The sequence below is a fragment of the Leptodactylus fuscus genome, chromosome 7 (genome assembly GCF_031893055.1).
Source record: "Leptodactylus fuscus isolate aLepFus1 chromosome 7, aLepFus1.hap2, whole genome shotgun sequence".
In the NCBI taxonomy this organism is placed as follows: domain Eukaryota; kingdom Metazoa; phylum Chordata; class Amphibia; order Anura; family Leptodactylidae; genus Leptodactylus; species Leptodactylus fuscus.
In genome coordinates, this window is record NC_134271.1 from 59,946,408 (window position 1) to 60,018,496 (window position 72,089).

General features: G+C 42.0%; 1 protein-coding gene across 1 annotated transcript; it reads left to right on the forward strand.

Annotated features, from left to right (window-relative positions):
• The first annotated feature begins 8,852 nt into the window (after window positions 1–8,852).
• LOC142213608 (cadherin-1-like) lies at window positions 8,853–43,873 on the forward strand. Its single transcript, XM_075281989.1, has 16 exons — window positions 8,853–9,011; window positions 9,828–9,936; window positions 31,252–31,460; window positions 32,481–32,606; window positions 32,732–32,887; window positions 32,969–33,113; window positions 34,810–34,985; window positions 35,569–35,697; window positions 35,775–35,957; window positions 36,125–36,369; window positions 38,001–38,143; window positions 39,314–39,538; window positions 39,864–40,091; window positions 40,587–40,717; window positions 40,801–40,944; window positions 42,156–43,873. Exons 1-16 carry the CDS (start codon window positions 8,958–8,960, stop codon window positions 42,360–42,362), a joined length of 2,610 nt encoding a protein of 869 aa, XP_075138090.1. The 5' UTR covers window positions 8,853–8,957; the 3' UTR covers window positions 42,363–43,873.
• The last annotated feature ends 28,216 nt before the right edge of the window (window positions 43,874–72,089 follow it).

Here is a 72,089-nt window from a genome sequence, read left to right on the forward strand (position 1 = left end):
TGGGGGGCAACAGGTTGGAACACAGGGGGTTATCCAGCTTTTCAAAATTTATATGCTTTCTTTAAGAATGCTTTCAATTATAGATTGACCACAGATCAGCAGTTTTTCCAGACGTGCAGCTCCCTGAATTGTCTATATGCTGGTCACTGCACTGCTCGCTCGCCATATTCTTGATAGCAAAGCTTATTGGTATTTCAGCGGTGTCCCATTGAAGCCTCATTCAGCTGATCAATTTAGCACTGCCCTAACCACATTCAACTGTCGCACACAACATTACAGTGATAAACAACATATCTATGTTACTTTTGGAGTTCAATAATGTTGAATTCTTACTCAATGGAGGCAGTTGGTGCCCTGGCAGAGGCCTTCAGTTCCCTGCGTACAGCTCTTGCCACGCAAACCCCTAACATCTCCTGCCTGGGCTACTCTGTTCAGTGAGAGTTGCTCTTCTCACTGGTATGACATCATCCATCCTACTTGAGCAGCTAGAACATTGCTCCAGGAGTTGAAGGCCCCACCCCCAGTGCACCAACTACCTCATTTGCATAGATTTTAAAGTTGTTTTTGTCCCAATCTACAAAACTCACATACTTATAGATATGATGTTTATTGCTGTAATGTGCTCTATAATTCCGGTGGTAGCAGTTGAATATGCCTGGGAGAGGTGATGGACTCTCTTCATGAAAGGCCATCAATTTTGAGGAGGTGGATAACCCATTTAGTATCTTCTAAACAATGTATGCTTAGATTACTGGTGACCTATCTGTATCTCCAAGCTCTTGAAGCTCTCTGAGAAATGAATATCCACTCACATTCATGTGACGATACATGTGACGATATGTACTACCATGACACCACTATTAACACTCTAGCGCCAGATGAAGATGAGTGTGCAAAATGTCTGACACCTCTTGTGCTGGAATTGAAACATCTTTATATCTCCCGACTGTTCTGGATTGAGCATTCAGATTTTGGGTGCAGTATGTCCCAGCTTTAAATCTATCTGGATTCTCCAAATGCAGATACAGGTAAATACAATAATGAAGAAGGAAAGTATCAGCTCCTGCTTCACAATTCAGCCCACGTTGCGGCCACCAATGACTTGGATGCAAACAGGCGAGATGTAATGATGTCACTACATCACTTCTGCTCCAAGCTACAGAATTGAGAAGGCCAAAAGACAGTTTAGGGAAAATGGGGTGAGGTGAGTATTCCTTTTTTGTTTTGCATTTTGCTATGGGGCCATAAAAAGCAATTATAGTGTATGCGAGTCAGTGGATGGGGACCAAAAGTGGTCTGGATTGTAGGTGGTCTACTAAGAGGCATTATATTGTTTGGGGGCTCTAAGGAGGGCATTTTTCTGTATAGGGGTACTAAGCATCCATTACACTGTATGGTGCACTTAGGAGCCTTTATCACTGCATGTTACACAAAGGAGGACAATTTTACTGTATGGGGGTAATAAAGGCGCTGGGTGAGACTGGTAGGATCAAAGGAGGCTTGGGAAGGGTTACAGGCGTGGCTTATATATAAATTCACCATGGCAGTCTGCACACACAGCACATTTTGGCCCTCTTGCTGTCCTCTGAAAGTTGGGAAGTTTGCTCTTGGTGAGTTCTTAAAGTGTGTCCTGCCTTAAAGTAGCTTCTATCAGCATTTGCCAAGAAAACTGTTGAGATAAAGGTCTTCTGTTATGTTCTAATGCACCGCTTTTTACTTATATCTCTTTCTAGGAAAGATGGCTGACAGCCACTACTGACGACGCTCCAAGGAGGTGGATAATCCCACACAAAACCTTGTGCTGTTTTCCATATTTTGTGCTCCTGTCCCTCCTATAGAATCAGTAACATTATGTCATATTCTCAGTAGGATTTGGGCTGGTATGTGTTTGTTGCATATTTACGACCCACATAATAAAAAATGTGTCGAAAAGTAGCAGTGGATAAATGAGAGCCCTTGTCTTGTGTAGAGCCTGGCTCAGAAGAATCCCTCATAATGGAAGGAGGAGCTGGAGATGGCTGCTTAATAGTCTCCTCTATTATATCACAGCAATGTTCTATCTTCACCAGACTTTTGATCCAACAGAGATGGCCTGGAGTCCTTAGGCTGTGGCAGCCAGTGGAGATAACTACTGGTAAGCAGCTAATATCTGTGTGTGTAATGGACTATATAACCAGTCCTCATCTCCACTCTAAATATTAGGGCATTATAAGACATTTCTTAGCATAGTGTTATTAGTTTTACATCTTCCTATACAATCCAGCAGACACATCAGAAGAATGTCACACTGTCTACAGTGGCCAATGTTCTGTGAATGGACCTGCCATAGAGGTTACTGTCATGTACTGATTCTTTGTCTTATGGTTACAGACAATTTTATTCCCTCATTGCTTTGCAGGATATCATAATATTTGATCCTTATATTGGGTAGCGCCTGAGAGGGTTCCAACACAGGTACCCACAACCCACTAGAAAGAAAATGCGTCTAGTCTAAGTTGTTAATTCTTACATGATTTTGTGGATAAAGCTGGTGGTTACCTGCAGAATTGTGCAGCTATTACTATCAATTACAAACTCCGCCCACCTTATGTGGATACGGTTTGTGGCATATGTGGAGGGTATAGTCTGGTAGGCTATACCCTTATATTTCATATAATGAAAACTTATATTTCTGCTGATTACTTTAATGAAAACTTATATTTCTGCTGATTACTTTTTTAAAGGGGCTCTATCAGCAAAATCATGCTGTATGAGCCCCACATATGCGTGAATAGCCTTTAAAAAGGCTATTCAGGCACTGCTAATGTTATTTTAAACCCCCCATTTTAAAATAAAAACCTAAAAACATGTATGTAAATTATACTTATTGTACACGGTAGGCGGTGATGCACAATCCGACGTCATCTTCTGGCACACCTTCCCATTCTTTCTTCTTCTTTTCATGATGCCCTCCAGTCCTGGCTCTTCCCCGTTTTCATCATCATCATCATCATCATCATCTTCTTCCGGCGGTTCAAATTCGGCTCGTGCACAGTAGCGCTCCCTCCGGAGCTACTGCACACGCACCGGTGCCATTTTTCTTAATGGCAATGCGCACGCGCCAGATTTGAACCTATTAGATTTGAACAGCCGGGGAAGAGCCAGGACCAGAGGGCGTCGCCGAAAAAGAAAGAAGAGGAAGGCGTGTCAGAAGATGACGTCGGATCGTGCATCACCGTCCAACGTGCAAGGTAAGTATAATTTAAATATATGTTTTTAGAGTTTTATTTTAAAACGGGGTGGGTGGGGGGGGGGGGTGGGTAAAATAAGATTAGCGGTGCCTGAATAGCCTTTTCTATCAGCAATTTTGCTGATAGAGCCCCTTTAAGGATTTCTGCTTGCTATCACTGAATAGGAAACACTTTGCAGAATTAGTTCTCCTTTGATAAATGTATGATATACAAAAGAAGTATGACAGATGTTTGATGTAAGATGGTGCTGAATTGTATTCAACTACTTTTTACCAGTAAGGCTAATGGTTTTTGCTGTGCTAACCCATGATGCGCCTTGCAAGCTCCTCAAACCTGATATCTTTCTATATACACATGTACACCATATATATAGAGAATAGAGATGAGCGAACAGTGTTCTATCGAACACATGTTCGATCGGATATCAGGGTGTTCGCCATGTTCGAATCGAATCGAACACCACGTGGTAAAGTGCGCCAAAATTCGATTCCCCTCCCACCTTCCCTGGCGCCTTTTTTGCACCAATAACAGCGCAGGGGAGGTGGGACAGGAACTACGACACCGGGGGCATTGAAAAAAATTGGAAAAAGTCATTGGCTGCCGAAATCAGGTGACCTCCATTTTAGACGAATAGTGGATTTCAAATCCGGGTCATATGAGAATGTGAACTTTGTGACTATGAGACAGGGATAGCTGTACAGGCAGGGATAGCTAGGGATAACCTTTATTTAGGGGGGAATGTTATTAAAAATAACTTTTTGGGGCTCTATCGGGTGTGTAATTGTGATTTTTGTGAGATAAACTTTTTCCCATAGGGATGCATTGGCCAGCGCTGATTGGCCGAATTCCGTACTCTGGCCAATCAGTGCTGGCCAATGCATTCTATTAGCTTGATGAAGCAGAGTGTGCACAAGGGTTCAAGCGCACCCTCGGCTCTGATGTAGCAGAGCCGAGGCTGCACAAGGGTTCAAGCGCACCCTCGGCTCTGATGTAGGAGAGCCGAGGGTGCACTTGAACCCTTGTGCACCCTCAGCTCTGCTACATCAGAGCCGAGGGTGCGCTTGAACCCTTGTGCACACTCTGCTTCATCAAGCTAATAGAATGCATTGGCCAGCGCTGATTGGCCAATGTATTCTATTAGCCTGATGAAGTAGAGCTGAATGTGTGTGCTAAGCACACACATTCAGCTCTACTTCATCGGGCTAATAGAATGCATTGGCCAGCGCTGATTGGCCAGAGTACGGAACTCGACCAATCAGCGCTGGCTCTGCTGGAGGAGGCGGAGTCTAAGATCGCTCCACACCAGTCTCCATTCAGGTCCGACCTTAGACTCCGCCTCCTCCGGCAGAGCCAGCGCTGATTGGCCGAAGGCTGGCCAATGCATTCCTCTGCGAATGCAGACTTAGCAGTGCTGAGTCAGTTTTGCTCAACTACACATCTGATGCACACTCGGCACTGCTACATCAGATGTAGCAATCTGATGTAGCAGAGCCGAGGGTGCACTAGAACCCCTGTGCAAACTCAGTTCACGCTAATAGAATGCATTGGCCAGCGCTGATTGGCCAATGCATTCTATTAGCCCGATGAAGTAGAGCTGAATGTGTGTGCTTAGCACACACATTCAGCTCTACTTCATCAGGCTAATAGAATACATTGGCCAATCAGCGCTGGCCAATGCATTCTATTAGCTTGATGAAGCAGAGTGTGCACAAGGGTTCAAGCGCACCCTCGGTTCTGATGTAGCAGAGCTGAGGGTGCACAAGGGTTCAAGTGCACCCTCGGCTCTCCTACATCAGAGCCGAGGGTGCGCTTGAACCCTTGTGCAGCCTCAGCTCTGCTACATCAGAGCCGAGGGTGCGCTTGAACCCTTGTGCACACTCTGCTTCATCAAGCTAATAGAATGCATTGGCCAGCGCTGATTGGCCAGAGTACGGAATTCGGCCAATCAGCGCTGGCTCTGCTGGAGGAGGCGGAGTCTAAGATCGCTCCACACCAGTCTCCATTCAGGTCCGACCTTAGACTCCGCCTCCTCCAGCAGAGCCAGCGCTGATTGGCCGAATTCCGTACTCTGGCCAATCAGCACTGGCTAATGCATTGTATTGGCGTGATGAAGCAGTGCTGAATGTGTGTGCTTAGCACACACATTCAGCTCTACTTCATCGGGCTAATAGAATGCATTGGCCAATCAGCGCTGGCCAATGCATTCTATTAGCGTGAACTGAGTTTGCACAGGGGTTCTAGTGCACCCTCGGCTCTGCTACATCAGATTGCTACATCTGATGTAGCAGTGCCGAGTGTGCATCAGATGTGTAGTTGAGCAAAACTGACTCAGCACTGCTAAGTCTGCATTCGCATAGGAATGCATTGGCCAGCCTTCGGCCAATCAGCGCTGGCTCTGCCGGAGGAGGCGGAGTCTAAGGTCGGACCTGAATGGAGACTGGTGTGGAGCGATCTTAGACTCCGCCTCCTCCAGCAGAGCCAGCGCTGATTGGCCGAATTCCGTACTCTGGCCAATCAGCACTGGCTAATGCATTGTATTGGCGTGATGAAGCAGTGCTGAATGTGTGTGCTTAGCACACACATTCAGCTCTACTTCATCGGGCTAATAGAATGCATTGGCCAGCGCTGATTGGCCAGAGTACGGAATTCGGCCAATCAGCGCTGGCTCTGCTGGAGGAGGCGGAGTCTAAGATCGCTCCACACCAGTCTCCATTCAGGTCCGACCTTAGACTCCGCCTCCTCCAGCAGAGCCAGCGCTGATTGGCCGAATTCCGTACTCTGGCCAATCAGCACTGGCTAATGCATTGTATTGGCGTGATGAAGCAGTGCTGAATGTGTGTGCTTAGCACACACATTCAGCTCTACTTCATCGGGCTAATAGAATGCATTGGCCAGCGCTGATTGGCCGAATTCCGTACTCTGGCCAATCAGCACTGGCTAATGCATTGTATTGGCGTGATGAAGCAGTGCTGAATGAGTGTGCTTAGCACACACATTCAGCTCTACTTCATCGGGCTAATAGAATGCATTGGCCAATCAGCGCTGGCCAATGCATTCTATTAGCGTGAACTGAGTTTGCACAGGGGTTCTAGTGCACCCTCGGCTCTGCTACATCAGATTGCTACATCTGATGTAGCAGTGCCGAGTGTGCATCAGATGTGTAGTTGAGCAAAACTGACTCAGCACTGCTAAGTCTGCATTCGCATAGGAATGCATTGGCCAGCCTTCGGCCAATCAGCGCTGGCTCTGCCGGAGGAGGCGGAGTCTAAGGTCGGACCTGAATGGAGACTGGTGTGGAGCTATCTTAGACTCCGCCTCCTCCAGCAGAGCCAGCGCTGATTGGTCGAGTTCCGTACTCTGGCCAATCAGCACTGGCCAATGCATTTCTATGGGGAAAAGTTAGCTTGCGAAAATCGCAAACTGACAGGGATTTCCATGAAATAAAGTGACTTTTATGCCCCCAGACATGCTTCCCCTGCTGTCCCAGTGTCATTCCAGGGTGTTGGTATCATTTCCTGGGGTGTCATAGTGGACTTGGTGACCCTCCAGACACGAATTTGGGTTTCCCCCTTAACGAGTTTATGTTCCCCATAGACTATAATGGGGTTCGAAACCCATTCGAACACTCGAACAGTGAGCGGCTGTTCGAATCGAATTTCGAACCTCGAACATTTTAGTGTTCGCTCATCTCTAATAGAGAAAGAGATGGCACATTACACAAGGAGCTATGTTTGAATATCATTTGTTACAGAAACTCAACCTCTTATCTACAGACCAAAGTCCACACCACAAACAGTGAGTAATGTGCACTAGAACTGAGCGCCAACTACTAAAGTTTCCAGTTTAAATAATGAGATATGTGTCCGAGAGGCCTGTTTCTCCTTCACATACATTTAGGGACAGTTGATTGTTTTATGGGCTGGTCTCGGTTGGTGGTACCATGTTATTTTAGCAGGACTAAATTGTAGGAACAAAGTAGGTTAATATTTTTGGCTATAGGGCATGGTCTTTTCTGGTGTAAAGAAACTAGAGGAACATATGTCCTCGAGACCCTGCAGATGCAATTACAAGGCAGTACTCAGGGGGTACCTGGGGGTTGGAAAGGTATATGTCCTGCATGCTGGGTGGGTATAATCAGAAAAGTGAACATTAATATAAACTTAGCTTTTATTAAGTTACATTAAAAAGGGCTACAATAAGTGATGAAGAGACCAAAATCTAAGAGTGGTGTGAAATGATCTGTCTCATTCACGAATGGTCAAAAAGTCACTCAAAGTCGTCCGACAAAACCACGATGACCACAACTGCTTTATAAGAGCTGCTGTGACTCCACAGATATTATAAAATGTAGAAAAACACACCAGATATAACTAGGAGAGTCTTACAAGTGAACCTATGGTTATGCAGGGTTGGATCAGTTAGAATGGTGGATACCCAGTAGGAGGTGTAAAATCACCCTAAACTGTATCCTGGCTTCCCCAAGAACAATGATTCCCACCTGATAAGGAAAGTACCAAATACTATGTGGTGTTTACACCCTAGTCTTCACTACTTAATCCAATGCGTTTCTTCCTATATCCTAAAGGACTCCTTTTTAAATTTGAGAAATGTAGACCTCAGTCCGATGGTCTGCATCATGCTTCACAATGGTGAGCAGCCAGCGCGACCTCATAGTGGTGACCTGTGCAGATAAAGTGGCATAAGTGGAAAGTGGGCTGGTCAGAAAACCACTCTGCTTTGGTCAGGATATTTAGATACAGGTCTAGGGCAGGTAAAGTACCCACAATACTTGCCCCATTAAAAAATTACAGTGAGTCTTATTTCCATTGCTGCCCTCCTATGATGTTATGACAGGTTCAGCCTCCAGGTGCGACTTTTGCCAATGTGTGGGACAAATAAGAATCATATCTGTGGGGAGGGGGTACGTAGCCAGGGGGCACCACTGAGAATGTGGGACAGTGGTCTCTGGAGATGGATCTTCAAAGGCTCTACAATGATGTGTTTAAGGCTATAGTGAACAAGACTAAGATGCAAAACATGGGTATGTACATGTAAATTTCAGCTTTCGTTCACCTGGGCTAACATTTACTCCACAACCATTTCACAGGACTCTAAACACTCTGGCCAAAGTACAAATGAGCAAAACAGACAACAAAATTAATAATGTATTGTCGGGACATTGGTCTGATAATGTAAGACAAGGATAAGTAGAATGTATCAGTTCTTCTGTGCTATATTCAGACGTGTTTACAAATAGATGTCCTGTCATCAGAATCCTTCCTCAGTTACATTCATTATTGCTTGGACACTCCCTGCTTTTACCACTAATGGAGAAGTCAGAGTAGTGAAACGAGAAGGCTTCATAGACTCTGTCATTGCGACGAAGACGAGATTTCATCCCACATCCTTGAATATTATTACTACTACTCTCACAGCATCCAACATCTTGTATGTGACTGAGACTTAATCATGACTAAGCTGCAGGTACGGTCACTGATACTCTTTTGTACCCACCCTGATACAAACTGGTGAAGTCACCACCTACTGAGTACTCTACCTGGCCACCCCCAGGTGGCCACACCTGAGGAAGCCCTGCCCAGCCCAGGAGAGCATTGAGTAAGCACCAGGCACAGTCATATACAGTAAGCTGAACTCTGCACGGGATACATCACTGTCTGAGGACATCTGAGACAACTTCTTAGGACTTTCTCTCAATTGGAGTCCCCAATGGGGATGAAGAGGAGCTATCGTGGACTTGTGCTGCTGTGTGTTCTCCTGCAGGTCAGTTATGTTTCTCTTGTACTTTACAATTGTCCCAAATGAGTTGATCATTGACTAATCATTACCTAGAGACCCTTCAGTGACAGGTCTGCCTAGACTGCTGAAATGCTTTAGGGTTAATGTCTTAAGGTTAGTTGTGTTTCCCAGGATATTTCTGTAAACAATCTTCAGGTATCTACTTTCTTATTAAGGAAAGTTAAGGCTGCTGTTCCTCTGCCAATCTAGGAAGCCCATATGTTGCATTTTATGTTTTTGGAAGATAATTACTAATAGTTATAGACCATATGCTATATAGATTCAATACTTACATGGATCTCTGACTATGTATAGATCACATACAATTAAAAAGACACCACCCTCACCTCCAACCAAATGTACTATGGAACCATGAGATCGGTTTCTAGGGACTGAAATGTAACATGGGTGATTAGTTGTGTGTCTGGACTGAATGTTGTTAAGTTTCAGGTTTTCCCTCCTAGTCATACTTGTGGTGACTACAGTATGTGTTATACATGATATATATATATACATCAGAAAACTTTAAATGAGATAATACTGTACATTAACCACTTTTATAGCATAGCCGTGTGCTTAGTATCCTTAGTCAATAGATTTACCATTACTTACCCAATCATACTACATGGCCTGGTGAAACTCCAAATTCATTCATTTTCTAAATACTGCATAATCTTTATTACTAATCTGGATAGTAATTTAGAGTAGCGATATAGTAGTCATATTGTGTGTATATCTATGTATCTATCTATCTATGTATTAAAACTTATTTTGTTAAAACCATTTTGGTCTATGTGGCAGATTGCTGGAGGATTGGCAGAATGGGATATTTGTACATTAGGATTCACAGATAAAAATTATGAGTTCACCCTGCGCAAGTCCGTGGAAGCAGGAACAGTAGTGGGTCAAGGTAAGAACAACCTATGAGTAGTTGACTTTTTGTGACGTCAAGTGATTGATGCCCTATAAAACTGTAAATCCTATTTCATATCCTCCTTTAGGGCAAGTTCTGCAAATTTGTGACCCACCGTATATATCTAAAGGCCTATTAATGGCCATTAATCTGCCCATAATGACCAGCAACAATATAACAAGTTGACCACACTCACTTGTTTCCATTTATGTAATGCAGTCATTGTTAGTATGCTCAGATGAAAGATTGTGCATATGATCCTGTTTGTCCCCCTTTCAGTCTGTATTATTGTGAGCAGGGATGTGCTGACAACAAACAATAATTTTATATCTGTATAAAAGATGTAATCAGATATGGACATGTTTACAAGGGGCATACAATTGTTCAGTCAGTCACTGCCTCATGCAAATGGCCTTATAGCTAAGAGTTACATTGGTCACAGCTATGGCACTAAATAACCCCAAACTACCACAGAAAACTAGGAAATGTTTTCAGCAAGCCCAATGGCATGTTTAAGTTTTCTGTCACCTGGCTGGGGGATCGGCGTGTGGTAAGTGGTTGTTTGAATTGGACAAAACCTTTAAAAGTAAGATTGGCTGAGACACCACAAAATCTCATTACAAATATTTTCCAACTCCTGATCAGTAGTTGGAGGTCAATGGACAGCAGAATGTATGCCCATTTTATATTGCCATTTATAGTTTACACTCCCAATACTAGCATCACATGACTAAAAGGGCATACAAAATAGGGTGATCTAAAAGTAGTTAGCCCCTTTAATTGATGCAACACATTGTACTCTATTCACATATATGCTAGTCAGAAAAATATCTGTTCTTGAACTAACCACATGACCTGTTACATGGGTACATTCCCTTCAATCTGAATATTGGTAGACAGGTAGAGACTGTTATCGCCCTGATCAGCTAGTTGGGAGGTCTTGTGAGCCTCTATAGATAAATAATGTCCCATCCTACAGAACAGAGAGGTTATATGTTATCTATCAATTGGCCTTCTCTTTTTCACCACTATGCATCTAAAAATTTCCTAAACACCTTTTGGTACCAATTTATTGATCAAACACCTCTTTTCTTGGCAATACTGAATGTTCCAGCGGGAGATAAAACCTGAGATATGCATAGTATTGTACATATAGCCTAGGTCTACTTTCTACATGTATTAAATCTATAATATTTTGGGGGTTTGCTCATGGACATTAAAGCCTTATTCTGCACCAGTATTCCCTACCACCCATTTATACCCACAACTATCAAGCTTTCCTTCATCCATCACTCAGACAGCATTTTCTAGATATAGTTAACACCCCCTTAGGCTTCCCCTGAGTCCAAATTTGAGAGGCCTGAGGCAGAGACAGATAGCACGACAAGTTCTGTGTTCTAGTTTGGTTAGAAATGAGTATTTCTACAGCACATTTCTCATGGGTAATTTCAACAGTTTCAGCCAACTCTTGGGTTAGAAAGGATGAAACCCATCAGATGCTCAATAGAAGCATTTTCTTTACACCCATTTGAACTAGTTTGGTTCAACATGAGTAGCTTTGTGCTTGTAGGCCTTCCTTTAATGTCTATGGCCAGTCATAGTCAATGCTTTTGTAATGTATTTATTTTTACTGTTTCTTTATGAGAACAGTATCATAGCTTACTAACTTACTACCTTGGACCTGGGAAGAACAATTGTGCAAATGGACATATTTATAGCATTAGGACAGCTGTAAAAAGCCTCATCATGTGACTAACATGTATAATTCACAGCCTTTCGGTACATTAGATACATTGTGTCTATTACTATTTCCATCTTTAATCACTGCAGGAACTGATGTACAGTATGGAGCACTCTATAAGATATGGTTGTTGCTAGATATGCCTTGATGGTTGTATTCAACCTAAATTTTGTTCTGTAGGAAAGTAGAACTAGATTATACATATTTTGGGTCTGAGTTTCTACACAGGAGAGGACTGATACTTCTCCATGGCACTAAACTGCACAGTGATGTTAGTATGCCCGGTGCTATTGTATTGTAATATGAAATGCTTGCGCAATGGGCCACTTGAGCTCATTAGTAAATGTTCAGTTCTGGATTATAGGGCACACACCCATTCTATTCTATCTATCTATCTATTTCTACAGGTAGTGTATACAGTGTATGCACTACTTACATCGGGGACTCTATACCAGGTAGCATGTGGCTTTCAATCTTTTGAAGTCTCTACAGCTCATAAACTTTAGTGGAGAGGGCTAAGCGTAACCTATCTGCAATAGCTGATTAAATGGCGTCAGGTCCTGGAGGTGGGTTCGGAACCCCATCAAATTTCTCTGCATTCCTTTAATATCTTCTAGTTATTAGAAGTTAAGGCAATCTGCTATACTGTGAGTGGGATCTATCTTTTGTCTTAATGTCTGTAGAGCAGTAGTAAGGACCTACAATGTTGTCAACCATTGGGCTTCGGTCTCCTGGCACTAACCAATTGTCCAAATGCTTATTCCACCCATGATGCTAAATTTAGGAGTAGTCACATGCAGTTTGTAAGGAACCAGTCCATGTGCTCTAGTTAAATGCATGTTTATGCAATCCATAAATAAAGCCAGGGCCCACGCCTGTTGTATCAGGGGCCATTGGATGGCAGAGCTTTGAATTACCCTACCTGTAGCTTGGCAAGTACAAGTGTCAGCCCTCATAGCCCAGCAGGCCCTGCTCTCTGACTACTTTAAAAGAAATTGAGCTTCTGAACTTTATATGCTTCAAGTTCCAAAATCTGTTGTAGTGAAACTGTTGTGCAGAAAAACTGCATTGGATGTTTTCTATGATTCAGTGATACAAGGGGACTTTCCTTGGACATCCCCAGCTGACAAATAAAAAAGACAATAAATTCCAGATTTTTTATAATTTCAGTTTCTTTCCTGGTAATGCTATCAACATGGCAATCTGTCCCACCACACCTTTTATTCCTCTAGACCTTTGTTTCTTGGTGTGCACAGTGACTTGTTATCACAAGCCCGATGCGGTCACGGGTGTGTATTGTGGGCTGTGCTAGAACAGTGTAGAAAACCAGTTGTGTGACATTGTTTGCCTGGGTGTCTGGAAATTAAAAGAAAAGGGCTACATCTTCAGTACAAAAAATAATAATATTTTACAGCTGTTATTACAGCATAGATTAGCATATTATCATCTCATTACATACAATTGAAGTTTATGGCATGTGTCTGAGAAAGCTGAATGATGTGGCCAACATTATACCTGTACTTGCCCACAGCTTTACTATGACCCCAAATGACAATGAAGCAGGAGAGATTTGATTGCATAAATTGACAGTTTTGCCATACAAATTCCTAGGGAATATTAATTTAGAATTATTCATAATACTTGTAAAAAATAATAATACTTGGGTAAGACGAGCCCCAAAGCTGTGAAACCTGAGCTATATTGCTGACTATAGCTGTGTCAGAGCAGTGTTCCACATTAATTCTCCCATTCTTTTTTTTGTTGTTGTATTGTTGATCTCATTGCTTTCTGTAGTTTTGCTTGTTTTCAGCGTCAGATAGAGTTGCTTTAGCAGCTTGTGAAGCTTAAATTACCAAATGTAAGCAAAAAGTCTGTTTTAAACAAGTAAAATTTGGCAATCATATAGAACTGGAGAATGCAAGATAGCATGTCACTTTTACAGATGCTAAATAAAAGACCCAGGCTCAGGAATCAGATATAAAGCATTGCTGATAATTCCCACCTAAAGAGTAAGTTCACATGCAAATACGTGTGTGCATATTCCGCGATGGGATTCCGGTGCAGTGCATGGGATTCCGGTGCAGTGCATGGAATCCCGTCGCAGCTCTCCGCTCCGGAGTAGGCGCAAATGAATGGGCCTACTTCGGAGGGGGGGGTGTCGCGAGGCGGATGCCACTGTTGAATCAGCCGCGGAGTCCGCTTGAAGAAAGGGCATGTTGATTCTTTTCTACGTAAGCAGCAACATGCTGCTCATGGAAAAAAGTAGTCTGGCGGTCTACATAGACCTCCATTGTGAGGGGGCGGATTATGACGTAGATTCAGTGCCATAATCCGCCCCCTCTGTGCCCATGTGAACTAGCCCTCAGTGAGAACTTACATATAACGCACTCATACCACCCCACCCCCTGCATAAACACTGTAATAGTGTAAAGACAAAGATGGCATACAAAATAAGGTAGCAGCAGAACAATTGTGTCCTCCAACTCTGACCATCTAGACTATATTTTTTACATCCTTGTGGACATTTACAATTTATTTACAGAATATTTTGATTGGCAACACAGTGGCTCAGTGGTTAAGCACTGCAGCCTTGCAGTGCTGGAGTCCTGGGTTCGAATCCTGCCAGGAACATCTGCAAGGAGTTTGTATGTTCTCCCCGTGTCCGTGTGGATTTCCTCCCATTCTACAAAAGACATACTGATAGGAAAAAAAAATGTACAGTGTGATTCCTATATGGAGCTCACAATCTACAGAAAAAAAAGAATATTTTGTAGTGGGACATATTTATTTGACATAGTCGATGTGACAACATAAGGGTTTTTGTGGCTCGTCAGACCATAAGAACAGTCTTATGAGCACAAGAGAATATGTATCAGAAAAATAACCTGTCATATGTACATTGTATTACACTAGTAGTAATTCTCAGAAGACTCACCCATGGTAAACGTATCCTAGGGAGGATAACAGTAAAATAATCATGTAAAAAGTGAACATACCTAGTGAAATTTTTTTTTTATTTTTTTTTTAAATGTAGATTGTGAGCCCCACATAGAGCTCACAATGTACATTTTTCCCTATCAGTATGTCTTTGGAATATGGGATGGAAATACATGCAAACACGGGGAGAACATACAAACTCCTTGCAGATGGTTTTTTGCCCTTGGCAGGATTTGAACACCAGGACTCCAGCGCTGCAAGGCTGCAGTGCTAACCATTGAGCCACCGTGTGGCCCCTGATATCTTTCTATCATGGAATAACAGGGAATCTTTGTGGTAGCAAGTTTTGTGACACCAGGACATCTTAATTGTGACATATAGTAGAGCAAGCACTTATAATAAAGCTAGAAGTATCCTCAGATCCAGAATTCATTGTGGAGCTAGAACGCTCATTAAATCTAGAAATTCTATTAAAGCTAGATTTCTTCCTCGACCTAGAACGTTTATTAAGGTTTCTTAATTCTTGTAGGAGCTAAAGTGGTCTTTGAACAAGTCTTTTGTTCAGGATATCTTGATGGAGATGATATTGAGGGCAGGTCACACAGCCTTTGGGAAGATAAAAGCAGACTTGTTTAGTCATGATTTTTCTCCTGAATGTGATCTACTGTCCGAGATGTCAGAGATTTCTACAGAAAAGAAGTAGGGACAGGTTGGAAAATGCGTCTGCTCTCCACCTTCTATGATCTTAAGAATTCTTTAACTTTCCATGGTATCACCTTGGAGTGACTCTGCTTATACTTACGTTATAAAGTCATTACTTTCACTTTTTGTTCACTTTTTATGATCGCATGTGAATAAGGTTCAGGCGTAATTGTGATGTTGATCATGTACACCAATGTAGTTTCCAGTAATCTGTATAGAAAGCACATTACCACATTGTAGTTGGAGAAGACGGGTTACAGATTTTGCGTCGGGGCCCTGGAGAATCAAGTTACATTGCTGGCAGTGACTGGCCTACCACTTTCAGACCATGATCCGGTATTATTTCCATGGTACCAAAAAGATGTAAACTGTAAACTCTTAAGACTAATGATGGCTGTACATGCTGATTTAGGCTGGAGCAGCCATCCTAGGAGTGGCCTTCTTCCCATCAACACGTGTACACACACGCAGCTATCAATGTGAATGGTCAGCCTTAGTACAAAAGCAGACAGGTATAATAATAACCCTGCCCTGCACCATATAGAAAGAACCCTGTTGGGGTGCAAACTAGTCAATGTGACCAAGAACAAGTAGTTAAACATCTCACACCTTAATGTCATTGTGTAAATAAAGGATCACCTTTCTCCCAGTCCTGTGTTTCCTGTAACTCCAGTTACTGGATGGGCAAGGAATAGTAATCTGGTTCATCCTGACTGGTAACAGGCAGAGACATGAGACCAACCTGTAGTATCTTGTCTTACCTTCCAGCAGGCAAGCAGTTCACTCTGACAAGCCTCCATGTATAAATGCAATGTCTGTGGCAATGCCTTCTCAAATATATTTCTTCATGGTTTCAGTTCAGTAACATGATGCAGTTCAATGTGGGCATGTAAGAAAGTAACCAGCCATAGATATAGCATACCTATCAGCCTCTAGTCAATCATCAGTCAGAAGGAAATATGTGGTCAGATACTTCGTCTCGAGGGAAGGCAAGACATTGAAATAATCCAAGATGGCACATCCTCCCCTCACCAACATCTGGTGCACCTGCATGAACAAACCATAGATTTATAATTTAAAATACACAAAAGTAGACCACTAACTCAAAATAGTCAATGTTATCTCATCCATATACTGGGCATGTATGGACTGCATATCTGGAACATAAAGCAGTTGTCACGGGGCAAAGGGCAATAAACTGAATGGAAAATAGAGAAATATTCATTTAAAGGCTGCTAGATTGTTTCATTGTCTGGCTTAGTAAGAGGGTCACCTTTTTACCTGAGGGAGCAAACAATTCTCAGGATTATCACTGACACAGCCTACTGAAGTTGGGGGTCGGAGGGGTAGTGGGAGGGGATGGGGGATTCCAACAAAGAATCTCCAATTGTCATCATCCCGCTCCCTGCCGCCCAGATACATTGTGTATGTTCACGTACAGATCATTTGCCTAATATGATACCAATAGTCTGTGTGTTTATGGAGAACAATGATTGTCTCAGATTCTGTAAGTTTTTTCCTGTATTTTTGTTGGACGACAAAAAGTCCAGTATTATGGAAAAATCACTATTGTGCTCTCACAGACATGGCTCCTTCTGTTAACCATGGCAGCTTTTGATCTGTTGGACCTGGCCATTCATTTGAATAGTTGGCATGTAATGCTGTATTACATTATTTCCTGCTTGTACAGCCAAATCCATATCTGCTGTTGCCATGGAAACTGACCACGCTTTCAGTCGGTTTTGTTGTCAGACATATGACCTAACAGCACAGCTTTATCTATGTCCTTTGGCTTCCACAATATACTGCTTTCTTGAGGTTCTCGCATCCTAATACAAAACCCTTAACGTTGTCCCCGGCCCTCTATGCACCATTTATGTTACATATTTCTTTCTTTCTCTTACTTATATAGCGCCTACATAATCCACAGTGATTTACAGACACTGGTATCTTATGAGGGGCTTGGGCTCCAGTGCCAGCTGCTACCTGTGTCCCCCTATAGCTGTTTGGGGGTTTCTAATGTTTATAGTAAGCTTTGACGCTGGAAAACAAGTAGAAATAACATGTAGGAGAGACTACATGACAACCAAAGATATCCTAGGGCAGGGAAAGTGACAGTCCTCTCCTTTCTGAAACGATACTCTTTAGGTTCATTTCATTTTTCGTTTTTGTCATAACTTGCTCAAAATGGCCTTTGGTAAAGTGACGAAATGGGGAAAATCCTACATGTAAATGGCGTAAACGATGAGTACTGCACCCTGACTGGCTGCTACATGTGATGTGGTTGCACAATTTTCAGGAAGTGAAAGCAGTTTTTCTTGTGAACCTTTTTTTTATATATATTTCCTGCTTTGTGTTTATTATGGATCTTACATGCTTAAAGCAACCAGCATATTATTAACGTCTAGGCCTAAGCTATTGTGAAAATCTAAAGACAGAACAGACATATTAATAATTAACAAACGAGAGCTGATTCTAATGCAATGCGAGAGACAGGCCTGACGAGGACATTGGGAAGTGGAAGAGAAATTTTTGCATAAACATTAAAAAGACAAAATTTTGATTTAATAGGGTTTGGGGCCATGAGAAATAAAAATGTTTTTTATTTGTAGATTTTCATATTTTTTTTATGTTATTTCTATCTTTTAAATCTTGATTAAGTTCTGGCTAAAATATGAATTAGTAAGCAAATGTATGTATAGTTATTCCATGACTCCCCTGACCCAGGCACCAGTGTAGCTATACTCATAGCATGTAAAGACTGGTTACTTGTTACTTGTTTAACAACGAAGCTCTCAAGTTGTGGATAACCAACCACCACTCCCATCATGCTATGACAGTCGCAGACTGAGATTATTGTTGATATAATATACTGACATGTCCCCCAATTTTCTGAGGAGGGAAATGGGGATTTGACATACGTACCACAGCAGAAGCTCATGCAAGTGCTATAGGGCCATCGCAAAAAAAGACGGTAAACCCTAGTAACCCCATTTTAATGTTTGGTGAAACTTTTCAAAGCTGTTTGGTCTCCATAAGAGCTGTCATGTTAGTGGTAAAGGGGCAACAGAGCCTACTTTCGAAGTTGGTCAGGAGAATGATGGTGTCAAGTAGTTTCTGAAGGCAGGCTAATGTTTAGCTTTTGCTATGGAGCTTTACAAATTTTACACAACTATCTCAATGTTAGTTGAAGTTGATGTTGCCAATAAGGCTCATTTTACAACGGGTCCAAGCTTTCACATGAGGGATAACTTTATCCATTATATTATATTAAACTTGCTAACATTAGCAAATAGCAGTAGCATTGGGCCACACAAACTGTACTTAATGCTAGCCTATGGAGGCATCTGCCCAACTTCAGATGCTGTTCATCATTTAGACTAGATGTCCTCTGAAAGAATATATATCTCTGATTGCTTGAAAGATGTATTGATATGTATTCGCAAGACCATGTCAAGTTGTTTAAAACACATAATCTAATAATTTCAGGATATTATTTAGAAATAAGGAGTACAGATGCTTGACATTTTTGGCACAGCCACACAGTAGAAACTATGTGGATGATTGTTGCTTAGATATCCACAGGGTTATGTGAGGCTGGTGGATTATCAAGTAGGCTCAATTGTGGTCACCTTCAAGCAACCATCCATTTATCTCAAGACTTCCTGATACTTTTACCTCCCTCCTCCCTATTGAATATTATTTCAATATCAAACAATAAAATTCTACCTGTATATATAGCTGTAATAGACTATATGAAAGAGTTGCGTAGAGTGGAATGTAGTAGAAAAATTGCACAATACCATGATGCTTTTGTGCCCAAAGGCACAGGCGGTAATATTGTGCTAGCCAAGCCCATGGGTTATAATGGCAACAACACAGCTCCCGCCAAGTTGCCCCACTTCAAAGAGACCGCACCTTTGCTAATGAAGTAATTGCTGTGTAAGCAGGAAACCCTGAAAGCTGTTGTGTGGTATCTCTTCTCACAGTATGTGGCCAATGTATTGTTCTATATAACTACTGATATCAGTGACTTGATCTAGGATCAAAAGGAACTTTGAGACATCTCCTATACCTTGTGCACTATGGCAGCTGATCTATTAAAAACAATCATTAAAAGGGTGGCAAATGGGGCTGTGTAATTAGTATTCAGACTGTGTAGCTGTGCTGCAGATTCTTGGTGAAGATTTTGGGGAACAATCCACAACATAGCATAGCACAAGGCCCTAAATCCAGGAAGTCTAGACAAGTCTGATGTGAAACCCATCCTTTAAATACATGGCCAACACAGGGCAAAGCAATTAGAATAACCACCTGAACAGTGAGGCATAAAAGCTACATATACATACACTGTATATCAGCACAAATAGTTGCTTCAGGTGCTGTACGTGTTGTTTCACTTTTATTTTGATATTGTTAAAAGAGAGAGATGTTTGGTGAATATTTTTGTAATACGTTATTAACCTATTTTACTTTTATTTTATTATTTTTTAGTTGAAAACAAGCTCTAAAGTTCTTCCTAGCAACACTGTAACTAAGCATTGCCACGGCTGTATCTCTGGTTTTATAACACTCATTTCTGGTGTCATATGAAAGCTGTAGCTGTGTTGTATATAGTATGAAAGTTGTGTGTAAATTGTATAAAAAGTTGGTTATTTGAGTTTTATATACAGCATGAATCTCGACTTTTTCATGACACTAGCATCACTGTTCTAAGTTGGTATAAAACCAGAGATAGAGCTGCAATGTGGTCCCTTCATGTCTACTAATAAGCAAATCAGCACAATTTCTATAGAGAAGATCTTGCTCCCTGTGTGTCTCCATAGCTTAGTACAGTGGCATACAGAGATACGGTAGGGGCACATAACAGTATGGATGTTATATAACAGATCCATACGGTACAAGAGCTTTGAGCATGAGGCCTAAAAAGTAAAATTACACTTTAATGCAAGAAACAAAAGTAAAGCTATAACAGCTTGTTTGCAATAAGTGACATGTTTCCCATCTCTCTGTCATCAGTATTCCTGGTTGGGCAGGTGTTGAGGTATCCATATCCTAGCAACTAAAGCTTATAGGCTCCTATATGGCCCTATTACGCTTTTCTTTGCTGCAGGAAAGGGTATTTTCCACTGGCTGTTGTAAAGGGTTTACAACGTGTAATGTTCACTAGGAGCCTGTGGACTTTGTCCATCTATTTTTATAGACTGATAAAGTCATGGCTGCTCCCTCTTCAGGCGCAAACATTTCCTTTCCTCAGTTTGCTATTCGTTGAATTCCTCTTTAACTCCAGGATAAGCTTATTTCAGAGGAGTCATTTTCTCAGGGTTTCTGTATCTCTTTAGTTGTTTAAGGATCATTTCAAATTATTATGTGTTGCCTGGCAAATACTGAGAAGATTTGTATCTGTTCCTGCAGTCATAATGTATAAGAGTGGAGGCCATTATGGGCGGCCCCCTCACTGACACCTCTCCTGTCTACATCGCTTGAATTCTGTTAGGATTCTGTATCCTCATTTGCATTAATTGCCATGGAATTTCTTAAAGGGCTGAGGACCTTTAAATGTTATATAATCATATAGTAAAACTTGTCACAGCTTTATAATGTAAAATGTGTAATGCAAAAATGTGGCCAAATTTTCATTAAAAACCTGATCATTTTCAAATTTAAGGAATCATTGAGAAACCATTTATCCTAAATAACATAAAACGAATATGGACGAGGCTTGCCCTATACATACTGGTTATTATGGATTTAGAGAATTATTTGTGACGGAGAACCCGACTCCACTCTCCTTCAGTAGAAAATCCCCATAAAGGCAAATATCTCCCTGTACAACCATATAGTTATATCTAACATCCCCTCTTCTGATAAGTGCATCAAACCTGTACCTGTTTTTGCATCTGAAAATATCAATTATTTGTGACGAGTAATGGTGCTTATGAGAAATACATATTACAGGACGTTATTGGAATCAATACAACGTGATACATTACTGCTGTGTGCACTTAAGAGAGACGTCCAACCTACTACAACATCTGCTTATGGATAAGAAGGAAAGAAATGTTCTTACACAGTCAGCAAGTACAGGATATCTAAGACATAGTCTTACCTCTTTTTACTATTTTTATTTCATTTAGATTTTTTTTTAACATACAGTGTACATACAGTATATCTGTTGCTATCTGGAAAAATTCAGCAAGTGGGCAACAACACTTACTTGCCCTGACTGGATACTTGCATGTAAAAAAGGGACATTTTTTTTCATCTTTTTTTTCCTGTAAACTTGAGAATTGTTCATTCACTCACAAGGCTTCACCTTTTGCCAATGCAGGCTACTGTACAGCCGACTGAATCATGTAGCCGACATGCTGACTTGTTGGTTGATTCATACCTCTTATAGAGAGTGCCTTACTTCCAGTCTACCCAAAGAACTTGTATGAACCAGCGAGTCAAACTTTAAACCAAGTGACGCCAATGAGGACCATAACAGAGAATGTCTTGGAAAGAAATAGTGCCCATTGAGTGTATTAACAATATGGAAGTTAACAAGACATCCATAAATATTTTATACTTCTGGATGAATCTGTCATCTGGGTGGCGCAGCTCGGGGCAGCCAGGACCTTCATGTTTTTGAAGGGAGAGTAAGAGTCTATATTTTTCTCTTATTGCCTAGTAGTAGATTCTTTATAGGTTGTACTACTGTATCTGAGGAGCAGTGCCAAGTGCACGTACCAAATAGTAAGATGCGCCAAAACTGTAACACTCAAGCATTGCTCCCAATGTCTTATGGCTATGAATCAATTATGAAACATAATAAATGGTGTTAAGTCTCCCTGAGGATTCCTTCCACTGCTGTTCAGTCAGCTCTTGTGAAGTGGTTGTGTTGGTCCAATGGACATATAAATATATACAAGCTATTATGAAGCCGGTAGTGAGAACATGGAGCGGTTAGGTGGATGTGGGCGGTTGAGTGGCAGAGTTTTTATACATTGCTAATTCTGTATATTGCTGTACTTTTCTGAACTTAAGTTTCTTTTCTTTTGTTATTCTCATGTCCTAAAAAGTTATATATATATATATATATATATATATATATATATATATATATATATATATATTAGTTTATCTTCAAAGCCATCACTATACCATGAGCTGAGTCAGTGTGGACTATAAATATTTAATAGCCAACTTATTGTGTAGGAGGATAAAGGTGCGGTCTCAGAATTGCTACACTGGTAAGGGCACAATGCAAACCAGCCCTGTGGTAACCAATGTGCATGATGGGTTTACAGCAATTTCAGCAAATGTGGAATTTTACTCTGGTGTGGAGGCTTAAAGAGGTGAGCAGTATTAAATACCGCTAGAAAACAGTGCACTTAATTCAGCGCACTGTCAACTTTGCTGGTATGCACCTGGACACGGGAGAAATCGGTGTGCTGTTAGTTTCAGCACCAATATCTCTCCACTGTCAGAAGGGCTGGCCTTACAGCCTAGCATCATCGCTGGGCTGTGATAGATGCTCCATCTTATAGTACAAGGCTAAGAACAGAAATGTTGGGGGGGGGGGGAGAAGACGTTCCAAGAGTTGATGCTAGGTTGGTAATGCCTGTCCTTCTCACAGTACAATGGTGTCGGTATCCCTGCTTATCTTTGCTAATACAGTAGTTATTTTCTACATTATATAAGTGCTTCATCCACAAGGCTAAGTTTTAAGCACTCTGTATGTCAGCATATGTTGCCATATGTGGCATGTATTGTATTCTGGAAGGATACAGATTGCAATAGCACGGTTCTATAGCACAGTCCTAAAGTTGTCTTTGGGCGCCTTTTTGTCATGTTGGTAACATGGTGGTTGGTGTGCCTGTGGCTAAAGCTGGAGTCATCTGAGGCTTGCTTAGATTAATAATTGATGGTGTATTGGGACTAGATCTGTACATGTTCAGCCTCATTTACTGACAGCCAGTTGAGACCTAGAAAATAGTAAAAAGGGTTCTATTTATCAAAATTGACCTTGTTGCACAAAGCAACCAAACAGAGTTTGGCGTTCATTTTTCTTGATCAGTTAAAGTAGTGAAAGTGAAGCATTCTGGGTTATGCAGAACGATAGATTTGGTGTAACGCTCTAGACACGTTAGATATGTTTCTTTTCTTATTCTACCTTGTAGGTGACAGGCTGTAGTCCAAAACTTTACAACTTCTCTTAGACACATGATTTTCTTATAAAATATTTGAAAACTGCCTGTAACACACATGATAAGTTTGGTGCACGCCATATGTGCCACTTTTATGGGGCAAATTGCTTAGGATTGTTTAACGGTAAGCAGCAATGTTAGGGTTAAATGCTTTCTCAATGCCATGCCTTTCTTATCAGTAAGCTACTAAGGTTTCAGTACAGAGGGAGGGTGAAATGAAATTCCTGCTTTTCTCCACCCCCACTTGTGCTTGCAGTGATTCAGACCTGACCTGCAGGCGCTGATGTCATCGTTTCACCTGAACCGGTTACTGAGCAGTTTAAAAAATGACAAAACAAACATCCTGGAAACTCGACGCAAAGCGCAACAGATTCGCCTACAGTCGTGTCGCAGGAATGGCCATATATAGACAGGGAACATGACAGGTGTGACCGGCACTTCCGCCAATAATGCAAAGAGACATAACAGGCAAATAAATGATTTTTTTCTGGTTCAGCTTCCACTTCTCATTTCAAAATTTTCTTCTTCATTATGAGAATTTTTTCTGGGGCTCATCCTTCCAGTTTTACTTGGGTATAGCTTTATTATGTGCACACCATATGACACTATTATGTGGGTTCTGTATTTTACTCTGTCCGTGCTTTTATGTAGTCATTATATAGCACTATTATTTGGTGAAGCTGTAGATAAGGACATGTTCAACACAATATCAAAGTTGCCATATCAACGTCCACGAGACTTCCACAATTGTTTAACACTGTATGGCAGTATTATCCAGACAGTGTATGACACTATTAATTGGATATTTTTACAGTAATACCGCCATTTACTTCTTTTCATAAAATGTGGTAGGACAGGGGTCTCTGTGGGTCCTCATCTGGCTCTCTATGTACAGTATCACAGTTCTAGCATTATAATATATAATTGCTGCAAATTCATATGTGTCTGAATTTTGCTTATTTGCAGCTGATGCCCATAAATGGCCTTTGAGATAAGCCTGTAATTATAGCTGAGTGTAGTAACATCCTGAATATTGATACTTGTCCATTGTCTCTGGGTGTGCCTGCTCTAGGCATGTAGCTTTATTATCAGTAAGTGCTGGTTTCTGCCTGCCTGGTTGTATTGCTTGTCTTGTCTATCAGAGCCTGGGAGGTTTGGACAGTCCTGTATGTGGAGGATGTACACACCGAGTGTTTGTTGATATCTGATACAATACAATGCCGTGTTATGTCTACACTTCTTTACTCCAACCCAAACACAGTACAAAAAGACAATGCTGTTTAAGGTATGGCTCCACATTGCGAAAATGCCACATATTACATTACCTGCAAAGTAGATGGTATTCTTGGTAATCCCATCCACACATTGCGGAAATGCTGCAATTTAAAAACAGTTGCGTTTTTGTAAATCGCAGCATGCCAATTACACCTACGGAAACGCTGGCGTTCTCCATATAGGTATAATAGTTCAGTGAAATGTGTTTGATTTCATCGACTGTTCAGGGGTGGACTCAATGACGTCTATGTAGTTGTAAGTAATGTCACACTTCTGGAGCATTAAATAATCATTGAGGCTTGTTTATTCTCATCTGAACATTGTGGGGAAAAAATGCCGCATTTTTGGCACTGCAGAAACCCCACAGCAAAAAATGCTATGTTTTACAGTACCTGCAAAGTGAATGGGATTCTGGCTAATCCTATCCACACATTGCATTAAAAAAATTAACAGCGTGTTAATCACACTAGTGGAAATGCTGGAGTTTACCCTGCAGGTTTAATAAGGAAAGAATACCCGCTGAGAAAAATGATGCATTTTGGTTGCGTTTTTTCTCCAATATTTTTTTAACTGTGTTCCGCTATGTGGGGCTTTAGCCCAAAACTAGTCTAAAGAAAAGCAAACCTGTGCAAAATACAATATGTCCAAAAAAGGGGTAGATGATAAATAACCCGACAATAAATATATCTGAAGGAATTTCTAATGAAGAATTACAGCAGCTTTCCCAATCTAATAAATTGATCACAGTAAGGCCGGTGTCACACAATGCACCGATTGTGGCTATAGTCGCATTTAGTACCTGGGTCACCAATGCTTTCACTTTTTAGTAAGTGAAAAATACAGTTATGTGTTACTTGGAAATTAATTGATATGACTTCACATAGCTTGCCTAGACACCTGAATGGCAAAATACCATAGTTGTAAAGTAATATGTTACCATTGCCTATGTTTCTGCATAACATACAGTTCAAGACTAGTGTGACAACCTCAGATACTTGTGTTTTTCCCTAAGTAAACTTCTATTAGTTCTGTTCAGACATGCATGCTGTCACGCCAGGACCCTTGAGGCTCTTAATTGTCTTGTAATAGTAGTGTATATACGGTGTTGTTTTACTAATAATACAGTTCTCCATTGGACAAAAAAGCTGAAAAGACAGTAACAGTGTTGTTTCAAGGTATATTACAACTCTCACAACAGGGACATTTTTGTAGACCTTCCTTCAGTTTAGATTTTCTAGTATAATGATGGACATTCCTGATATTGGATGTTGAAAAAGAGCAGCTATCATCCTGGCAGACTCATCCTATGGCTGCAACATATAAGGCTCCATTCAGATAATGTTCTTTACAGCTGTTTAACAAATTCCAGAAAAAAATTATATGCTGCGATTTCAAAAACGTGACAGTTTTTGAAAATTACAGCTTGTCAATTACACCTACGGAAACGTTGGCATTTTCCGTATAGGTATGATAGAAGCAGAAGTCTACATAGGAAAATTCTGCGGACTTTCTGTGAAAAACGTTGCAGGAAAAAAACCCAATGCGTTTCCGTCAGTCTTTTTTTTGGCTGTGGCTTGCTTCCTGGTGCCTTAGCCTAAATGTATAACGGCTGTCACAGACGTTCTTGGGTCATATAATGTGAGACAATTTCCTGCTTATATTGCATGTTTCAGGTATGTTCTTAGAATAAATTCTAAAAATAAATGTGCAGAAGATATTATTTATACAAGACCATGAGATGGCGCAGCGTACAATGTCCTCTTTGTATCATTGCAGATTGTACGATGACCTTTGTGGCTCAAGAACAAATTGATGCCTGTTGACCTCTTCACAGTCATAGTTAACCCCAGACTGATATATCACTATACATGGAGTGTATGAGGGTCTGTCTCCAGACATATACCCAGACATAATAAATAAATCACCGATACACGACATGTCAGACAACTTTTAATGGTTTCAATGATAAATGAGATCTAAACAATATTAGAGCGACAAGAATATGTGTGTCCTGGCTAAGGACTGGATACAACTGTAAGGCCCATCAGCTGTGAGAAGAATTAGATCTGTACAGACTTTCAGCTTCTTTACCTCACCAAGAATGTTTGTGATAACAAGCAAAAATCTTGAAGGTGGCGAGAAGTTGGTACATGATGTAGAATGTTCAGAGCTTTCTATACATAAAAGCAGAGAATCCCTTTACTAGGCCGCTTCCTCATGAATAATGATGACTTCCTTTCATATGAACAGGTGACAGGTGCGCCATAGAGCTCCGCCACCGCCTACATTTAATAGGAGGATAAGATCTATTTTACTCCACTTGTTTTCACACAATACACCGTAGATATTTTGTTACTCCCCTTAACAAGGGACTATTTATGAATGCCCAGGAACTTTCCCTGCCTGGATCTTGTTTCCCTCCTGATTCCTACAAGCGCTGCTTCATGCCATTCACTGCAGGTTTAACAAAGCCAAGACAAGTGGCACATTGTGGCCGAGCAGTGTCTAGTTACAAAGGAGAGCTTTGATTGAGACATCAACTTACAATGTGCGGATGCAGGTACACTGTGATCGTGTTGTCATTGACACCGAGTGTGATGTCCCCAAAACCATTAAACAGCTTCAAAAGAAAGGCTAGAAGATTAATACTAAAGGCCTATATATTCTGCACAGAACATTGTTAATAGTACGATGCCTGCAGCTCCTGCTCTCATGTCCCCATGACAAGACTACCGGTGCTCAGCTGGTTCAGGCTTGTCGTGGAAATCCATTATTACATATATCCCACTTGTCTTAAATAGTGGCATTTATATGTATAAAGGTGTGGATGGTGACAATGTCCCTATTCAATACTAGACAGCAACACCACAGAGTGTTATCATGATAACAGAAGAAAACAGAAGCTACAGGTTTAAGACATGATGGAGCAAAAAGTTATCATTTTTGTGGACCACTGTGAATACACCTACATATCATCAATGAAAGAGTTAATAGGTGTACAAGTAGGGGTATACTCAGTCTCAGACTTTGCTTGGTAATGTTATAGCATGGTGCCTGGACCTGTATATAGGAATATTACATCACCCATATATGACTGCACACTGAAACCTACTACACTGTATATCTGCAAGAACCCATTAAATCCTTGCAATTATTTCCTTCCTCTTTTTGGTTATATATTATTAAACATCATTGCTTCAATAGATACAAGAAGCAGAAGGACTGTAAAATACTCGTGGCTTATAGTCACGAGAATGTCACCTTTATTGTACCCAATTGTGGGGGGGAGGGGTGCATTCAGACTGTTGTCCTGAACAGTTTCCACTTGTCTCCATCATAATTGCCTTAGTACTTTTATATTTCATGAGTCTTGGAAAGTTGGGTAATAGTTTATCACTTATTATGTTTGCAAGGGTTTATGGAACTATATTCAGTGCAGAAACAGCTGAAGGACTTGTACCGTATACAAAAACACCACTGTAGTTTGAACAGTGTAAAAAAATCTAGAAAGTGTCCTCTTCATTCTTTTGATCAGTGGGGATCTTAGGGAGATATTGAAGGCATATCCGAGACTGTCAATGGATAGCACTGGAAAATCCTTAAGGCTAAAAGCCACATGGGGCAGAAACAATGTAGTTATATTATTAAGGAATGTTTTATTGATATGCCATACCATTGGATGGAAATACCTTTCTAATATTGCGTTCAATGTACACATGGTATACAGAGTGCACCCTCTAGTTGGAGCTGTAAGCAGTCAGAATTTTATAATTTGATTTTTTTTTGCCTGTACATGGCTTTGGAGTTCGGTATCAACTAACAAAATGGCTATTTTATGAAGACAGAATTTATGTCCCACCCATGCTGTACAGGTATTCAGTATCTTGTGGGAGCAGCCATTATTACTCCCTGCTATGGACCCACCATACCACATTAAATATAAATGAATAGGATTAGCAGTAAGTGCAGCACTCCCCCACCCCATATAATCCCCTTAATTTTAGAGAATAAGAGGTCCATCGCAGGTAGACCACATGAAATAATGACATTTTTCCTTATCCGAGGATGCCTAATCTCAAAGCCTGTATTTAACCTTCTTAAATTACACCCAGCTCTTCACGCAGAGACAGCAATGCCAATTGTTATTACGTCCTCAGTGTGCTTGACTGAAAGCAGCTCAGGCTAATAGTCACATATTGTTATACATGGTATTCCTGGACAGGCTATTCAGCATATACGCATTTCTGGGGAAGCTGGCTGACCATCAATATGTCTGCTGTTATTGCTTCAATAGGGTTGTCACCTACAAAAGGCATACCATTGTTATGACACTAAGTAACTATACAGATTTGTCATTTAACCACAGCGTTTTACAATATCTACAAAGTGGATGGGATTCTGGCTAATCCCATCCACACACTGCAGAAAAATATCCGCAATGCACATGCTGCGACTTCAAAAACTGTCACTGATGTTTTTGGTATCGGTATAATAGAAGCAGAAAGTCCGCAGAGGAAAACTCTGAAGGCTCCACGTAGCAAGCCGCCGCCAAAAAATGCTGCGAAAAGACCATATTTAACCATGCTGCCCCCTGTTGCCAGAAGGTATTTCGACGCTGCCTTCTGGTAACATGGGGCCCAGCCTAATGTGTATGCGGGCTGCCGTACTATTTAAGTTTATGTACAAGACAATGATGGTGATGGTAGTGGAAGAGAGCGTACACTTATATCTGAAACAACTTATGGCCACCAGGTATTCCACCTGTCTGAGTGAAACTCAGGGCCATTTCTCAGCCACTTTATCAAAGTAAAAAAATATGAAAGTATGTTTTTAATGTCTGGTATGGTTCGCAATGTCACAGCGCGATCTAGAATAACACCTAATCGTATAGCGAGGGCGGTGCTGGTTTCATACATACATATATTTTATTTATAGCAGGCTCACACGTGGCCTGGTCAAACAAAGATAAGTTCCCAGTTCTTATGTCATTTCTTTAATGTTGTAATACAGCTCCATTTCCTTGACTGTAAATATAAATATGCTAGAAAAGAGATATCTGCTCTGTTTTAGAATATATTGTATTATCCATTAAATAATAATTGTGGATTCATGTTTTAGAGGTCTATGTATAACTCTTCTCTTATCATTTCTGGAAAAGTATGAATCTGTGGTCTCTCCTTTTCACGTATAGTACCTTAGCAACCCTATTTGTGGGTGGTCAGCTGTCCATGGTCCAGGATCCACCTTTTACATCTGTGATTAAAAAAAAATGTTAATTTAATTTTTCTATATTTTATATGTCCATGAAAAATGGATGACATGTGGATGTTATTAGTTTATGTTTTCTCACGGACCCATAGAGTTTAATTGATATGATCCATCAGTATCAGTGAAAAAAAGGCCATGTTTCCTTTGACACTGACGTCTGAAAAAATACATTGAAATGAATGGGTGTGTGTGTCATCTGTGAAGAATGTAGACACCATATGTATGTGAATAATGTAGATGTGAGAATAAAGCTTCAGGCTGGGTTCACACCAGCACTTAAACTCCATTCAGGGTTACCGTTCCCAAACCCATTAAAAAAAAAACTGAGAGAAAAGCGCTGCATGCATTTTTCTCCTTTTTCAGGCACAAACTCGGTGGACCCCATTATAGTCTATTTCTATAGTCTTTTTTTTTAAGCGGATTAGATTTCCGTTCGGGGAGGTCCCCAAGCAGACCCCCAAAACGGAATCACGAATGCAGGTGTGAACTTAGCGTAACTTGACAACTGGGACCAGTCCTCTTGGTCAATGGGGTAATCGTCATTCCTCTTGTCGGCCATCCAATCAATGCTGAGAAGATATATAGACAAGCCTTATCAACAAAGGGAATGACATCCAGTTATCAATTTACTCATACATTTCCAGGAAGAACAACAGAGGAACAGTACAATGCAGACTTCTATGGCAAACAAATTGCTCTAGAACTGTTATTTCATGGGAATAAAAGCATTTATTACAGCACTCATGACAGGAGATTGGATAGGTTCTCTTTAAAGTGATTTCTGCTGACATGAGTGCAGGATATGACAGAGGGAGAGAAGCTGAACCTGTACAACCAGGTTTAGAAGCAGTATTAGGCTAGGTTTACATCTGTGCTTGGGTTTTCGTTCTTCAGCTCGCTTTGGGACCCGAAAAATGGAAACCCAATCCGCTTTAAAAGCGATTACCCGCAGAAACTAGACTATAATGTGGTCCGTTGAATTTCTGCCTGAAAAATCCGAAGCAGGACTTTTCTCTCCACATTTTTAAAGCGGAACGGGGAACATAATCTCCAAACGTACAACAAGTGCAGATGTGAACTAACCATTATCTTTAGAATAGAAATGAATGGGCTTCTGCTGGTCTATATGTGCAGTTGTTGTTCTATCCTAGTAATTCTAGAAATAGATCACTCTGATGAATTTTTTCTTTCTTCCAGTGGAGTTTACGAAATGTGGGTCGGAAACAGTGATAAACTATGAGTCAGAAGACCCCAATTTCAAGGTCAAAGAAGACGGTTCGGTCACAGTACAGAATAACTTAAAACTTCATAGCAAAATAAAGTTTCAGGTTCTTGCATTTCAAGACAAGAATCTCCTGTCCTCCACCACTGTAACACTAAAGAAGAAACATGATCATAATGGAAAGGTGAGTGAACTAATGAAGTGAACTTCCTATAGTCATAGACTAGAAAGGTTTTTACTTTGGGATGTCTTAAAGAGTATCTCCGATTTAGCTATTTTCTAAATAATGACTAAGAAGATATGGTGAAACGTAATTATTCTATCTATAGATGGACAGATCATTTCAAAACGGTAGTGGAGCAAATTTACATATGTGCTTGTGTCTATAATGTAAAATACAACACATTAACATTTTGTACAATTTTGGTGCAAAATGTTGCTTCTAGCTTTTATGACATTGGACATGACGTATTGGAAAGGGCATGGTTTTAAATGAAACATTTAATAAATATAGCACAACTTAGGCCAGCCAATAGACTAAACTTTTAGACAGGCAGTTGTCAGATTTATCATATAACCTGAGCTATATTTTCAGATTTTTACAGATTTTATCAGCATATGTAGAAATATTATGTTAAAGAATTTAAAGGTTTTTTTTCTGACTTTTTAATTGATGACCTATCCTTAGCATCACTCCCTGATTGTCATTGTCGATTCACAGGTCATGTGACGTCACTTTCATTCGTCACGTGGCCTGAATACAGCTCAGTCTCTTTGCAGTGAATGGGCTGATCTGTGATACCATGCATAAAACCAACTCTATTGCACTGTTCTTAGTAAGTATTAAAGGGCTACATCGCTCTCCTGCACTTCAGCCTCTTTAAAAGCTGATCAGCTGGGGGCCGGAGTGTGTCATCAAATAAGGTAAGGACCCACATAGTGACACACAACGAAAAAAATGCTGATTTCTTCCCTGTGGGCTTTCTGCCCTTATAATACCTATAGAGAAAGAGCCAGCATTTCCGCAGGTATACTTGACATGCTGGGATTTTCAGGTGTTTTTGAAAACACAGTTTTTCCGCTGTAGATTTTTTTCTCCAATGTGTGGATGGTATTAGACAGAATCCCATTCACTTTGCAGGTAATGTACATTTTCACAATGTGGGGCTTCAGCCTAACATATTATTTACTTTGATCTTTCCAGCCTGAACATGGCCAACATCACAAAAACTCTGAGCACAGCCGCAAAAGACAGAAGAGAGACTGGGTGATTCCTCCAATATTTGTACCAGAAAATGAAAGAGGTCCATTTCCCAAAAAAATGATTCAGGTAGGTTGCATGCAAAGAGCATTACTACAGATGTTTGTTATGAATGAGGCCCATACAGTAAGTGAAGCTCCTTAAGGCCTTATGACCTATATTTGATAATAAATATTACTTTTCTTCTATTGTAGATTAAATCTAGTTATGCCGATGAGATCGCTGTATTGTACAGTATTACAGGACAGGGGGCTGATACTCCACCAGTTGGAATCTTCATCATCGAAAAATCAACTGGTTGGTTATCTGTTACTAAGCCATTGGACAGAGAAAACATAGCGAGCTACTATGTAAGTTCACCATTAGACTTAACTTGAAAATCTGTAAATTGTTCAAGGTCTGTGATAGCTAATAAGGATCTGTATTTCCAGATGTATGTTCATGCTGTATCCACGCGTGGAGATACAGTGGAGAATCCTATAGAAATTATTGTCACAGTGACGGATCAGAACGATAACCGTCCATCTTTCGTTCAGTCAGTCTTTGAAGGCTCAGTGCCGGAGGGTTCCAAGCCTGGTAAGTTGTATCAGTGTTAATGTAAAGAACAGACCATAAGCGTAAAGCTAGGTTACTATTATACCACACTGTAACAATGAATTTTGGATTTTTTTTTATTTTTTATTTTTTTCTCTAAATGTAGATTATGAGCCCCACATAGAGCTGACAATGTACATTTTTCCCTATCAGTATGTCTTTTTTGGAATATGGGATGGAAATCCATGCAAACACGGGGAGAACATACAAACTCCTTGCAGATGTTTTTTTGCCCTTGGTGGGATTTGAACACCAGGACTCCAGTGCTGCAAGGCTGCAGTGCTAACCACTGAGCCACCGTGTGGCCCCCTGAATTTTGGATTTGCCATTCAGTATTACCACAGTACTAAAGAACTCTCAGAAACTCTCCTTAATTTCTTCTTAGAAATGTTCCCTTAAAGTAGGCTGATAAATAAGGTGTCCACTTGCTGAGACTTCGGGGATCTGATGTTATCTATGGCACTCGGTGTTCAAATTTTCCTGCCATGCCCCTACAGAGAAATACAATCAATCCATAGTGCCCATTCAGGAGTGCTCTCTACCTTGATCCATAGTGCCCATTCAGGAGTGCTCTCTACCTTGACCATAACATGAAGATCCTGAACAGAGAACCCCTCCTTCCCCTAATAACTTAGAATTCCCTACTTTTAATGACCACTAGATAATATTATGACACTCTGTGCCAATGTGCCCCCCACAGTTTGGACACTATCATATGCTGCCAGTGCCTAATTCTAACAATGAAGATCAGAGACACCTATACTCTATAGAGAAACAAATAATCTGTGGTATGATGTGTGTGTTATATGATCTTGTTCTTAATGTATATTAATATATTTCATCCTACTTGTATAGCACCAACATATTCTGCAGCTTTGAGGCTGCTAAAACAGGTGATCTGTGCGGTGTCTAGGTGTTGGACCCCTACAGTTCACATACTATTGACCTATCCTGTGGATAGATCTTCAATATTAAAATGGGAGAAAACTCCTTGAGGCTGGGGCCCCATGGGGCGGAGATGGGAAAAATCATGGTGTTTTATAGTACTTGCAAAGTGGATGGGATTCATGCAAATCCCATGCCCACTTTGTGGAAAAAATCGCAGCGTGATTTCCAAAATCGTTGCGGTTTTGAAAATCGCAGCATGTCAATTATATCTACGGAAACTCCGGCGGCTTCCCAGTAGATATAATTGTAACAGAAAGTCCGCAGAGGAAAAAACTGTGAACTTTCCGTTCTTAGCACTGTGGGAAGAACTGAGATGCGTTCACGCCGCGGTTGTTTCCGCAGAGCTTTAGCACGACGTTTCCGGCCCGTGGGGTCTTAGCCATAAGCAAGCATTTTGGCTCACCTGATGCGAATGCATGGAAATGTAGGACACAACGAAACAAGAAATAATAGAATGGAAAGTCCAACATCCATAAAAATTGTCAACTTTATTTCATGTCCATAAAATTCACAGTAACGGGTGAAGCATAATAAAGTTGCTCATTTTTATAGATGGTGGACTTTCTATTATGTAAGAATAATTGCATAAAAACGAAATTGGCACCAAAGGAAAGTAAAACTAGTCCTGAAAAGGCCTCACACAAGAAAATGGACCTTAAATTAGAAACAATACCCCACTGCTTGTACCCATATGTTACATAGATTCACTTTTATATTGCTCTGTTTTAAGGTACTCCTGTGATGATGGTTTTAGCAGAAGATCTGGACGATGCCATTAATGTAGCTAATGGGATTGTCGCCTATGGTATCGTCAGTCAGGATCCACTACTTCCCAACCCAAACATGTTCGCAATAAACCCCCAGACTGGTGTGATCAGTGTTCTGCAAACTGGTCTCGATCGCGAGGTATGAGATTTGGGTGGACTCCTCCTACATTCCTTCCATGACATAAAAAAGTTTTTTTTTATTGACATCTTACATTTTAGGGTTTTCTTTATTTTTCACTTTTGGAAATGCAGGTTCAGAGCACCCACTAGTGTTCTAAATGCTCTACTACAGTTACCCAAATGAGTGTGCAAAAATGTGAACTTGGTTCCAATACTGACTAAAATGTCAGCACTAAAATTACTAAAACCCATCAGAACATCAAAACAAATATTAAATTAGAATCTACAAAACTGAGACAATTGTTGCGTATACATTAAGATCTATTCATTGTTGCCTGTAGGGGGCAGTATTATATCAGCTATTACAAGCAAAGGCATGCCAAAGAGTATGTGGTATTTACAAGGGAAAATTAGATTTTTAAGACGTTGTTGAACTAGGATTTGATACACACACACACATACACGCACACATACATACACAAAAGCTGAGGATTTGCCTCTCTCTTTTCATGGTTGCCATTCACTCATTGAAATTGTTACCCAATCCTAAATGTGTGCATATTAATAATAGTACAGAAATAAAACATTTTGTACATTTACAGAAATATCCACAATACACTTTGATCGTCTCAGCAACAGATCAAGAAGGTGAAGGCTTCTCAACTACGGCTACAGCTGTGATCTCTGTGACAGATACCAATGATAACCCTCCAATATTTGAACCAAGCACAGTAAGTAGACACAATGTTACAATGACAAGACATTTTCTGGGAGGTCAGGAGTTAATTTATTGGTTTTTAATTTTCAGTACAAAGTGGAGGTTCCTGAAAATGTTGCTGGCTTTGAAGTTACTCGGCTTACAGTCATAGATGATGACTCTCCAAATACAGATGCATGGAGAGCTGTGTATAAGATCATCAGAGGCAATGAAGCCGGTGTTTTCGGTATAACTACCACTGAAGACAACATGGGCCTCCTAAAAACTGTAAAGGTAAGAGTGTGGAAGTAGTGGATGAATTCATCAGTAAGTGGCACAAGCACACCTTGACCAAATCATGGTGAAGGTTCTCAGCAGCACAGATTATTTCAGCAGTGGAAAAATTAGCCTATCCTTGATGCCAGGAAATGTAATAGGTTTTTTTGTTTGTTTTATTTTAGGGGTTGGACTATGAGACAAAGAAGGAGTACATTTTGTCTGTGGTGGTTACAAACAAGGCTAATTTTTCGGTACCTCTTGTGACCTCCACAGCTACAGTAACTGTGATTGTTACAGATGTCAATGAGGCACCAGTGTTTGATCCCATAGAAAAAACTGTTTCAGTCCCAGAAGACCTGGCCAGTGGCCAAGAGGTTGCATCCTATACAGCCCAGGATCCTGACAAGATGCAGAATCAAAAGATCATGTAAGTTGGTTACATAGTTTCTCAAAGACGGATTAGAAAATCATGGCAGTTTTTTTTCCCCCCAGAAACAGTGCTGTATCTTTCTTCCAGAAACAGGGTTGGGTCTGGTTTTCTTGCTCAGCTCTATCAAAGTGAATGTAGGCAGTAGGGGAATCTTTCAACAAGTGTTCAAATCACCAACAGCACCATCATAGGGAAATTCACTTATTCTACACTCTATGTAATAGATGAGCTTCTTAAAAGTGGCCACCCCAAAACTAACTCAGGATTTCAGGGTTGCATCCAGAAGGTTCATTTAGTTACATGTGTGGGCATAAGAAGACACTAGCATTATAAGTAGCAGATTCTATATTTACATATTGATGATGGTGTCATTTACCAGATCCCCACCATTGTTCTGATGAGTTGACATAGGCACAACCACCTAACCAACACATGTGGACAAATAAAGAACAGATGTTGTGGATATGTTAGAAACATAAAACTCTACTACAGTGGTTCTCAACCTTTCTAATGCTGTGACCCCGCAATACAGTTGCTCATGTTGCAGTGACCCCATTCAGTTTGGAATGCGCGTCCATAATGGTGTGCATTCCAGCTAAATAGCGCTGCTGCAGACAGTAGCGTGGCTTCTCAGCGGCTAAAGCCATCGGAAATATGTATTTTCTGATGGCTTTAGGCATATCAGAAGGAAAGACAAGACGTGCTCCGCCCACTTTTATGTTGAGTCCGCCCATTCTCATTCATTTTTCATGTGCTCCCACACAGTATAATCCTCCTACAGTCACCCGTACATTATATGTCCCCCCACTATCTCTCCCCCAGTTTCATATAACCCCTTCATCTGCCCCCAGTTTTGTGTCCCCCCCTCCATCCTTGCCCCCAGTTTTGTCCCCCCTCCATCTCTGCCCCCAGTTTCATGCCCCCAGTTTCATGCCCCCATCTCTTCCCCAGTTTCATATCCCCCATCTCTGCCCCCAGTGTCATGCCGTACCCCCCCCTTCATCTGCCCACAGTTTCATGTCCCCCCAGTTTCATGTCCCCCATCTGTTCCCCAGTTTCAGGTTCCCCCATCTCTGCCCCAATGTCATGCCGTCCCCCCCTTCATCTGCCCACAGTTTTATGTCCCTCCATCTCTGCCCCCAGTGTCATGCCGTTCCCACCCCTTCATCTGCCCCAGTGTCATGCCGTCCCCCCCCCATTTGCCCACAGTTTTATGTCCGTCCATCTCTGTCCCCAGTGTCATGCCGTTCCCACCCCTTCATCTGCCCCAGTGTCATGCCGTCCCACCCATCTTCCCTCAGTTTCATGAGCCAATTCATTATGTTCCACCATATTGTTTTAAACAAAAAAAAAACCCACTTATACTTACCTTCCATCGCTCCCCCGCCGCGCTCTCCACGGTCTCACTCATATAGTTGTAGGCGCGATGTGACGTCATCACATCGCGGCTACACATGCAGAAGTCGTAGCACAGCATTAAAGCAGGAGTTGGCTGTGACAGCTCCTGCTTTAATCGCTTGTGTGTTCAACTCATCGGCATCCTCCAGGCGCTGATCAGTTGAAGCGACATGGCTAGTCAGGTCAGTCCTTCATTGTCCTTGAACTGAACTGTTTTATGTCCTCTGCAGGTATTATATGGGCAATGACCCAGCTGGGTGGCTATCTGTGAACCCAGAAAATGGTATCATCACTGGAAATGGTCAGCTGGATCGAGAATCTGTATATGTCAAAAACAACACGTATAAAGCCATCATTTTAGCTGTTGACAATGGTAACTATTAAATAACACTATTGAATGGTACCTATTTGTATTTGGCACTTAAAAAATAAGAGCAAATATGATTCAATGTTAGGGACAAGGCAACTGGGCTCAAGATGTATAGTCAGTTTCGAAAGACAGGTTTTGTTATGCCCGGCGTTGGTGGAGAATGCATTTATGTCAAGGGGCAGTTCTCATCATAAATTAGATGCAATCTCTGTGTCAGTACTGCGTCAGTACTACACCAGCTTGTGGCCAATACTACACCAGCTTGTGGCCAATACTACAACAGCTTGTGGTCAATGCTACACCAGCTTGTGGTCAATGCTACACCAGCTTGTGCCATTATTACACCAGCTTGTGGCCATTACTACACCAGTTTGTGAATAATACTACACCAGTTTGTGGCCATTACTACACCAACTTGTGGCCAATACTACACCAGCTTATGGCATGTACACCAGAAAACTGGAGTAAATGATAATAAATCTGGCAGTGCAAATGGGCCAAATTGCACCTACTTTTTGGAAAACGCAGGATAAAAATACCACTTGCAATAATTTATGTCACAAGTATCGTTTTAAAATTCGCTGGTTTGTGACTTTTTCTTTTACAACAGAAAACTGGCATAAGGCAATAATGATTATCCCAGAATGTGTTTATTGGTATCAAGGACCCCTAAGAAATGGGGGGGGGGGGGAGGGGGGAAACAACCTGTTTAAGGTGTAAATTATGAGGTTTTAGCTATCGAACTTTGGCACAAATATGAAAACTGTCTGAAAGAACATCTGTCTTTGTTGTTCATTGCACTCACAGCACAGTTTTCATTTTTCATGTGCAGAATGCAAAAAAAAAAAATCTACAAAAATTAGCAAATTAGACAAATGGTTGCATTTCTGCTACTCACAGGCCATGATGTAGAAAAGTAGCCTCATACTAGCCAGTGTGAAAGTGTGATGTATGTTGTGACTGATTTATCAAGTCATGAATATGCCTCAACACATGTCAATAACATTGTCCAGCTTTAACTTAGGTATTGACTTTGAGGGCACTTTTATTAAAAATATAATGTAGAATATAAAAACATATCACACTGATACAAGAAAATGATAGAGTGCAAAATATAAGTGTAACTATCTATTAGATGTATTGATGTGTCTGACACTGTGCTTATCTACACAGGTTCACCAGCTGCTACTGGAACAGGGACCCTCCAGGTTATTCTTAAAGATGTTAATGATAATGCTCCCTATTTGGAATATTCGCAAATTGTAATGTGCCTTAGGGACCCCGACCCTATGGTTATTGACATAATTGATAGAGATGAAAGTCCGTTTACAGACCCCTTCACAGCAGAAATCAACCGTGACGCCCGGGAAAACTGGACAGCCACTGTAGCCAATAACAGTAAGTAGCCAAGAAAATGCTATGAGATATGTACTAGTGAATGCTTTTTAATCCTCAAGATTATATTTATTTATTTTTGCATTACTGCTAGTTTCTGCCATTGTTTGTTACATTTTATACTTATGTCATTCCTGGTATTTATAATGTATTACTTTTATTTTATGTAATACCTGGCTGTGTAAATGTAGTCATCTCTACTAAATGTTTCCGATGCAGTAGTATGTTGTTTTACTCATTTATATAGCTCGTACATAATCTCCATAGTGTTGTGCAAAAATGGTTATTTCTGACCAATACAACTTTTTTGTTGTGTTTTAACTTACAGAGTTTGAGATAAGACCAAAGAGGGATATGGAGGAAGACACATATTCAGTGACTGTTACCATCTTGGATAGTCAGGGGCTGAAAAACACAACTCATCTAAAGATACAAGTTTGTGAATGTGAAGCTATTAAAGGCGGTGGAGCAATGTGTAGTGGACCAAAGGCACTGGCTGGAGGAATGGGAATCCCTGTGATACTAGGAATACTTGGGGGCATCTTGGCGCTTTTGAGTAAGTCATTTTCTCAGTTTACTCTTGGTACTAATGTTTTAGCATGCTAAAGCTGATGGAGCCTTTGCTGTTTCTGAACTGGTGGCCTTTCACACATTCAGTTCATATATTGTATTACATGTTTGGGCCCTCCGGCCCTGTCCAGTATTTTCATACTGACTACAATGCTTATACTAACATCATGCTTATCTCTGTAATATGAATGTGACTACAGTGCGACAATGTGAATGAGGCCTTACTCAGATTATATTTTGTTTTGTTCAGAAGTGTTTCTTTCAAATGTTTCTTTTAAAATAGAGTGGAGTTAGAGAGACATAGAAGTAACATAATAATATGGTAAAGAAAAGGGCAATATAAGATGGAGGTAAAGCTGGTTGGTTCCTGACTTACAGCTCACCTGTTATTTCTATTATTTGCAAGCTCACTTCACATTGAAAAAAACAAAAAACATAAACCAATACTGATAGATCGCATTGTTTGGTTATCTATTTATAGTACTGCTGTTACTTCTCCTGCTGTTTGTGAGAAAAAAGAAGGTTGTCAAGGAGCCATTATTACCTCCTGAAGATGAAACACGTGATAATGTTTATCATTATGATGAAGAAGGTGGAGGAGAGGAGGACCAGGTAACGTACCGTGAAGAATGGATCTATTCTCATGAATATTCTCTGGCTGAACAACTAATTAGAACTTCCTCTTTCTCTTGAAGGATTTTGATCTGAGTCAACTTCACCGTGGTCTTGATGCCCGTCCAGAAATCATTCGTAATGACGTTGCACCAACATTGATGCCAGCTCCGCAGTATCGGCCACGTCCAGCCAATCCTGATGAAATAGGAAACTTCATTGATGAGGTAGGGTAATACAGATATCTCTAAATGGGTTCCTCACCTACAATTGTTCTTCTAACTAGAGCTGAAGACCTGAATAATTTGAGATTGGTTGTTATGTTAATATGCCTTGACAAGCCCATTGTAATGGCAGTATCAGTTTTGTTGGCCGTATACATAAGTCAGATTTTTGGATGAAGGTATAATCGGGGACAACCCAACAATGGTCTCCTGGCAATCATAGACATCCCAAGAGTCCTACTGGCCCAATAGAGTACCAGAAGATCCAAACTCTGGCACAATAATATACCCATAAGATTCAGCAAAAACCACCTTACTCACTTACAACTCCTCTCTATTACTTATGAGATGATCACATACGCCCTTTGTGTGCAACGATTACAAAGTTTATGATGCAAAGATAATTGGATGTATACATGATCTGTATAGATAAAGGGGGAGTCCTTCTTCATGTGTGCACCTTTTTAAATAATATACAGTGAAATCTCTGTGAGACAGCTACCCAAAATTGCACGAAAAAGAGAAAGAAAAAGATATTCTAGAAAGGTAGTCTTCTCAAATAAGTTAGTTTGTATGGAAAACTGAAAATCCATGATAAAAAGTGGTCTTCTCATAGAAGTGGCCTTTTGGAGAGGTTTCATTGTAATTTTTGGGAGTGCATATTATAATGAGATGTATACACACTGACCTGCATTACAAAGGATAATATGGTGTGGTCTGGTCCACTTTTTGTCATTAAATAGCGGGTCAAAACGAAATGAAATGCGCTTCAACAAACCCGGCATCTGTGTCAGACATAAGCAAGTCATGGATGTAAACAGTAAGAGTTAGGGTATGTTCACACAGAGTTTTTTGGCAGATGTTCGATGTCCTGAGATGTTTCTCATCCCTTGTCCTGGAGTGGAATTGCGACTATTTTTGTGACTTAAACAGTTGCATTTGATAAATGTTGGGAACAGATATAGAGGCTTACCGTGCCTATTTGGAGTGAGTGCTGTTAAAATGCAAAAAGTTTGCAATAAATTAGAAAATTTCACAAAATTCAACAATATGACTTTTTATGCAAGAATTCTGGAGTACAGGGCTTTGTAAAGTCACTTCTACAGTTATTAAAACGTTTCCATTATGCAATGATTTCATTTTCAACCATGAATAGAGTGCAAGAAAAAAATGGCAATAAAAAGTAATAAAATGAATTTTCCTCTTCTAACCAGAATCTGAACGCAGCTGACAACGACCCTACCGCCCCACCATACGACTCCCTCCTTGTATTCGATTACGAAGGAAGTGGATCAGAGGCTGCCTCTCTCAGTTCCTTGAACTCCTCCAATTCAGACGGCGACCAGGACTACAGCGCTCTGAATGACTGGGGCCCTCGCTTCACTAAACTGGCGGACATGTACGGAGGAGACGAGGACTAGAATGTGGCTGAGACTGACATCTGAAAATAATACTGGCAGAAATTGTGACTTTTTTTTGATTAGTTCGCACTGTAAAAAAAGCCTGAACAGGACGCTGCTCAGCTCTAACGTGAATTGTTATCATGAGACAAGGTCATCCTCTTATGTACCATTACCCACGTACAGGATTTCTTTACGTGAAGTAGCTGTAAATTGTTTTAAAATCTATTATTTTCTTTGTTCTTTGTGCCCTTAAAGCAGTGTTTTTCAACCAGTTGCCCTCTAGCCTTTGCAAAACTACAACTCCCATCATGCCCTGACAATCCTAGACTCAGCATGCTGGGTGTTGTAGTTTCACAACAGCTGCAGGTCTGAAAAATGGTTTCTGAAAGCAATGCTGTTTGCCAAACATATAAAGATTGTCTATGTTGTGCTTATATCAATTTTATTTTATACAATATGATTTAGTGCCTTCAGATAATATATCTTTGGGATGTTTTAATTCTGTTAATGAAGACCTGATAAAATTATATCCAGAGAACTATATTTTTATGTATACCTAAAATAAACGTATCATCGGGAGGTTCTGTACCAAAAACACTGCTGTTACCTTTGACAACCCTTCTACGGGTGAAATGAAAATCTGATTGGTTGTCGGCAAATTAGAAGTAGTGATTGGATCAGTTGCCAAGTAACCTTATCACATTTAAAGCCTCTGATGGACACATGGCAGTAGTTAATGTCAGCCATGACAGTAAATGGAGCAAAGCCCCAATAATCAACATTTTTCTTGTAGGAATGGTTTAAACCACTTGAAAGAGCTTCCGTAACATCTGAATTGTTCCTTAGTTATAAGCATATTATATAAGTGGGTTCTGACACATTAAGTGGTATGGGAATATTGGTGCTATGGAGATAACTACTAGTACAGTGAATACAGGAGCACAACACAGAGGTGTAACAGTGGCTGAGGTTACACCCATGCACTGGGGCTATGCCCTGATAGTTTGGGAGCCAGGTTATAGATTTCACATTGGAACCCAGGAGCACAAAACCTTTCAGATGTGAAGGTAGGAACCAATGCAAACACTATGTAACAGGTTTTAGTTTTTGTCCTTGGTGGTAATTGAAATCTACATAAGGGTCTATTCACACAGTAGTTTTTTCTTTATTTGTGAACTTGTCGATTTTACATCATTTTTTGGGAAATTCAGGTCAAAATGTAGCGCTAATGTGTGAATAGACCCTAACACTATATTATGCTTGTTGAGGGTTCTCTGCTCCCCTTTTGGGACCTTCCATATTTAAATTGAAATCTGAAAAATCTCATGGAAGATATCCATTGTTTATACTCTCCTATATATTTTTTTTTACAAAAATAAAATTGTTTATATAAAATAAAACGTTTGACAGTGATTATTAGGTCTCTGCTTTATTCTCTATATCTACAAATCATGCAAGAAAGGTGACGCCAAAGCGGACAGTAATATAAATCAGTAACATAAGAGTATTACATGGACTTCGCTGTGTGTGGGAATGTGGCCTATTATTACAATTTTTGCTGAATAAAAGTTATTCATTATATTATTAAAAACTGTAAATCTTATAATATACTTTCTGTATGGATATCAATGTATAAGATCTATGTTTGTATACACTTATCTGTTTACATTTCTGCAGAATGGAGGCTATCTGCAATTGTGTGACCTCCAACATTAAAAGACTCGGTTGCTTCTGTACCTCCAATAAGAATGTTGTATGCTTGCTCTGCAAATGCTCCATTTGTTGCAATTAATGTGGGTTTCACTAGTTGGACCCCACTAGTCTATCATTAAAGGGGTTGTCCAGGATAAACTGATTAACCCCTAAACTAAACTCCCTCCCCCCACTTAACTTCTAATTTACTTCAATTAAAAAAAATCTATAATTACCCATATCCCTGGAATGGTCATGTGACCAATCCAGGGACACTTTCTGATAATCCGGTGATGTTCCATTTCACTGCTTACGAATCAGAACGTTACCATCACTGGTCCCACTCCCCTATCCCTAGTAATACTTATCAAGCCTTTCTGTGTCCATGGACAGCTCCTCCCTCTCTTCCTGTCTTCTAGTATTGGGCGGAATAGGTTAGGGTGGGAGGGGCTAGCAATGGGCGGGATTACTAGTCAGTGAGAGTGAGAGGTGCTTAGGCTTAGTGAGACAGGGTGGGAGGGGCTAGTAATAGGCGGGACCGCTAGTCAGTGAGAGTGGGAGGGGCTAGGCTTAGTGAGCTGGAGGGTTTTGTAATGGAGTGAGGGGAGGAGGCTAAGTGAGAGGGATCTAGTGTGGAAGGTACACGGGAACCTGCACAGCAGGAAGGTAACACCAAGTAAACAAAGGCAGAGAATACCAGCAGCAACCAGAGACACCCAGAAATCTTTCCAAACACTGCTAAAGGTATATGGGTGTACTTATTAACCCATGAAGGGACAATATAAAGAACTTTCTAAGGATATTTTTACTCCTAGGCCAGTGACAAGAGGACATCCTCTACGTCTGGAGGAGAGAAGGTTTCACCAGAAACATAGAAGGGGATTCTTCACAGTAAGAACAACGAGGCTCTGGAACTCTCTGCCCCAGGAAGTGGTGATGGTGGATTCACTGAACAAGTTCAAAGAGGGCCTGGATGCCTTTCTTGAAGAGAAAAATATAACAGGTTATGGACTCTAGATTTTAAGGACACATTGATCCAGGGTTTTTATACTGACTGCCAGATTTGGAGTCAGGAAGGAATTTTTCCCCTGAAATAGGGCAATTGGCATGAGCCTCATGGGGTTTTTTGCCTTCCCCTGGATCAACACTGTAGGGATTTTAGGGTTATAGGTTGGACTTGATGGACTGATGTCCAACCTCATCTACTATGTAACTATTACTAGCACTAGCATACCTTTTAAAAAAAATAAAAATAATTCTGCCTGGAAATCCCCTTTAACAGCAATCCTGTGGAATGGCTGTAAAATCCTTTAAATTTGGGTATTAGTGGGTCGCCAGTAAGACAGGTTGGTGTGCTATTTTACATGGGGATCTCCTGGCGCTGTTGTGTTGGAACAAGTTCCCCACTTGGAAGAAAGAGTGACTCAAACAGTCTCAGATGAAACTGTAGAATTATAGAACTTTGCTGAAAAGGAGGCAACAAACTTTGCAGTTACAGAGCTCTAATGAGGTAACCTGCATCACCCAGGGATTTACAGATGGCTCAAATCAGAAAAACTCTTCCAACAGTTGATGGCTGCAACAGTTTTAGGTATCAGACAATCTCCATTCCAACAGATCAGTGTTGTATCAACAGCTTAGTTTTTTTTTTTTATCATAATTTTTTATTCAAGTAAGTAATCCCGTACAACACAATGGGTACAACAAACCCTCAATATAGTGATAGTAATGATATTTGTACATATCTGGGTTAATTAACATCAAGAACAATACAACAATGAACGTAGCTAACCTCACCTATTCCATGGCAAGGATAATACAACTTGCTACCCTCATTCCAATACCCCAATATGTTGAGCAGATTATGAAATAGGTACTCTCTTAGACCACCTCTGGTTTTCATCTACGCCTCCACGGTACCATCCTTAAAAATATTCTAATCAACTTCTAGTTGACCCAAAGTACTTCTCAAGGAGGTACCATTATGTGACAGTGAATGGACCCATTACCTATCTTGTTTAGTCTATGGATAAGTAGGAAACTATAAAGGCTTTCCATATTATGAAAAATTGTGCCATACTGGAAGACTTCCTTCTATCTGTTTACAGTCTATGTACATAAGATGTTTCAACTCATTAACTATGAGTGCCACACTCCGTTTCTGCGGATTCTACCATTAAAAAACTTTTTTTTCTAGGTAACACGTCGGAATAGCCAGCTATTTGTACCGGTATGCTAATTAGTTCTCTCGCAGCGATGGGGGCGGGCCCCAGCGCAGGAGATGCGATGGGGGCATCCCCATTGCTGCTCGAAAACCGACTCCAGCGCCACCTCTGTCTTCTTCTGCATCCGCCCCTTCCTTCTTCGGCTTGACGTCGGACACCTGCGCAGTACGCTCTGTTCGGCGAACTTTGCCGAACGTACTGCGCATGCGTGAAATTGCGGTGTCGGCACTATGTCCGCAGGCATGCGCAGTATGTTCGGCGAAGTTCGCCGAACAGAGCGTACTGCGCAGGTGTCCGACGTCAAGCCGAAGAAGGAAGGGGCGGATGCAGAAGAAGACAGAGGTGGCGCTGGAGTCGGTTTTCGAGCAGCAATGGGGATGCCCCCATCGCATCTCCTGCAGTGGGGGACGCCCCCATCGCTGCGAGAGAACTAATTAGCATACCGGTACAAACCGGTATTTTGAACGAACGGCGTGGCGGAGATCACTTCCAAAGGTAGGAGACAAATAGCCTTTCTAAAGGCTATTCCAATGTGTTACCTAGAAAAAAAAGTTTTTTAATGGTAGAATCCCTTTAAGACAAAATGATAAGATATAACTTTCCACTATCAGACACACAGTGTGGAACAAACTGGGGAGGTTCTGCTTGAAACCTTTTGTTATTCCTACTTCTTCCTGGTAGTGGAAAATACTGTATATCAGAGGTACCAATGAAAAAAATATTCCTTTAACTTGCTTCTGTATCTTATAACACGTCCACAGATCGTACAACAGATCCGTATTGTTTTCATGCAATTTTGGGCAATGTGTGAGCCTATTTGGAATCCTATTAATATTATAAAGGTGAAAGTTTGTGAGTTTGGATGTTTGTGGGTTTGTGTATTTGGATGTTTGAATGTTTGTTCCTCAATCACGCAAAATCCGCTCCACCGATTTGGCTGAAATTTTCCACAAACATAGTCACTACACTCGATTGCGCAATAGGCTACTTTTCGTCACAATAGCGCACATACGTTCTTCCCAGGACCCCCACAAAACCCAAACTCACATCACTATTTCTGCAATCTCACACACTTTGGACCATAGCAAGCTTCATATTACCCTCTACAGCAGAGGTCAGCAACCCCTGGCACACATGCCAAGAGTGGCACTCCTGCCATATTTCACTGGCACACCAGCAGCACAGGACCTGCAAGAGTTAAATGAAGTCTGTGCTCTGCTAGAACTGAGGCATAAGGACACTCCCCTTTGAGAGGGGTGCAGGAAACCCAGGGGGTGGAGCTTAATCGCTCAGGTCTGTGCCTGCTATAGTGGTCTGCATCCTGCCAACATTCCCCGAGGAGGAGAGGAAGCTGCTAGCAAAGTGACACTGAAAAACACGCAGGTACATAGGATTACTGTTCTCATTAATGTCAGGCATTTGGGGTTATTAGTTTAGTCTTAGTAACTCCATGTGCCTCACATTAATAGGAATAAACCCCATCATGTCCCTCATATTAACCCCTGTGTGCCTCATATTAATAGGAATAAAATCCATCATGTCCCTCATATTAACCCCCTGTGTACCTCATATTAATAGGAATAAACCCCATCATGTCCCTCATATTAACCCCTGTGTGCCTCACATTAATAGGAATAAACCCCATCATGTCCCTCATATTAACCCCTGTGTGCCTCACATTATTAGGAATAAACCCCATCATGTCCCTCATATTAACCCCTGTATGCCTCACATTAATAGGAATAAACCCCATCATGTCCCTCATATTAACCCCTGTGTGACTCATATAAAGGTTACTACTATGTGAGACATATGGAGGTACTAATAAAAAAACCTCAATAATGAAGATACTTAACTATTACCTCCAAGTCTCTCACATATCAGTAACTCTTACACAAGGGTTAATGTGAGGGACATGATGGGGTTAATTGCTATTACTAAGAGGCACATGAAGTTACTGAACTGTCATGCACAGGGCCAGACTTTATATGGCTTGCTCAAGAGTATCCTGTGCCCAAAACTTACATGTACTGGCAGAAAATAACAAATCATACATTGTCGTATATTGAAGTATATTAACCTGAAATACTTCTGTCCCAAATACACTATGTACAGTTTCTCACAACACCGTATAGCAGCTGAAATACAAATTACATTCAACAAGTCTCATGTGCTCTCAGAATTACAGCAAAAACAAGATACACAGTTACATTTCATATCCCACACCTTATACACAGTACGAAACCCTTACCCGCGCCTGTATTTACCCACTTCTACAATCACCGCAGACGAAGTCGCGGGTACCAGCTAGTCAACTATATGGGGTGGGACTAATATAATTGTTAGTATATAAATAGACTTGACAGGCTAGTTACAAGGGCCAGCTCTGTCCTGGGGAGCCCCCTGGACCCATTATAGGTGATGGGAGACAGAAGGATACTGTCTGTTGTGAGCGTCATGCTGGTGAATAAATCCCACCCTATGTATGAGACCGTGATAGTACTGGGCAGCTCTGTAAGTGACCGACTGCTTCACCCCAAGTGTGAGAAGGAGCGTTATCAGAGATCTTTCCCCCCAACCGCGGTCAGGCTGTATAATCTACATCAGGCTAAGCGGAGATCACTCCACACAGAGAACTAAATGATCCTGATGTCTTTCTTTTCTTTTTGGTTTCTATGACTCCAAGTAATGTTTTCTATCTACTATTCTGAGCTTGTATGTGTTCTTTCTTGAATTATATTACTGTATTATCCATGCTGCTGTAACACACTGAATTCCCCCATGGTGGGACTATTGAAGGATTATCTTATTTTATCTTATCTTATACAAGCTGCAGATTCTTATCTCGGAGGCCTCATTGGGAGAGGACACATCTGTGTCCTGTGTATTTTCTTATCTTTTTCTGTCAATGAAACCTACATCACCTACTTCTCTTCACTACTCTTTCATGTCTTGACACTTTTGCAGGAAGGCATTATAAGAATTGGGCATACTGATACAATAAACAGAATTCATCTGATTTGCAAGCAGAGCTGTGTGTCTGAGATGTTTTTCTCTTCAGGCCTGAATAACATATATCAATTTGGAACTCTACAGCTTACACCAGAGGGAACCTCTTGTTGTCTCTGACATACCTATGGAAACGCTGGCAGTTTCTGTATAGTTATAATAGAAGCAGAAAGTCTGCAGAAGAAAACTCTGCGGACTTTTTTTTGTGAAAAACGCTGAAAAAAAACCCCCAAAACCTGATGCGTTTCTGCCGCTGTCTTTCCACAGAGTTTTTCGGCTGTGGCTTGCTTTGTAAGACCTTAGCCTAAAACTGTCCCTTCATCTCAAGCATGTTACATCTTTCCCAGAAATTTTTGACACCTATAGCATGGGCCACCCATTGAATACGAGACAGAATCAGGGTTCCTGATTTTGAAGTGAAATTGCCTCAATATCAGCATTAAGTTCCTTTGTGTGAACATACACTTAGGGTCTTTAAATTTGATTTCATAACTTTCATTATCCCCTTTTCCAGGCAGTTTACAGCTATTGATGGTTGCCTCTTGTCCCGATAAGCAACAAGGATATTCACTTTGTTCTCATCTATCTACCTGTATGTGGCTGAAGCTTCTGAATTATTTTGTGGATCTTGTTAGCTATGTAAGTTATATCCTTCGCTTTGTTTAGACACAGCCAGCTTTCAATTCCTTCTTTGAATTATGGCGCCATCGCCCAGCAGCAAGGCTCTTTTGAGTGCAAGGTAAGCTGTTTCAGATACTTTCTTATGCTGCTCAATAGGGATTGTTTGGACTGGATTGATCTTGCCCTTATTCATGTGAATAATAACAAATGAATTTAATCAATATTCAATAGCATTTTTTCTCTTTTCCACTAGATGGCGACCTCTAGACAGGAAAGCAAATACCAGGCAGAGTAAAACTAAGCAATCTGACAAATATGTGCTCAGCCGCCACCTGACAATGCTATATCTAGCATCCACTATATCTGCTCAGTGCCTGCTAGTGATGATCTCCAAAGAGTTGGGCTTCACCTTTTTTTTATCCTGCTTTAACCCTTTAACGCTCTACGCCGCCCTTTTGCATTGTGTTAAGCATATACATACCTCCCAACTTTTGAAGAATTGAAAGAGGGACAAAATGTGCGACGCGCGTAGCGCGGCGCGGCAAATTTAACCCCGCCCACTTTTGTGTTGACTCCGCCCACTCGTTAATTTTTCATGTGCCCGCACACAGTATAATCCTCCTACAGTCACCCGTAAATTATATGTCCCCCCTCTATCTCTCCCCCAGTTTCATATACACCCTTCATCTGCCCCCAGTTTCATGTCCCTCTTCCATCTCTACCCCCAGATTCATGTCCCCCATCTCTGCCCCCAGATTCATGTCCCCACATCTCTGCCCCCAGTTTCATGTCCTCTCCATCTCTGCCCCCAGATTCATGTCCCCCACCTCTGCCCCCAGATTCATGTCCCCCCATCTCTGCCCCTAGATTCATGTCCCCACATCTCTGCCCCCAGTTTCATGTCCACTCCATCTCTGCCCCCAGATTCATGTCCCTCCATCTCTGCCCCCAGATTCATGTCCCCACATCTCTGCCCCCAGTTTCATGTCCACTCCATCTCTGCCCCCAGATTCATGTCCCTCCATATCTGCCCCCAGATTCATGTCCCCACATCTCTGCCCCCAGATTCCTGTCCCTCCATCTCTGCCCCCAGATTCATGTCCCTCCATTTCTGCCCCCAGATTCATGTCCTCTCCATCTCTGCCCCCAGATTCATGTCCCCACATCTCTTCCCCCAGTGTCATGCCATCCTCTCCTTCATCTGCCCCCAGATTCACGTTCCACCTCCACATTAAACTTACCTTCTCCTCCGCTCCCTCGTCGCTCTCTGCCCGCCTCTCTCGCTGACACATGCGGCTGAAGGAAGGAGCTGACACAGGTCAGCTCCTCGCTTCGCCGCTGCCCGCCTCTCTCCCTGACACATGCGGCTGAAGCTGCTCGCGTGCTCGCTTCGCCGCTGCGTCTCTCTCTCGCTGACACATGCGGCTGAAGCGAGGAGCTGACCTGTGTCAGCTCTTTGCTTCGCCGCTGCCGCCGGCTCCTGGCTTGTACATCGCGTCTACAAGCCAGGAGCCGGCGGCAGCGGCAAAGCGAGGAGCTGACACAGGTCAGCTCCTCGCTTCAGCCGCATGTGTCAGTGAGAGAGAGACGCAGCGGCGAAGCGAGCACGCGAGCAGCTTCAGCCGCATACGTGTCAGGGAGAGAGGCGGGCAGCGGCGAAGCGAGGAGCTGACCTATGTCAGCTCCTTGCTTCAGCCGCATATGTGTTCAACTCAGATCTGCGTCCTTTGGACATACCTCCCTCCAACCGGGACCGCGGGACATGTCACCCAAATCGTGACTGTCCCGCGGAAATCGGGACGGTTGGGAGGTATGCATATAGCTAACGTTAAATGCTGAAATAATACAGCGCTGTAATGTCAGGGGGCACAGGAGCACAGATGCGGCATTACTTCTGCCTCTCGGCTGTGCTACACAACTGAGAGCCAGGGCTGGCTGCTGGATTCGGAAGATAATCCCAACATCCCTGTCGCCACTCGGATCTCCTGTAAACCCATCATGGGTTTCAAAGGGGCTGCCATGGTACCGTAAATAAAGTTATAGGCATCAGGATACGGTGACCCCAGGAAAATCATTCATTTTCAAAAATTGAAGCTTTTTTTGTAAAAGCGGTAAAACGTAATAAAAAGCAATATAAATATGGTATCGCCATAATTGTAATGACCCGTCTCAGCTCAGCTCACCTTAAGAAGAGGAAGCATTCCTCTACTCCTGATCCGCCTGCTCATTTCCCACCAGTGGTAAATGTATTGCTGTGAATGGTGACTCTGATTATGAAGGGGGTAATTTTTATTAAAAGAAGGATAGTTTTTTTTTTTCATCTTCTTAAAGCTGACAATGCAACCATAGTCAGAGACAAAGATGTTCAAAATAAACGAGTTCATTTTTCCAAGACAAAGGCTTCCATGGCCGTGACGTCCTCAGAATGATTGAAGACCTGGTAAATTGTTCAGAGTTGGATTCAGGCCCATTTATAAAATTGATCTCCATTACGTCTCAGGAATGCTTGTAAATATCAGGGTAGCAGACATAGTAGTTTCTATGGGGCCCATCAATTATGGGAACTCATTTCCACTAAGAGTTAGGGGGCAATTAGCGAGAACTATGAATGATGTCGGTCACCTCCATTACTTTACTGGGACATTATTACTTTCTACACAGTGATGTCACACTGTACACCATGATCTTTTTGTGTGTGCATTATTCCTGTGTATAATAGTGTGCATTATCCCTGTACCGTGACATCAGTGTGTGTAGTAGTCCAATACTGTGTCATCACTATGTGCATTATCTGTACTGCAAAGTCAGGAAAGGAAATCAATTGTACATTTTCCAAACTTTGAACTTGTTGTTTGAAGGGGATGGTTTTCAGATCAATATTGGGCAAGAAAAGTTATTGTTTGTATAATTAACAGTTCTACAATTTTCCAATATAATTTCTTTATCAATTCCTCAAGGTTTTCTAGTTCTCTGCTTGCTGTCATTTATTCTGTTACTTCTAGTGGATAAAATTCTGACCATGGTCATGTGATGAACAGTCCATGGTCATATGACATACAGTCCATGGTCATGTGATGAACAGTCCATGGTCATATGACATACAATCCATGGTCATGTGATGAACAGTCCATGGTCATATGACATACAGTCCATGGTCATGTGATGAACAGTCCATGGTCATATGACATACAGTCCATGGTCATGTGATGAACAGTCCATGGTCATATGACATACAGTCCATGGTCATATGACATACAGTCCATGGTCATGTGATGAACACACAAGTGCACAACTCGAGGTCGAGTTCTTTATCCACCATCTGCACAATCTTGCGTTGAAATCTCTCGTCAATTTTTCTATTCCGTCCACATCTAGGGAGGTTAGCCACAGTGCCATGGACTTTAAACTTCTTGATGACACTGTGCACGGTAGACACAGGAACATTCAGGTCATTGGAGATGGACTTGTATCCTTGAGATTGCTCATGATTCTTCACAATTTTGCTTCTCAAGTCCTCAGACAGGACACACAAGGACACAGGACAGAGGTTGAGTCAACTTTAATCCATTTCAACTGGCTGCAAGTGTGATTTAGTTATTGCCACCACCTGTTAGGTGCCTCAGGTAAGTAACAGGTGCTGTTAATTACACAAATTAGAGAAGCATCACATGATTTTTCAAATAGTGCCAATATTTTTCTCCACCCCTTTTTTATGTTTGGTGTGGAATTATATCCAATTTGGCTTTTTGACAGTTCTTTTTGTGGTTTTCCATTGAAGACTAATTTAAATGAAGATAATAATACCAAAGAATTTGTGATTGCAATCATATTCTTGAAGAAAATGAGTATTATCTGACAGAATTGTAGGGGTGCCAATACTTTTGGCCAACACTATATATATATATATATATATTGAAGATTGAAAGTTATATTTTATTTTAATCATAATTTTTTGTTTGGGTGCTGATCATTTTTACTTGGATGTGTTATCTACTTTCTATCCCCTGTGTCTGTGCTTTACCTGTTTGTTTCGTGCACCTTACTTCAGAGGTGTGGATTTCTGAACTGGATGTTGTTGGTGAGCTGTACAGTGTTGGCCAAAAGTATTGGCACCCCTGCAATTCTTCCAGAAAATGATTGCAATCACAAATTCTTTGGTATTATTATCTTCATTTAATTTGTCTTCAATGGAAAACCACAAAAATAATTGTCAAAAGGCCAAATTGGATATAATTCCACAGCAAACATAAAAAAGGGGGTGGACAAAAGTATTGGCACTGTTTGAAAAATCATGTGATGCTTCTCTAATTTGTGTAATTAACAGCACCTGTTACTTACCTGAGGCACCTAACAGGTGGTGGCAATAACTAAATCACACTTGCAGTCAGTTGAAATGGATTAAAGTTGACTCAACCTCTGTCCTGTGTCCTTGTGTGTACCACATTGAGCATGGAGAAAAGAAAGAAGACCAAAGAACTGTCTGAGGATACTTGAGAAGCAAAATTGTGAGGAAGCATGAGCAATCTCAATGCTACAATTCCATCTCCCAAGACCTAAATGTTCCTCCTTCTACTATGTGCAGTGTTATCAAGAAGTTTAAAGCCCATGGCACTGTGGCTAACCTCCCTAGATGTGGACGGAATAGAAAAATTGACGAGAGATTTCAACGCAAGATTGTGTGGATAGTGAATAAAGAACCTTGACTAACATCCAAACAAGTTCAAGCTGCCCTGCAGTCTGAGGGTACAATAGTGTCAACCCGTACTATCCATCGGCATCTGAATGAGAAGGGACTGTATGGTAGGATACCCAGGAAGACCCCACTTCTTACCCAGAGACATAAAAAAGCCAGGCTGGAGTTTGCCAAAACTTACCTGAGAAAGCCAAAAATGTTTGGAAGAATGTTCTCTGGTCAGATGAGACAAAAGTAGAGATTTTTGGGAAAAGGCATCAACATAGAGTTTACAGGAAAAAAAAAAAAAAAGAGGCCTTCAAAGAAAAGAACACGGTCCCTACAGTCAAACATGGCGGAGGTTCCCTGATGTTTTGGGTTGCTTTGCTGCCTCTGCCTCTGGACTGCTTGACCGTGTGCATGGCATTATGAAGTCTGAAGACTACCAACACATTGTGCAGCATAATGTAGGGCCCAGTGTGAGAAAGCTGGGTCTCCCTCAGAGGTCATGGGACTTCCAGCAGGACAATGATCCAAAACACACTTCAAAAAGCACTAGAAAATGGTTTGAGAGAAAGCACTGGAGACTTCTAAAGTGGCCAACAATGAGTCCAGACCTGAATCCCATAGAACACCTGTGGAGAGATCATAAAATGGCAGTTTGGAGAAGGCCCCCTTCACATCTCAGGGACCTGGAGCAGTTTGCCAAAGAAGAATGGTCTAAAATTCCAGCAGAGCATTGTAAGAAACTCATTGATGGTTACCGGAAGCGGATGTTCGCAGTTATTTTGTCTAAAGGCTGTTCTACCAAGTATTAGGCTGAGGGCGCCAATACTTTTGTCCGGCCCAATTTTGGAGTTTTGTGTAAAATGAGCAATGATTTGACTTTTTTTTCATTCCCTTTTGTGTTTTTTCATCGCAAGCAAAATAAATGAAGATATTAATACCAAAGAGTTTGTGATTGCAATCATTTTCTGGAGGAAAATTCGTATTATCTGACAGAATTGCAGGGGTGCCAATACTTTTGGCCAACGCTGTATATCCCCTTTTTTCTGATTTGTAACTAACAGATACAAATGTTTGTGTCTGTCATTATTGACTGCAATGTTAAAGGGAGTCTATCATTGGCAATAGCCATTTTTAACTAAACATATCTTTACATAGCCTTTAGAGAGGCTATTACAGGGATATCTTTTATTCTTTCATTGGCACCAGCATTTTGGAATGAGCCCGGTTTTAGTGATATGCAAATTAGCCAGCACGGAGCACTGGAAGTCTTCTAACTATTCCTTGCGCACCACAGCATCATCAGCCTTCCCCTTCTTACCCCCTCTGGAAGCAGTAAAAAACTGTAGGAGGGATCCTTTGTAAAGAAGGAAGCGGTGAGAACGGGAAGGCTTATGGTGCTGTGGTGCTTAAGGAATAGTTAGAAGGCTTCCGATGCTCCATGTTGGCTAATTTGCATATCACTAAACCCAAGCTCATTCCAAAACACAGGGCACCGATGAAAGAATAAAAGGTATCCCTGGAATAGCCTTTGTAAAGGCTATGCAAAGATATGTTTAGTTACAAATGGAAATTGCCAATGTTAGACTTCCTTTAAATTAAAAATGAAAGGTTCCTTCTATTGGTTTTCCATTTATTTAATTGAAAAAGTTGCAGCATGGTTGCAGTCCATCTTGGGAGAATAAAACAGATTCAGTAGAGATTTGAGAGTAAGTGAAGAGTTTAAAGGGGCTCTATCACTAGGAAAGTCATTTTTAACTAATCACACCTTTGCATAGCCTTTAGAAAGTCTATTCCACACCTACCTATAGTATGTAGATTGCCTCAGTGGTTTCTGAATAAGTCTGTTTTTATTCATATGCTAATTAGACTGGTGCACCATAGATCATGCACACCTCTCCTATTGTTTTCTATGGGCGACTGCTGCTGCTGATGACTCATCTTCTATGTGTGGGAGGCAAACAGGAAGCTAATAGGAGAGAGGAGGCTGCTGGGAACTTCCTGAGCTGGCTGGAAGCTCATTAGCATATCAATAAAAACAGACTTTATTCAGAGACCACTAAGGCAATCTACATACAAAAGGTAAGTGTGGAATAGACTTTCTAAAGCCTATGCAAGCATGTGTTTAGATAGAAATGACTTTTCCCAGTGATAGAGCCCCTTTAACAGGAAGGGTGGAGAAGCACCAGGACCTTGCGCAAAAATTTGCAACCATGCCCTGTATGCCAGAAAACTGGCATATAAGTCATGACAAAACAGCTCCAATCTTCTCGGGCATTTTAGCTTTTCCATAGCTGAGCAGCTGCATACAATCTTACATCGCAAAGCACAATGCCAACCATCAACCAGAATGGTATATAGCAGAAACTGCTTCCAAAGTGCAGGGGGAGTGGGGGCAACTCCATATTAATGACAATGGATTTAGAATGCAATGTCATATATGCCACATGTGAGCATCTACATATGTCTTCATAGAAAGTCTATGCTAGTCGGGGGGGCGGAGTCTGACCGCGAGTGAAGATGGCAGCCTGAGCTGAGAGCTCCGTAGCAGTTAGCCGAGACCCCGCTCATAATTCAAGCTTACTCCAGCTAAGATGGTCAGAACAGGAAGGGAAAGGGGTACAGACCCCCCAGAGACCCCTAAACGCTCTAAACAGCAAAACGATCTGCAGAAATATCTACAGAGAAAGTCACTGAACTCTCCGGCCCGCGTGTCTAAGATGGCGCCGCTCTCTTGCACCGAACAGGATATAGCAGACGACTCTGACATGGAGAGCTCTACGGACATAGATCCAGCTGCCTCGGGTGCTGAATACATCTCCCGGGCATTTCTTCAGAAAGCTCTAATCAAAGCTTTATCTCCAGTTATGGCAGAGTTGGCGGAGATTAAAGCTGAACTCTACAACAATGGCCAGAGAGTTCAGCAGCTAGAGCATGGAGTGGGAGCAATACAAAATCACTCCACCTCAGTGGAAGCGGCGCTCCATTTTCAAAAAGAATATATTGACAGATCCCTCACATTGATCGAGGATCAAGAAAATAGAAATAGAAGAAAGAACATAAGAATTAAAGGCTATCCAGAAGCAAGTGGCGCGGAAGACCTCCACAAGATGGCCGCCACTCTCTTCACGGACCTGGTAGGCCCTGAACGCGCAGCAACTATTACTGTGGAACGCATCCACAGAGCGGTAAAGCCGAAGCCGCAGCCAGGTGAGCCGCCAAGAGATATAGTCTGTGGCCTTTTGTCATATCAGGACACGGTAGCTATTCTAACTGCTGCAAAGGGCAAAGATAAGGTTCTGATAGGGGACGATGAAATCGGCATTTACCAAGACATCGCTCCCTCCATTTTGGCGAAACGCCGCACACTACGCCCATTGCTTGATTTGCTCAGGAAAAAGGAGATTAGATACGCATGGCTTTACCCTTTTGGCTTGGCCTTTTCCTACAAAGGGAAGAGGTTTACAATACACACCCCATCGGACTTACCTGCAATCTGGTCCTTTTTGGGGGTCGAGCCGCTGGACATACCATCCTGGCTGCCTGTCCCTCCTCTACCGGAATTCCCGGAGCTACCGGATCCCGATTCTTGGTCCCAATCCAGGAGACTCAAGTCACCGAAGCAGAAGAGGATTCCCCCGAGACTGCTTCCATCTTGATCCTACGGCCCACTTCGTGCCTGGCTCTCCCAGCGCCTGTGAGAGGAGCTCTTATTGAAGAGGACATGACATCTCTTTGCTTCCTAGCTAAGTTACTTGTTACGTTATAAGTTACTCCTAGTTGGACATTTTCCTATATTTGTAGCACCTTATCTTTATTCACACTTTTATAGTGGACTTTGCTCAGGGTGGCCCTCAATTTTCTTGCCCTTAAACCTAGGTGCTACAGTTTAAGCGACATGCAAGTTTATTTTTTCTTCTCTGTTTGTCATAGACACAACATCCTAGTGGGTGGCCCACGGGCCACTTTGACCAGAGCTGAGGTCCTAGATTTGGAGGATATTGTTAGATTAGAAATGATAAACTCTCTGGTCCTCTGTTGTCTCTAATATGTTTTTTTTTTTTTTCTTTTTCTTCTCACCGTATGTACATTAACTGATCTCCCTTTTATCACTCGTCCCTTTCCCCCCCTCCCCCCACCTCCCCTCGCCCATCTCTCCTCTCCTTCCCTTCCCCCACACTCAATTTATTGTCACTGTAGCCCCTGTCCTCCTTTCTCCCTGTTTATTTGTTCTAGGATTTTCTTTCTTTTCTTCTTACTCGCCCTATCTCTGACCATCTGATGTTACTAAAATGAGTGGGGCAAGGCTGCCCAATAGATCAGACCTTTGTTGTTACCCGCTCCTTTGTATTTACTTATTGCTTAGCTTAAGTTAAATCGGTTCACAACAGTAAAACCTAGTTTATAGGTAACATAACCAGTTCGCTATTACTGCATATCATTATTTGTGCTATTACCATCATTAAGGTGCATACTGTTTTTTGACTTTTGTCTCGCAGCTCTTATCTATCTCTCCCCATCCCCTCCCCTTACCTTGCTAGGCCCCTTCCCTGCCTCCCCAAAAAATTTATTCATACCCCACTCCCATCTTCCTTGTCCTGACTAGGGGCGTCTGTAGTATTTGCAGTTGAGGTTGGCCCATTAGTCTCTAAAATGGCTACTGTTTCTTTCACTACCATTAACATAAATGGCTTGAATTCCCCCCACAAACGTCATGGTATGATACGCATCTTAAGGAAATTTAAATCAGATATTATATTCATGCAAGAGACTCATTTGAAAGCCAGCAAACCTATCTCGTTCCCAACGCACCCATTTAATCAGTGGTTCTTTAGCTCTCACCCCACATCTGCGAGCAAGGGGGTGGCGATTGCCATTAACCGCTCTGTCCCCTTCGAATGCCACCAAGAATTATCTGACGCGGAGGGCAGGTACCTCTTTCTGAGAGGTGTGCTGGCTTCCAGGAAACTCACACTAGCTTGCATATATGCTCCAAACCATGACCAATGCTCATGGCTCAAGGATGCACTCCAAACACTATCGCAATTTGCCCAGGGGGAAATCATAATAGGCACAGATCTCAATGTGACACTTAACCCGCAATTAGATTCCTCCACAAACAAGTCGGCTATATCTCAGAGATCGATAGCCTCCCTTCTCAAATCCCTTCACGACCTAAAGTTGTTAGATGCTTGGAGATTTCAAAACCCCTCTATGAGAGATTATACTCATTTCTCTGCTAAGTGTAACTCACATCAGAGAATCGACTATATTTTATGTTCGTCCTCTTTAGCACAGGACATCACATCAGCGCGAATACATCCAGCTTCAATATCTGACCACGCGCCGGTAACTATTTCAATGGTCCTTAGGGACCTTACGCCCAGGGAATGGACGTGGCGGCTAAATGAAAATTTACTAAATGACACACAACTTACCTCCGATTTATCCGCACAGCTATCAGAATTTTTTGCGCTAAATACGACTCAGGAATCATCGGTTAGTGTAGTATGGGAGACCCATAAGGCATTTGTACGGGGCGTTCTGATAGCTAAAGCAGCCCAGATTAAAAAACAGAAACAGAAGGAGTCTGATTCAATCCTAGCACAAATCTCATCCATTGAGAGAATTCACAAGCTTACTAGGCTAAACTCACTTCAATCTGAGCTAACTGCTCTTCGTGAGAAGCTCAAGAGACTTTTTCAACAGCAGGTATCAAAGCATCAATTTTTCTATAAGCTTCGGCTATACGAGCACGGAGATAAAAGTGGGAAACTCATGACTAGCTATATTAAGAAAAGGAAGGAACAGGCTTTTATCAAGCAAATCAGGTCACCCACAAATGCCGTGCTGGTAGACACACCAGGTATAGCTGACACGTTTCGTACATTTTATGAGCAGTTATATAACATCAGGAGTTCTGAATCTCAGTCTTCTTTGTCTGATAGATTGTCGCAAATTGAAGATTTCTTGAGACCCCTCAACTTACCCACTTTGTCTCCATCAGCAGCTGCATCGCTGATAGAACCAGTCACTGTCCAGGAGCTTCAACAGGTATTATCTACTTTTGCTCCGGGCAAGAGCCCCGGACCAGATGGTCTGACCCTTCCCTACTATAAAAAATTTGGAGACATTCTTCTCCCCCATTTGACCCAACTATGCAATGCACTTTTCCAAGGAAGTGAGCTACAGAGACAATCCCTTGAAGCCTTTGTAACCCTTATCCCTAAGGAAGGGAAGGACCCGGATCTCTGTGGGAGTTATCGCCCAATCTCGCTACTAAATTTTGATATTAAAATATGGGCCAAACTCCTTGCCCTTAGGCTACAACCCTTCCTACCGCGCCTTTTAAACGAGGAACAGTCCGGTTTCGTGAAATCGAGGGAAGGGAAAGATAACTCCCACAGACTTCTGCACGCCATTTCCCTGTCCAGAAAACGTCGCTCTGATCTTGTCCTTCTCGGCGTAGATGCCGAGAAGGCTTTTGACAGGGTAGACTGGTCTTTCCTTAAAGCCTCCCTTAAAACCTTTGGTTTCCCTGCCCCTTTTATCACGGCCGTTTTTTCCCTGTACTCAGACCCGCAGGCTCGCCTGAAAATTAATGGCACATTGTCACCTTATTTCAGTATTAAGAATGGGACCCGACAGGGCTGCCCCCTTTCTCCCTCCTTGTTTATTCTATCATTAAAACCGCTTCTTCAAGCAGTAAGGCTGCACCCAGAGGTTAAGGGCCTTCAGCTAGGCGATCAGACACTCCATGCTGTCGCATTCGCCAACGACGTGCTATTCATAATCTCAAACCCGAAAGTAGCCCTTCCCATAATTACCAATTTAATGTCAAATTATGGTTATCTCTCAAATTATAAACCAAACCTATCCAAATCAGAGGCTTTAGTAATCTCCATCCCTCACAAAGACCTGGAGGAACTTAAAACATCTTCTCCGTACGTTTGGAAAAATGACTATTTGAAATATTTAGGGATTCGCCTTTCCAGTAATCTAGCGGACTTATATAAAGATAACTTCCTTCCTCTGCTTAAAGATCTTCGCAAAGTATTACGCTCATACGATCTTCCCTACCTGTCTTGGATGGGTCGCAAAAATCTTATAAAATCATACGTGGTTCCTATGATACTGTATAAATTGCAAATGATTCCCATTGCCCTCCCAATTTCTTACCTACGTTCGGTTCACTCCCTTTTGAACAAATTCGTCTGGAAAGATAAACCACCTAGAATTTCTTTTGCACTTTTAGTTAAACCTAAGCAAAAAGGGGGAATCTCCATGCCTGACATTACTTCCTACTATCATGCCAATCTCCTCAATTGTTGGCTGACTCTAAGTTCACCCCATTCAGACTCTATTTTAGGGGCAATCGCTAAAGCGGAACATGGCGCGCAACTAAAAAATATTCTCTGGAACACTTCTCTCAGAACGGTGAGATCTAAACCATTTGACCTGTTGTTACAAGGGCCCTGTGAAGCCTGGTGCATACACAAATCAGCCCTAGCACCCTACCCATCAAAAGCATACCCTGCTGATTTAACACCATACCTCTTACCTTCGAAGGTGAAACCTATGGACGACTTTTGGTCTAAACTCTCGGGCAAGACGCTAGGCGAACTACTTCACCATGGTGAACCAATATCTCCCGAGACTCTCTACAACTGGCTTCCTGAAATCCCATTAACCCACTTACATCTCGCACACTTTAAAAAAACATTATCTTCTATTCCCAACTTACAAAAAATACGTAGGCCGCTCACCTTATTTGAAAATCTGATTCTCTCGGACAATCACTCAATGAGAAAATTGTCAAAATGCAAATTAGCTCTAACCTCCACCCAGTCTGAGCGAACTCCTATCTATATTAATTCGTGGGCGAAGGATTTAAATCTAACGCTGGAAGAAGAAGACATTAAGTCAATTCTGTCTCACTCACACGGCTTCTCCACCTGCACCAAACTTCAGGAACTACATTTCAAGTGTTTGGCAAGGTGGTACAGAACCCCTGATTGGCTACATGCCCATAAACTCTCAGATACAAATCTTTGTTGGAGATGCTCTCTGGAACCTGGTACGCAACTCCATATCTGGTGGTCGTGTCCACTAATCTCGCCATTTTGGTCCCAAATTCAACAAAACATCTCTACCATTACGGCTAAATCCGTGATTCTGTCGCCAGCCCTGGCCCTGCTGTCACTACCCCAATCGAATTTCTCCTTGGGCAAAACCGACTTAACAACTCACCTTATAGAAGCAGCTAAGTCTCTGATTCCCAAATACTGGCTCCAACCAATTACACGTCCACAGGAATAAAAAATTGAAGATCCAGCGTATCCGTAAAAAATATTTTTCTTACTTTATTAAATGGCTCGTAGCCACATTAAAATTGAGTCACAGACATGGATGGTATAGGCAAGATGGAAACAGCATTAAGTCTGACTGACGCGTTTCGAGAATATAGTTCTCTTAGTCATAGTCAGACTATGACTAAGAGAACTATATTCTCGAAACGCGTCAGTCAGACTTAATGCTGTTTCCATCTTGCCTATACCATCCATGTCTGTGACTCAATTTTAATGTGGCTACGAGCCATTTAATAAAGTAAGAAAAATATTTTTTACGTATACGCTGGATCTTCAATTTTTTATTCCTGTGGACGTGTATGAATGCTTCTGACCGGAGGAGCGGAGAAGTCCGTGCGCATATTCCGTGTCTGGGACTACAGATAGATGGGTCAATAATCCAATCTTATGAATTTTGGAATTTGATATCGATATATTATTCTAAGAACAAATATTGAGCGGGAGGCTGTGTATCTTCCTCTTTTCCCTTTCCCTGCATGCAAACTATCCAACCAATTACCCCACAAATTGCTAGCTGGAAGGCGAAAGTAGCCCAAATAGCAAGATTTGAAGAAGCTTTAAGCCGTGCAAAAGGCACTCACAAAAAATTTCTAAACATTTGGCTACCCTGGCTTCAACATAGTAACTCTGTACTGTACTCAGACCACCCTAGTTAAGCATTTACACCCCCTGATATAATTACCCTCCCCATCCCCTCCCCTCATAGTTACTACTTTTTTTTTCTCATGTTTACCCTCGCCACTGGTGATCTAGACGGTTTTTTTTCCTGTACGTATAGCCAATAAATTGACCACTTTCTAGTGAAAGTAACAAATTGTGTTCTTCTATTTCTTGCCTACTATTTCTTTTAGTTGTTTATCGTGATATATGTCTTGCCATTCTTGCTGAACTGGTTTTTTACTTATGACACTTATGCGGAAAGTACTGCTTTGTAGTACACTCATTAGAAACGTAATTTGATTTGTTTTACTTGTATGTATAATACGTACGAATTGTTCTGTCATCCTCTTTGACCTTTTTGGCATTGATGTAAAATGTTGTAAAAATCTTCATAAATAAAGAATTTCAAAAAAAAAAAGAAAGTCTATGCTAGTCATGCCATCTTGCAAGGATGTACTTATAGGATCTCCTACCATGTAATATGACTCATAGCTGCCATGTTGGAAGCTGTGAAAGTGAATAGAGTCTGATGAATCAAGAGTTTTGTGAATCATAAATGTACTCTTGGCTTGGACTAGGAGACTAGATTTCAAGGCTGTGAGAAGGGACGTGACAACCAATATAGAGGCTGCTAATGTAGTTGTCGTCCTAAAATGCGCTGACAATGTAAGAGCTGCATGAAACTGATGCAAGTGTGAATTGCGTAATTTTTTATCTCATCTACTCGCTTGCCCAACCATCTAGTAAGTAGTGATAAAACTTTAGTTTATAGGAGTAAGGAATGAGTCAGAAATATTATGGCATGAACGGACACGAGTGACGTTTCTTCTACTCATATGTATTAGGACTATTAGAACTAGGTCACATTTACTGTAATTGCACTTTTATGGAGAGGTTATTCCCAAGGATTTTAGGTTAGATCTCTTTCCTGTGAAGGGAAATATAGGATTGCCCTTTTAGCTTTGATCTATCAAACATGTTTGACACTGTCCAGACAGAACCCATGATGATTATACATTATGTACAGGTAAGTTCTGCCTTGTCCCTATTGTAAAGTGATACTCAAGATGACGATGGTGCTTTCTGTAATAGCAAAGAGTAAAGATGGCCGTCTTACACATTACGCTTGGTGCAGTGGCTTAACTAGGAATGGCGGGGCCCCATGGCGAACCTTTGACATGGCCCCCCCGACCGACGCCAAAGACCTCGACCAATCCCCCCCCCCCCCCGCATTCCCGCGCGCACTATTATACTATTAACTATTATTAGTTGCCCCTGCACACAGAGTTATACCTCATAGTGGCCCCTTCACTCAGTAAGGGAACTATCACATGTTATCGTACTAGCTGCATATGTCCCCCCCTCTGCTAAAGCTGATGCTGCCTGTGAAGTCCTCCATGCTGTTGTGAGTGAGCTGCAATCATCTCACCCCCATGCCCTGCTCCTAGTGTCTGGAGACTTCAACCATGTCTCAGCATCCACTCTACCAGGCTTCACACAGTATGTAACCTGCCATACAAGAGACAATAAGACGCTGGACTTGCTCTTTGCCAATGTAAGGGATGCATATAACTCATCTGCCCTACCACCCCTAGGCAGATCAGATCACAACCTGGTACATCTGCGACCCACATACATTCCACTGGTGCGCAGAGAACCGGCGGTTACCCGTACCATGAAGATTTGGTCAGAGGGAAGTGTCGAGTCTCTAAGGGACTGCTTTGATATAACTTTATGGGAAGTGTTTCAAGACTCATTTCCAGAGGACATTGAGGGACTCACACATTGCATAACGGACTACATTAATTTCTGTGTGGACAGCACGGTACCAACTAGGAAGGTGAGGTGTTTCTCCAATAACAAACCATGGATTAACTCTGAGATTAAAACTCTCCTCAACCAAAAAAAGAGAATTTTTAGGTCTGGGGACAAAGATGGCCTGGGGGCGGTGCAGAAACAACTAAGACAATTGATCAGAGAAGGGAAAGCCAACTACAGGCGGAAGATGGAGCTACAGATGGGGGAGGGTAGAATCTCTGAGGTGTGGGACAGCCTTCAGGCAATTTCAGGACACAAGGAAAAGACAGGGCACCGAACAGTAGGGGACAGGAAGTGGCTTAACGAGCTTAATCTATTCTTCAATAGATTCGACTCCAAGCAAATGCTCCCTCCACCAGCATGTCAGCCAACCGCCCTCCCCTCACACACCAAGACCCAACCCCCACCGAACTGCGGTCAACTGCAATCTGACTATCTGATCCTGCAGGAGTCTCAGGTGTGTAAGGAAATGAAGAATATTAGATCGAACAAAGCGGGGGGACCTGATGGTATAAGCGCAAGAGTTCTTAAAATGTGCAGTGACTGGTATGGATGACCTGACGAGCGCTCTCTCTGGTTTCCTGACTGCTCACACTCACCCCTACCTACCCTTTCACCCCCCACATTTAGTCCTCTCCCCCACCCATCTGTCCCACTAACCCCCTCCCTCCTCCTCCCCCCCTTTTTCCTTTTTCTTTTTTCTATGTTGTTTTCTTTGTCTTTAATTTTTTATTCTTCTATGATTGTATTTTGTGTTGCACTGTGTGCTTTTTCTGTTCGCAGGGCGGGTGTTCGCCCTGTAACTCGTAATTGTTTTTTCTTTTCTTATTGTATAAAAAAAAAAAAAAAAAAAAATTTCAATAAAGTTTGAGTTACAAAAAAAAAAAAAGTGCAGTGACCAGCTGTGTGGTATTATAACGCACATGTACAATATGAGCCTGAAGCTGGGAGTAGTACCTCAACTGTGGAAAACATCTTGCGTGGTACCAGTCCCAAAGAAACCCAACCCGATGGGCTACAATGACTACCGACCTGTAGCACTGACATCACACCTGATGAAGGTCCTAGAGAGACTGGTCCTGACACACCTACGCCCCCTAGTGAGCTCCGCTCTGGACCCCCTCCAGTTTGCCTACCGGCCAGGCATTGGGGTAGATGATGCCATCATCCACCTTCTTCATAGAGCTCTCTCTCACCTGGAGAAACCCGGGAAAACTGTGAGAATAATGTTCTTTGATTTCTCCAGTGCGTTCAACACCATTCAGCCAGGGCTACTGAGGGAGAAGCTGAACCTTGGTGGTGTGGACCATCACCTGTCCAACTGGATCCTAGAATACCTGACAAACCGCCCTCAGTATGTGAGAGCCCAGGAGTGTGTGTCTGACACTGTGATCTGTAGTACGGGGGCACCACAAGGTACAGTTCTTTCCCCATTCCTCTTCACACTGTACACTGCTGACTTCAGGCACAACTCATCCAGCTGTTACTTACAGAAGTACTCTGATGACTCTGCTATAGTCGGCCTTATCACTGATGGCGACGATAGGGAATACAGAGACTTAAACCGGGATTTTGTTGAATGGTGCCAGCAGAACCAGCTCAGGATTAATGCTGGGAAGACCAAGGAGATGGTGGTGGACTTTAGTAAACGGAGAGGTGCTCCGACCCCAGTGGAGATCCAAGGAACATGTATTGAGATAGTCAGGACCTATAAGTACCTGGGCGTGCTCCTCAATAATAAACTAGACTGGGCTGATCACCTGGAGGCGCTGCACAGAAAGGGCCACAGCAGACTCTACCTGCTCAGGAGGCTGAGGGCCTTCGGAGTCCGGGGGACACTTCTTAGGGCCTTCTTCAACTCTGTGGTTGCCTCAGCCATCTTTTTCAGTGTGGCCTGCTGGGGAAGTAGTATATTAACCAGGTACAGAAATAGACTTGACAGGCTGATCAGGAGGGCCAGCTCTGTCCTGGGGAGCCCCTTGGACCCAGTACAGGTGGTGGGTGACAGAAGGATACTGTCTGTGGTGACCTCCATGCGGAAGAAAAAATCCCACCCCACCCTGATAGGACTTGGCAGCACTGTAAGCGACCGTCTGCTTCACCCCAAGTGTGAGAAGGAGCGCTATCGCAGGTCCTTCCTTCCAACCGCGACCAGGCTGTATAATCTACATCACACCAAACGAAGAGCACTCCGCACAGAGAACTAATGATTATGAGGATGACCATGAGGTCTTCCTCTTTCTCTTCTGTTTTTCCTTAGCTGCCATGGACTCCTAGTATATCTTCTCTTCTCAGCTTATCTGTGTCTACGTCTGTAATATATTACTCTGTATTATCCTGTATCTGTATTACTATGCTGCTGTAACACGCTGAAATTTCCCCAATGTGGGACTATTAAAAGATTATCTTATCTTATTATGCCCCATAGTGGCCCCATCACCCAGCATTATGCCCCATCACCCAGTATTATGCCCCATAGTGGCCCCATCACCCAGTATTATGCTCCATTGTGGACACCCATTAACAATTATTATACTCTGGGGTCTTTTCAGACCCCAGAGTATAATAATCAGAGACCGAGAGAGGGATACAAACATAAACACTGTTACTTACCTATCCCTGCGCTCCCCGCTGCCGGCTATCTTCAATGACATCAGGGACATCATGTGACCGGGGGCCTGTGTTGCGACGCATAAGGACGCAAGCCCCGGTCATGTGACGTCTGAGACGTCACACAAGTAGGCCCCGAAGCCTTCGCGGAGGGTGGAGAGGTAAGTAACACTGTTTGTTATGTTCGCTTACCTCTCCCGGGTCTCCGATCATTATACTCGGGGGTCTGAAAAGACCCCTGAGTATAATAATGATGTTTGATGTTTGTGGGGCCAGCAGTGTCACACTGATCCCGGCCCCTGCCGGGATCGGTAAATAAGTAGGGCCCGTTACCGGCCGGTAACGGCCTATTAAAAAAAAAAAAAAAATGCAGTGGTAGCGGCTGTCGCCGGGCCCCCTAATGTCCCGGGCCCTGTGGCAGCTGCCTCTGCTGCTTCCCCGGTAGTTACGCCACTGGCTTGGTCTGATTGGTCTGATTTTAGCTGTTTTGGCCTCTGATCATTATAAAAAACCAATCCTGATGGCAGTCTTTGCTCTGCCAAAACAATATCTAGCATGATAGAAATTTTCAGCGTTTGGCCTGCCAAAGGCCGAAGGGTTGTAGTGCCTGACGCTCTTTATAGTACTTTTCAGGAAAAAAGACATTCCTCCTCATCCTCCTAAGGAAACTGTATCCTAAATCACAAGATTCCATATTATATAGTACACAGCAGAGAAGAAGATCATTCTGCTTTTCTCTACCCAGCCTGTGGGTGAATTGGCACAGTACAGACATACAGGAGCCATGCAAAGTAAAAGTGAGCCAATGCAGCCTCTCCCATAACTGAGGCTATCATCTACAACGTGTCTAGGACTGGCTGCTAACCTATCTGCACAGATATCTGGTTCTGCACAGCGCTGTATGTCTGATCCCTGATTTTTTTTCTACATTTTTAGGCTTATCCAGTTACAGGTTTTGGCAGCAATCCTCTGCTCTTAACATGCCAGCTTGTCTGCCTGCATAGCCTTTATTCTGAGTGCAAAATTAACCCTTACATCTCAAAGGATTTCCTACAATATATAGTACAAGCATAAAAAGAAAAAGTCATTGCATAAAGCCCCTGGCAACTCCTAGTTGGCCAAAGGAAGTCGCCGTTTCCCATTTGTATAGCAAATAATCTACAGCTCAGGGTTCCTCTGTCCGCTTGAGAAGTCGGACATCTTCACTTGTGGACAGGAAAGGACGGGCACGGAGTGCAAAAGAACGCACCCGATGCCCATTGAAATAAATGACAGGTGTCACGGACACATCTAGTGTCCGCTCCTAATGTCCGTGACAGATTTTGAGCGGACACTAGGAGCGGACACTACATGTCAGACACCGACGGTAGTGTGAACGCTCCCTTACTAAACTTACTAAAGTCTACCACCATCTCCTTGGTCTTCCCAGCATTAATCCTGAGGTGGTTCCACTGACACCATTCCACAAAATCCTGTTTTAAGTCTCTGTACTGCCTGTCATCTCTGTCTGTGATGAGACCTACAATTGCGGAGTCATCAGAGTACTTTTGCAAGTAACAGCTGAATGAGTTGCTCCTAAAGTCAGCAGTGTACAGTGTGAAGAGAAATGGGGCAAGAACTGTACCTTGTGGTGCCCCCGTACTACAGATCACAGTGTCAGACACACAGCCCTGGGCTCTCACATACTGAGGTCGGTTTGTTAGGAAGTGTAGGATCCAGTTGGACAGGTGATGGACCACTCCAACAAGGTCCAGCTTGTCTCTCAATAGTCCTGGCTGAATGGTGTTAAAAGCACTAGAGAACCAAAGAACATTATTATCACAGTGTTCCCTGGTTTCTCCAGGTGAGAGAGAGCTCTGTGAAGAAGGTGGATGATGGCGTCATCTACCCCAATGCATAACATCATTGAGGAAATTATTATTACCAAATAAAAAGTAAAATTCTTCTGCATACTTTGGCACACTTCCGGTTTGGTAAATGTTATTAGTGGTTCAATTCCTAAATAATTGTGTTTTTTTTGTTTATTTTTAAGACATATTACTTTAATGGCTTGGCAGTGTTTTCTTGGCTGGAGTCATCACAAGCTGACACTTTGTTGTGGCTTGTTCAAGGCTCCTGTTTATCACATAACTAAAAAGACTAAAATCTGTAAGAAAATCTCCTGAGGGTAACCAACCATGTGTCTTGTGAAATGTTTCCAAACCAAGGAGCATTTTGCCCATTCCCAAGCTTACACTTTAGGGTGTATTCACACAGCCTTTATTGTTCATATTGGGTATATATATATACATATACTAGCTTTTACCTGCGACTTCGTCTGCGGTGATTTGAGAATTGGGCGGACACAGACGTGTGAAACTGTAAAAGTGCTTTAAAGGGATTCTACCATTAAAAAACTTTTTTTTCTAGGTAACACGTCGGAATAGCCTTTAGAAAGGCTATTCGTCTCCTACCTTTGGAAGTGATCTCCACCGCGCCGTTCGTTCGAAATACTGGTTTATAGCGGTATGCTAATTAGTTCTCTCGCAGCGATGGGGGCGTCCCCCAGTACAGGAGATGCGATGGGGGCCGACTCCAGCGCCGCCTCTGTCTTCTTCTGCATCCTCCCTTCCTTCTTCGGCTGGACGTCGGACGCCTGCGCAGTAGGGCTCTGTTCGGCGAACTTTTTAATGGTAGAATCCCTTTAAAAAGTTTGGTGGGATAGAAAATGTGATATTTTATATTGTGTATGTAGTAATACAGACAATTTGTTGTTATTTTCGGAGGATTGTTATTTTGTTACTTTCAGCTGGTCTATGGTAAAGTAGACATGTACATACTGGACCTTTTTTCTGCTCTCCGATGCAAAACCTTTTTTTTTAAAACCGGACACAGAGTCGTACATGCAGTACTCTGTGTCTGATTTTAAAAAAAAAACGGTTTTGCGGCGGAGAGCATAAAACGCTCACCACCGTTCATGGCCGGACCCGGTCTGACAGGTTTCCGGCTTCTGCATGCAGAAGATGAAAACCTAATACGGAGTGCCGAACGGTAGTGTGAACCCAGCATCAGCCGCGCTTAGGGGCGAACTGTGTGACAACAGAAGATGGAACCGCAAGAACGGAGAGCAGACGGTGGTGTGAACTGAGTGTATGGGAGCCTTGACACGGAGTGAATGTGTGTGTATTTGTGTAAAATACACGTGTAAAATTAAGACTCCTATTGACTTCAATGACATTTTACAGGCGTGTAAAAAATATCATTGAAGTGAATGGGAGTCTTATTTTGACACGTGTATTTTTACACGTTTATTTTGGCAAAATACACGCGCGTTTACGCCGTGTGAAGGCTCCCTAAGGGTTTTTTTTGCAACCACAATATGGCGGGGCCAGATTAACGGTAGATATAGCATGCTGGGGAATGTGTATTGGTTAGATGAGCTTTTATTGAAATGATAGTCCAAAGTGTGAACAAAAATGGTGGTTTGTTACGTGTGAGTTTGACGTTGAGGGAGTAGGGCAAATAGTTTATTAGTAGACGGGGCATTTTTGTGCAGAATGGTAACTAATATGTATATGCATCACAGTAGTTTGGAGTTTTATATGTGTTGTTGGATGATTTTTTTTAATTTTTTTATTTTTTTATTTTTATTTTTTTTAACTTTTTTCTTTGTTCCACTGGGGGGTGTGAACCTGCAATCATTTGATTGCAAGTCTCCATAGATGGCAATCCAAGTGTATTGCCGTCTATGAGAGTTTGTGTGCCTTACTATCGCGGCTGTCCATAGCCCAGCCGCGATAGTAGTATTCTAAACACAGGCGTGGGAGCATTCAGTATGGAACAGGTCGGCTCCTGTGAGGTCAGCAGGCAGGAGCCAGTCTGCAACGTTGAAGGTAAGGGGAAGGGGTGTTTGAGGGGAAGGGGTGTTTGAGGGGGAGGGGGGGGGGTCAAGTGTTAATGCCTGCAATCCCAGTCCATTTTAATTGCAGGCAAGAGCAATGGGCCTCCGTGTGGAAATCTATATGTAAATGTGAGTGAGTAGAGTGAGGGCTACTCCTGAGGCGACAGTAAGGAGTGTGCAGGC

What these genes read in the sequence shown, in the direction of transcription:
- LOC142213608 (XM_075281989.1), top strand. Translation starts at nt 8,958, where the DNA reads ATGGGGATGAAGAGGAGCTATCGTGGACTTGTGCTGCTGTGTGTTCTC. An exon ending in TTCCCAAAAAAATGATTCAG is followed by an intron (nt 32,607 to 32,731) that starts GTAGGTTGCATG and finishes CTTCTATTGTAG; the next exon opens with ATTAAATCTAGTTATGCCGA. An exon ending in GCCGGAGGGTTCCAAGCCTG is followed by an intron (nt 33,114 to 34,809) that starts GTAAGTTGTATC and finishes CTCTGTTTTAAG; the next exon opens with GTACTCCTGTGATGATGGTT.